The sequence below is a fragment of the Martes martes genome (assembly GCF_963455335.1).
Source record: "Martes martes genome assembly, chromosome: 10".
NCBI classification, from domain to species: Eukaryota; Metazoa; Chordata; class Mammalia; order Carnivora; family Mustelidae; genus Martes; species Martes martes.
In genome coordinates, this window is record NC_137898.1 from 16,115,656 (window position 1) to 16,178,433 (window position 62,778).

The 62,778-nt window shown below is 36.7% G+C and overlaps 4 protein-coding genes and 1 pseudogene across 5 annotated transcripts; 1 reads left to right on the top strand and 4 right to left on the bottom strand.

Moving 5' to 3' along the window:
- Positions 1–4,178: 4,178 nt before the first annotated feature.
- LOC308350749 (olfactory receptor 4P4-like) lies at positions 4,179–5,135 on the top strand (the record flags this gene model as incomplete). The annotated part of the gene is made up of 1 exon (XM_080816253.1): positions 4,179–5,135. Exon 1 carries the CDS (start codon positions 4,185–4,187, stop codon positions 5,133–5,135), a length of 951 nt encoding a protein of 316 aa, XP_080672379.1. The 5' UTR covers positions 4,179–4,184.
- Positions 5,136–11,018: 5,883 nt separating this feature from the next.
- Positions 11,019–11,972, bottom strand: LOC308350750 (olfactory receptor 4P4-like; the record flags this gene model as incomplete). Its single annotated transcript, XM_080816254.1, has 1 exon — positions 11,019–11,972. The coding sequence occupies exon 1, from the start codon at positions 11,967–11,969 to the stop codon at positions 11,019–11,021; it is 951 nt and encodes a 316-aa protein (XP_080672380.1). The 5' UTR covers positions 11,970–11,972.
- A 7,785-nt stretch (positions 11,973–19,757) lies between these two features.
- Positions 19,758–20,687, bottom strand: LOC308351600 (olfactory receptor 4P4-like; the record flags this gene model as incomplete). The annotated part of the gene is made up of 1 exon (XM_080817397.1): positions 19,758–20,687. One exon carries the CDS (start codon positions 20,685–20,687, stop codon positions 19,758–19,760), a length of 930 nt encoding a protein of 309 aa, XP_080673523.1.
- A 22,492-nt stretch (positions 20,688–43,179) lies between these two features.
- LOC308350751 (olfactory receptor 4P4-like) lies at positions 43,180–44,131 on the bottom strand (annotated as a pseudogene). The gene has a single exon. The product of its transcript is annotated as an olfactory receptor 4P4-like (transcript).
- A 9,076-nt stretch (positions 44,132–53,207) lies between these two features.
- LOC308351604 (olfactory receptor 4P4-like) lies at positions 53,208–54,137 on the bottom strand (the record flags this gene model as incomplete). Its single annotated transcript, XM_080817401.1, has 1 exon — positions 53,208–54,137. The coding sequence occupies one exon, from the start codon at positions 54,135–54,137 to the stop codon at positions 53,208–53,210; it is 930 nt and encodes a 309-aa protein (XP_080673527.1).
- Positions 54,138–62,778: the final 8,641 nt, after the last annotated feature.

The following is a 62,778-nucleotide window of genomic DNA, read 5'->3' on the forward strand; positions in this document are numbered from 1 at the left end:
TTTGGGAAATGTCTCATCCCGTAGAAAGAGTGAGAGGGAGGTTTGGGGTTATATTCTCCCAGGTCATGTACTTTAAATGACACCTGGAAATTAAAAAGAACACTTGTATATATTTCCAACACTAAATCCAATGAATATACAACTTTTGGGTAGAAAACAAACCAAAGCATTTTATAACATAAATGCCAATGATGATTTTATTTCCTTTTAGTTTCAAAAATCAAGAGAGAAAGCTTTTCTTTATAAGGGAAATAGGAAAGTCCCAGAACCAGGACTTACACGGATGCTTTCATGGTGAAATTCATTAATTTTTCCATAACAAAATTAAGCATTTATTTTGACTCTATTGAAAACACCAGATGCCACCTTTTACTCAGAGTTTACTCAGAGATAATGAAATTTTTCTAATGAGATCATCACGTGGTAAGTAAAAATCCAACCAACATATACTGAACAAACATGACTTTCAAATTAAAAAAAAAAATATATATATATATACACACACACACACACACACAACTTATATCTATATATATAAGTTAAATTTTAATTAAAATAAGTTTATATATATAAATTAAATTTTAATCGATAAGTATGTTGTTTTCATAGGTGTATTTCTCTCTTCAAGTTTTGCTACTTTTCCATTACATTGGTACAATTTGATGACTGATTAATATTATGTCCCCTCTTCTTATTCTGTTATGTTGCCCTGTTGGCAGGAAACCTTCTGATCCTTGTCTCCATTCGATGCAGCCTTCTTTTTCACCAACCCATGTACTACTTCCTCAGCCACATATCCTCTATGGACATCTGCTATACCTCTATTGTCACACCTAAATTCATTGGTGACTTACTAGGGGAGACAAAATCCATCTCCTATGGTAATTACTTTTTACAACTATTTGCCATGCACTTCTTTGGGAGTACTGAGGTCTTTATTCTCATAGTCATGGCCTTTGATTGCTATGTTGCCTCTCCACTGTATGATTATCATGGACAGGACCAGGTGCCATCTCCTAGTCTTGGCTGCTTGGGCTGGTGGGGCTCTGCATTCTTTTCCTCAATTATTGATGGCAATCCAATTGTTGTTTTGTGGTCCTAATGAGATTCATTACTACTTTTGTGATATCTTCCCTCTGCTGAGAGTTGCATGCACTGATACTCACATCACTGGTGTCCTTGTGGTTGCCAATTCAGGTATTTTCATCTTAGTTACCTTTGTTGTCTTGTTTGTTTCTCATGTCATTATATTTAGTCTAAGACATCACTCAGCTGAGGGAAGACACAAAGCCCTCTCCACCTGTGGGTCTCATATCACTGTGGTCAGCTTATCATTAGGCAGATGAGGCTGAGTCTAAACCACCTGTGAATAGTCAGTGAACAGAGAACAAACAAGATGGGAAACATGTTAAGAAGGCACATGATTTGATGAGCACCTGGTGGTATATTGAACTAATGAATCATTGAACATTACATCAAGAACTAATGATGTACTATACCATGGCTAATTGAATTTAAATTTTAAAAGAAGACTGGAAAGTACTGTGTGAGGTTAAACCACTGTAAACAACAATATACCTTCCATTACATTGTCAGTTTTATTGTGGAGACACAAATAAAGCAGAATATATACCATCCTCTCTGAAAAACACTAAATATTGATCAGATGCATTTGTACAATATACATAAATAATTGCTTCTAAGTAATCAAATAGAGTGATTACATTTTTTAAGTTCCTGAATAAGTTGTATTTTTAAATGTAAAAGATAAAAAAAAGAAAGGCTTTGCTGTACTTTGCTTCCTTCTTCTGATTTTTCCTTATAATTTTTGCTTTTCTTCTCTCTCACGTAATGAGAGTTCTTTATTCCTTTCTTTCCTTGTCTCCCATTTTCCAACAGCCCATTAATCAATAATGAGGTCATTCCAATTATGGTATCACAAGTCATTGATTTTATTTATCTACCTACCATGTACACCAAAGATCTTGAAAATTTCAAAAAAAAAAAAAAAAAAGAAAGAAGAAAGGAAAAAGGACTCTACGTGGCCATCTTTTGTGTTCCCTTTACTACTTCATCTTAGAGTTCCTGAACCCAAACCTGATACTACTATAGGCTACAGTTTCCTTCCTTTTCGAAAGCTGGAAGAGCACATGGCAGTCACACTATAGCCTTTTTGCCTTTAGGGTAAAAGAGACATTTATTTTTTTTTTTTCCAGTTAGGCAAATGTAGAAAGTTTATACCCAAGATCATCAAGCACATTACTGTTGATGGTGGATTTGCAGCACTTGGACCATGACCTGTCTAGAAATGCCTTTGGGAATATAATTACAGAAAGATTTCACAGACCTATTAATTCCTATCATTACCAATTAAGTTTTATTCTGTTCCTCGGAGTCAAATTGTGTTCAATGATAGGCATAAAATAAATGGATCTTTCCTAGGACTCAAAACTGTGTAAGCATTTGTAGGAATATAAAATCGCTTTTCTTACTTTTTCTTCTGAACTATTATTAAGCAGTTTAATCAACTTTCAACATTCCTGGGCTACTTCCCTGAGGGATGAAGATCCACTTCTTGCATCACTAAGACTTAGTGAATATTGGAAGGCCACTAACCTTATAAGCTGTAGAAGGCTTAGGACGTGTTGAGATTGTCAAAATATTTGCAGAGAATTCATCTGGATGTGTTTGAATTTTGGGACTGTAACTCTCTGCATTTGACTCCAGGTTTTGGTACTAGACACAAACTGGCAGAGTGAGTATCTGCGGACAGAATGCTTCCTGATGCAGCCCCAAATCTAACCAGACAGCCACTCAGATCTAATGCTTAGTGAACTACCCTTGTCACCTTGGTTTGGGAAGGGTCCCACCACACATGTGCTAGGTTGCTTGTGTGTTCTTTGTATGTATTCTATGTAATTTCATTCTAAAGTATATAACTTCTCTTGCAGCATATGACAATTTGATTACTATAGAAGTGTTTTACCGTACTTTAGACTTAATGGCACATTATTTATAAATACAATTCTCCTTTGGGGAGAGGAAAATAGTAGAGTTAGATAATCCATATTTAAGTTGGCACTGAATTTCACTGTGACCACAGATCTTGAATACAGGCCATCTTCCATATGACTATTATGAAACAGAGTAGTTTAAGCTTGAATATGTACAATAATGAAAACTTTCTTCTTTTTCAAAACATCTGCCATCCTCAATAGACTAGTGTCACCTGAGCATCCTACATTCTGTGACACTAACTGTTTTTACTTTCTGATGCATGAAGATTCTGTTACACTGAAGTTTGAAATTGTGGTAGAAACTTCTTTTTACATGTAAGAGGTTCTAGGTCATGGGCTCTTGGTTTTTGGGAGATTTTGGATCACTGCTTCAATCTCGTTAACGTTATTTCCATCTTATTAACAAAGTTTCAGCATCACTTGCAATGAGTAGGAATAGGTCAATAAACTCAACCTCCCTAAAGCTTTTCAATAGTCTTTAGCTAAGATTAACTGCTGACTACTCTGTAGCTGATCATTATTTTCCATATACTTTTCCACTGTTCTTTGCTTTTTTAAACAGCAATGAATTCATTGGTTTAGCGTGATCCATTCACAATGTTTGGTCACATAGCAAAAAAAGAGGGTGCTATATACAAATTAACCTTTAGCTGTTCAGGCTGATACATGTCCATTTCCTGAGGATTCACTGCCAGATAGTCCACGGAATTTGACCAGAAAATGGTGAAAATAGGAAAGCTGACCTCATGTATTAGCCACACAGATTTAAGATATAGGCAGCAAAACGTTTTTTGACTTGGGACAATTTTTAAAAATCCTCTTTTTTTACCTAAATAATATAATTAATAATAATGAATGGTTTTTAATTTCCAAAACATCATTTAAATATTTGAAAATCATTACCAGTAAAACTGAGTAACATACATAATCTTTCCCATTATTCCCATTATAAAATTATTCCCCAATACTTCTATAAATTAAAACAATAAAATAAAACAGCTTGATGAAAGAAATCCAGAATAATTATACTAATGTGATATTCATGACAATCTACTTTTCATAAATTTTATGTCATTGTGCTCATACTGTTAAGTTTTTACCAAATTTCTGTTTATTTCCTTCAGATACATAACTCATTTGCATGTAACATAGAGCAAACTCAAGTATATGGAGAAGCAGAGAAACATCTCAGAATTCATACTACTAGGACTTTCGTATGACCAGAACATGCAAATATTTTGCTTTGTGCTCTTCTTATTCTGTTATGTTGCCCTGTTGGCAGGAAACCTTCTGATCCTTGTCTCCATTCGATGCAGCCCTCTTTTTCACCAACCCATGTACTACTTCCTCAGCCACTTATCCTCTATGGACATCTGCTACACCTCTACTGTCACACCCAAATTCATTGGTGACCTACTAAGGGGGACAAAAACCATCTCTTATGGTAATTGCATGTTACAGGTTTTTGCTGTGCACTTCTTTGGGAGTATTGAGGTCTTTATCCTCACAGTCATGGCCTTTGATCGCTATGTTGCCATCTGCAAACCTCTCCACTATGTGATTATCATGGACAGGACAAGGTGCCATCTCCTGGTCTTGGCTGCTTGGGCTGGTGGGGCCCTCCATTCTTTTCCTCAATTATTGATGGCAATCCAATTGCCGTTTTGTGGTCCTAATGAAATCAATCACTACTTTTGTGATATCTTCCCTCTGCTGAAAGTCGCCTGCACTGATACCTACATTACTGGGATCCTTGTGGTTGCCAATTCAGGTATGGTCACCTTAGTTACCTTTGTTGTCTTGTTTGTTTCTTATGTCATTATTTTGTTTAGTCTAAGACATCACTCAGCTGAGGGAAGACGCAAAGCCCTCTCCACCTGTGGGTCTCATATCACTGTGGTCACTTTATTTTTTGGGCCTTCAATCTTTGTCTACCTTCGACCTCCAACCACTTTCCCTGAGGACAAAATATTTGCTCTATTTTACACCATCGTTGCTCCTATGTTCAATCCCTTAATCTATACGCTGAGAAATACAGAAATGAAAAGTGCCATGAGAAAAGTTTGGTGTCAAACATTATTTTCAAATAATAAGAATAATGAAGAAATGTATAACTGAACACATTTATATAAAAATGGGCTTCATGTGACTAAGCGAGGTAAGAAATATTTCATGGTCTTTATATTCCATCACTCTCATGAATGGAATGCATCAAAGAAAGTGGTACTAGAAAGAAACAACGCAAAAGCTAAATGAATCCTAATTTCCACATACCAGAATTAACTGAAATTGTATTTTATGGAGTATTCAGGAGATGTGGATAGGGTCATTTGCAGAGAAAAAAAACAAACAAACAAACCAACAAACCAACAAAAACTCTCTGGTCCAAAGCAAACAAGGCAACACTATTTGATCAGTGAATTATCAAGGCAAAACAATTTTAATGATAATTCTATTAAACATTCTGGACTTATATGCCAGTCCACATAGAGATATGCATTCTGCACTAGTGATGAAGTTTAAATCTAAAATTAAATCTTGACTTTATTTTTCTTACTTAATTTTTTCATCATGTTCTGTTAGCCAACACACAGTACAACAATTAGTTGTTGTTGTTGATTAGTGTTCAACAATTCCTTACTTGCATATAACACCAATGATCATGAGCACCTTTATGATAAAACATTCACTTGTAGATCCAGTAGTGGTATTCAGAAATCAGCTGTACAATAAAAAAATCTCTATAGAACCAGCTTAATTCTTTTTCTTTCTTTCTTTCTTTCTTTCTTTCTTTCTTTCTTTCTTTCTTTCTTTCTTTCTTCTTCCTTCCTTCCTTTCTTCCATCTATTTTTTCCTTTTTCTTTCTTTCATACCTCTCTTAAAGTGGCTCCTGGTGATTAATTCTCCTGAATTCATATTAAAAATAGAGAGACTAAGAGTCAAGAGAGACTAAGAACCAAGAATTGAGGATGCCAAAATAATAACTGCTTGTTATTGCACCTATTTAACAGAATATAAAACATTTTCCCCAAATCTTAAGGGACTGAAAAATAAAACTGATAAAGTAAAAATTGATAAGTAAGTGGGAACAAAAGCCCAGCAAAAGACAGACTGAGACATGGTCTAACACCAAAACCAAGCCATATGTCATTTTCCAAGTATATTTTGGTTGCATATGGATGTTTATAGCTGTTTTATTTATAACTGTCAAACGTCAGAAGCAACCAAGAGGTCTCTCCATAGGTGAATAGATAAATAAATTATGATTTTCTGGTCAATGGAATGTTATTCAGAGCTAAAACCAAATGAACTATCAAGCATGACATGATACGTAGGAAACTTAAATGTGTATTACTAAGTATAAGAAGCCAATCTGAAAAGGCTACCTATTATGTGATTGCAACTATATGAAGCCTGGGAAAGGCAAAACAAGGGAGACATCGACAACATCAGTGTTTGCCAAAGGTCAGTGTGGAGGGCAGAAAGGAGGGACAGAGCTCAGAGGATTTTTAGAGCAGGAATCACATCTGTATGTTAGTACAGTTGTGGATACATGTCCTTATGCGTATCGAAACCCATAAAATGTACTACATCAAGTGTGAACCTAATGAAAATAATATTTGGGGGGATAATGACATGTGAGTGTAGGTTCCGTTGATGGAAATGGATGTATCACTCTGGTGGGAGAGGCTGTCTGTGTGTGGGGACAGGGGTATTATGGGAAATCTTTGTATTTTCTGCTCAGTTTTGCTGTGAACCTAAAGCTGCTTAAAAAAATAAAGTTTATTGATTAAAAATATACACTATTTCATGGCAGATATATCAAAGCTTGTAAGTGGAAGGAAAGAGACATCTGAAAAAGATTTTCCATAGGGGAAAAAAAAAGTGTAGGAAAGGCCTTTTTTGCATGCTTGATAGGATTCAAAGAAAGGTTGCTTAAGAAACACAGCAAATGTCATTATAGAGAAGTTGTTAGATAGAAAGATTTTATTTAAAGGAAGATGATAAAAGCATGGAAAGTATTTTAGAATATGTAAGTAAAATGCAAGAGCTGCAGTCAGTCTGGGGGCACTGTACAAACAAGTATAAAGAGCACAAAAAAATAATGAGGACGGTGAAACTCACCAGAGCTGTTAGAGCAGAGAGGGAGTGGGCAGATTGTCTCAGCAGTTATACACAAAGAAGCAAAACTGTCCTGTGAGTAAACGTTTTCTCCTAGGCATGTTCTACCTGTTTCATTACTTAGTGGGATCAAAGAAAGTTGTCTCTGAAAATGAAGTAGAAGTTCAGATATTTACACAACAAATTCATTTTAAAGGCCTCTTTAATTAGTGGATATCATTTGTTTTCATTATCATGCTGTCTTAATAATATAAATTTCTCTTTCAGAACACTATTAATGATCAAAATTATTATTTGCACATAATATTGACCTAGGCTTAATGACGTTTTCTGCCACAAATCTAGACATACATTCCAAGCTAGTGAGACTTTAGAATTCTATAAAATCAACAACTTTCACAGAAATGACTTCAGACTTCTTACTGTGGCTTTCATGTTCAATAAGTTGAGAATATCATCTTTTTGAATTGAGATATAAATGATGTATGATGTTATATTAGTTTCTTTAACATAATGTATTGAGAAATAGTCACTGCAATAAGTGTAGTTAACATCCTTCACCACACATAATTGCAAATTATCTTCTTGTGACAAGAACTTTTTGGATGCCAGACTTTCCACTTTTGTTGCACAAAATCCTGCCTGAAGATTTGAAGACGTAGATTATAGAATTACCCCATATCAGAATCTAGGACCCATCTAGATTTTTTAATAGGAAAACCCATGCATATTTGTTATTATTTAAGACTTAAGCTGTTTCCAAAATATTTCCATTTCTGTGTTTATTGATATGACAACTTTGACAAGGGTTGCATGTTATAAGAACGCAAATATAAGGGGCACCTGGGTGGCTCAGTGGGTTAGGCCTCTGCCTTCAGCTCATGTCATGATCCCAGGTCCTGAAAATGAGCCCATGGTTGGAGCCTGCATGCACCTCTCTCAGGGGAGGGTATCGGGCACGACTGAGACTCTAGTGGCGGGTGCACGTGGAGAGTGCAAAAGGCTGTGGTTCTGCAGGCTGGAGAGGCTCCCTCACCCTCACAGCAGCTGCCACCCAGACACTCTCAGGGGCACTGGCCGCTCAGGGACCAAGACCTGGATTCTTTGTCGCACTCTCTCTGGCTCAGCGCCAGCAGTGGCTGACCTGGGTCAGGGGACTTAAGCCCCTGTCCCTAACTGGCCCGATTCCCACAATTTCCCCCCATGATCCTTTCTTCTTTTTGAGTGCTTTCAACCAGACTCCAAGTTAATGCTGGTCCCCAATCGCAGGGCACTCTCGTACTGGGGTATTACTGTCCAATGGGTCACTTCTGGTGGCTCCCTCCCCCTTTTGTTATCTTCTGATATCAGTCCAATGTTTCCACTCGGCTTTACCTGCCCACTGGCATCTTCTGCCCCTGTAGAGATGCAGAAGTGTATAATTCTGATCTCAGGTTGATGATTTCATGGGTGATCAGAGTTCTTTGGTAGGTAATCAGCTCACTTTAGGGTACAGGTTGAAACGGTGCCTCCTCCTACTTCCCTGCCATCTTGTTTCCTCTTGTGATGATGTATTTTTAAATTAGGAATAAATCCCAGTAGATATGGCTAGGATTTCTTAAACTACACATTTGCAACCTTAAATATTTCTAAATATTCTATGTTTAAACTCACATGCAGAGCAAAACATCCTATGAAATTCTTCTATGCATTTAACTGACAAATATTTTTGAAGATAGAAGACATTGTGGGGCACTGGGTAGCTTGGTTGGTAATGTATGCCTTAGGCTCAGGTCATGGTCCTGGGGTCCTGGGATCAAGCCCGAAGTCAGGCACCATGCTCAGCAGGTAGCCTGCTTCCCTTTCTCCCTCTAACCCTCCTCCTGCTTGTGTTCTCGTTCCATCTCTCTCAAATGAATTAAAAATAAATAAATAAATAAATAAATAAAACCTAAAAAAAATATAGTAGGCTGGAAAATGAACCCTAGAAAGAACATCTGGCAAGTAGATAAATAATCTTAGTTCAGAACATTTTTTGTGGGCTTATTATATAATATGTTCATATCTTTACCCTCAAAATATTGTGGATCATGAGAAAAAATAAACGATAATAAAAGGTTTTTGGTTTTGTTGCATAACATTCTTGCCAGTGGTTATTCCTTCTGACTTGTCCTCAAGACCCTCAAGGTCCCCCCTGCCCCCCACACACAGATTCAATCACACACACACAAAGGTACACATATACACATTAGTTCTTTATACTTAAAAATAATCCAAATACTTTTTGGAAATATAGTTACATTTAACCAGAGCAAACAGACCTATGAATAAATAACCAGTCAGAGGAAATTCTGTGAAATGGGCATAATCCTTCCCCTGGTATTTCAGAGGTTTTCATGGCTAAAAAAAAGAAAAAAAAAGTTTTAATTATATATATAAAAAGTTCTCAGGGTTGAAACATCCAAAGAGGACCCTGGCATCCACAGACAGACACTACTGCCTCTATGTGTTTTCTTGGATTTTGCCTTGGCACTGGGGCTGGCATACCAAAGTCAATCAAACTCTGGAAGCGATCCAATCATTCCGCTGAGAAAACACAAGTGTTTGGGCAGAGAGAAATGTCCAGACAAATGGGAACCCAAACATGAAGCTGAGATTGGTTAAATTTTTTCAGGTTCTTCTAGGAATTATTTTTCATGTATCTCCTCTTCATGTTACTTACTAAGATGATTTGCCATCCCCCCCTTTTTTTTTTAATTTACTTATTTGACAGACAGAGATCACAAGTAGGCAGAGAGAGAGGGGGGAAGCAGGCTCCCCATTGAGCCAAGAGCCTGACGTGGGGCTCGATCGCAGGACCCTGAGATCATGACCTGAGCCAAAGTCAGAAGCTTAACCTGCTGAGCCACCCAGGCACCCCAATGATTTGCTGTTTCCATTCATTTCCATGATTTGTGTCACCAGATTTTTTGACTGAAGTTTGTGCTCTTATTTGTCTTTTGTTTATGTTTTTCTTGTGTACATAAGAAAGACTCTGGATCTGATAAATAGTGACTTGCCTACTAATTTCTGGCATTTTATGATTTAGTTCCTTTATGGATTTTTTTTAATGGATCAATATGTAGAACAGCAGTGAGTATATTTAAAATACCTTGAGTAACTGACTTTCCTTTATCTTTACTAATTTATTTTTGTTTCCAATACGAAGTCAAGAGAGGTAAAGTCAGAGAATCACTTTAAATCAGATTTTATTATGCAAACTTATTGATGTGTGATTAATTTCTAAATACAACTTGAGTTCATTTAGGTGAAGATGCTATCATGAACAAAACTTGGTCTTAAAATCGTGGATTTTTTAAAAGACCTTTTTTATTTGACAGACAGAGATCACAAGTAGGCAGAGAAGCAGCCAGAGAGGGAGAAATGGGGAAGCAGGCTCCCTGCTTAGTAGAGAGCCCAATGTGGGCCTCGATCCCAGGACCCTGGGATCATGACCTGAGCCAAAGGCAGAGGCTTTAACTCACTGAGCCACCCAGGTGCCCCTAAAATCATGGACTTTAACAACTTCTTTGCTATACAGAATGTTTTCTCATGTGGTCTAGCCACCAAACCTGAATTTTCTAATACAAAATTATTAAAATTTTATTTTTCCATCACAATTCACAGTTTATATAACATTGTCTTAACTGTGCATATAACTGATTTTGTGCCCGTAAACTTGTTCTTACCATCTCAAAGCCCACAAAATTAACGATGTTTTAAACTTATTTTTGAGTGATTAAATTAATATTTCTTTCTAGTTATTATTAAACTCTTAAGTCCCAAGTTCTGTCACTCATAAACATGATACCAGTTGAACAAGTACACTTTGAGATGGTTTCCTCCCTCTCCTATGCACGTCTAGCTGGCCCTTTGTTTAATTAAAAAGATGTTGAGCCCTGATGTTTCACACCAAGTTTTTCTCATGGCCTGTTTCATCTCTGTATTTCTCAGTGTATAGATTAAGGGATTGAACATAGGAGCAATGATGGTGTAAAACAGAGCAAATATTTTATCTTCAGAGAAAGTGGTTGGAGGTCGAAGGTAGGCAAAGATTGAAGGCCCAAAAAATAAAGCTATCACAGTGATATGAGACCCACAGGTAGAGAGGGCTTTGCGTCTTCCTTCAGCTGAGTGATGTCTTAAACTGAATAATATAATAATATAAGAAAAAAACAAAACCACAAATGTCACTAAGGTAACCAGTCCTGAATTGACAACCATAAGGACACCAGTAATGTAGGTATCGGTACAGGCCACCTTTAGCAAAGGAAAAATATCACAAAAATAGTGATCAATCTCATTAGGGCCACAGAAGGGCAACCTGATTACCATAAGAAATTGAGGAAAGGAGTGGACAGCCCCACCAGCCCACGCAGCCAAGACTAGGAGATGGCACCTTGTCCTGTTCATGATAAACAGGTAGTGGAGAGGTTTGCAGATGGCAACGTAGCGATCAAAGGCCATGACTGTAAGGATTAAAACTTCAATCATTCCAAAGAAGTGCATTGTAAAGACCTGCAACATGCAACTACCATAGGAGATGGTTTTTCTTTCCACTAGCAGGTCAGCAATGAATTTAGGTGTAATGCTAGAAGTATAGCAGATGTCCATAGAAGATAAGTGGCTGAGGAAGTAGTACATGGGTTGGTGCAAAAGAGGACTGCATTGAATGGAGACAAGGATCAGAAGGTTTCCTGCCAACAGGGCAACATAACAGAATAAGAAGAGCACAAAGCAAAATATTTGCATGTTCTGGTCATATGAAAGTCCCAAGAGAATGAATTCTGAGACATTCCTCTGGCTCTCCATGTGTTTCAGACTGGCATAGTTTATAAACAGATGGGTTAAATATCTGAAAAGAAAAAAATAGGAATCTGCATAAAAAATCAGCAGCATGACAACAATGCTATAAAATTTACCAAAAAGCAAATTGATATAATTGAGTACATATTATTTATTTCTGATACCTATGTTTATGCTTCTTTTTTATTTCTTTTATTTTAGAAATCTATTGTAAATAATTCTATAACAGGAAAAATGATGTCATTTTCAACAGTACCATCCATGATGATGGAATAATCAAATGTTAGGTTGATGTTAAAGAAATAATTTTATTATTATTAGTTGTATTAATTACATAAGAAAAGGACTATAACTTACATGATTTGAAAATTTTGCACATTTTAAAATGCACATGTTTATCCATAGGTGAAACTCTTTTTCTTTCAGGATGATCTGGACAAATTCTGTTTTATTTGGGAGTGTATCATCAGGAATGAAAATTTATTAAAAATATATCAGTTTGTGGAGTGCCAGGGTGCCTCAGTTGGTTAAATGTCCAACTCTTGATGTTGGCTCAGGTCACGATCTCAGGGTCATGAGATAGAGCCCTGTATTAGGCTCTGTGCCGGCTGTGGAGCTGCTTGAGATTCTCTCCCTCTCCCTCTGCCTCTAACCCCACCTCTCTCTCTCTCTCTCCCTCTCTAAAAAAAATTAATAGAAATAAAGAATTATCTTCCTTGCCCTGTGGACAAACACTATCAATTGCACATTTTAAAAGCACTTTAAAAGCAAATAATGTTAAAAACAGTGCAGCAAATAATCTGTCAATGGATTCAATTTGTAAAAAAATAAAGAGCCAATTTTTTTCATTTCTCCCATTTACATTTTACAAGCTAAACAAAAATTGTTTTAAATTAATCTAAATTTGTGATGGCAAGTGAAAAATGAAAGATAAAAAGAAATCTCTCAAGTATATTTACATTGTTTATATTTCATGACTTTTCCTAGGAACTTCAGTATTTTATACATGATCTAGTGAATAAAATTCAACAAAAAGATGATACAGAACATAGTTCCAAGAGAGATTTGTTTCAACACTCAGCAACTAGATGTTACATAAATGAATGGATCAAAGATTCACAAATTTGCATCAGAACATAGTTCCAAGAGAGATTTGTTTCAACACTCAGCAACTAGATGTTACATAAATGAATGGATCAAAGATTCACAAATTTGCATCTTTCACAGAATCTTGAGACTTTATTTATATACAGAGACAGAGGGTTAGATAGATGAAATATACTCTGGGAGCTGTTTTAGCCAACACTGAGGAATTAAATGTCACTCAATGAGATGCAGACACTACAGCACAGTTTTCACCTTTATGTAACCTGATGTAACTACCATATCTGGCCACCCTGGGTGAATATTTTAAAAACACAGAATGCTGCTAGAGCAAAGTTATTTAGAAGTTATCAAATCCACCAAAAACTCAAAACCTATGACTTTAACATCATTTTAGAGGTAACTGGTGTAACATTTTTGAACAGTATATATTATAAGAAACTCATTCTGTTTTTAATTTATCATTCAACTCTAATTTCTTCAAGAAGAAAAAAAGTCCATCTGTTTCTACTATGACTGGTACCAGTATCAGACTTCCTCGCCTCTCTCTTGTTTTTAACAAAGCAAACATAATTATCAGTTCACAGTGTTCAACAGTGAATGCTACTTAAATAGAGGTTAATACTTTTATGATTCATTGATCAATTTTCTCCTTACCTTATTGCAGCCAGTGCTGATTCCTAATTTAGGAGATGGCATACCGTTTACAGAGAGATGTGTTTGCCTAAAGCAAATTGACTCAAAGTTAATTGTTAGATAAACAACTTAGAGTGGACATCACCTATATATCCAAACCCTGGGTTTCCAATAAAAGAGATGGAGATCAAGATAATCTAGGTGGTTCAGCATCAATATGTAATATCATGTGGAGGACAGATATCTTGATTCCCACTCAGTCCAGAGCTTCAGCCCATGCTTGTGGGCAGTATGAGATGATAGGGTGACCTGCAGACAAGCAGTGAGAAAATGTATTTTGAATTCTCATCTCATTTATTTAAAAAAAAAAGTGTACGAGATGCCAGATTACCGATCACCTAATCTACGTTTATGACTACTTTGAGGGATATATTTTGCAGTTAATATAAATATGTGGTCCAGCATTCTTGATTCCAAATCATTTTGAAATAATTTTTCATCAGTTATAGCAATGTGCCATCCTTCTGGTAGGATTCTGACTCATTTTCTAGATTATCACTGATGATTCACCCATAATAGCTCTTAAACTCTCATCCTGATATCTGAGGGGAAATGCTATTATAATTACTGGTGTTAGCTGAAGTAAAAGGGATATGTGAATGCAGTCTGTGACAGATTTATTAGGATTGAAACATGTAATATATCCTTGGCCATATTTTCTCAGTTTGTCAAGTAATTGAAATTGTAAGTGATGAAAGGAAGACATTTATGCATTCTCTGGTTGGAATCATGGAACAAGAAAGATATAGAAACATGGAGAAGCATAATAACTGAACAGTGAACTGTTTTGCTTCCAGTTGTTTTTTTGATAGCAGTAATGATCTAAATATAAAAGGAAAACAATTCACCTAAATACTTCCAGTGGTCAGAGGTTTGATATTAAGTAAAATGTGTCCTCATATATGCTTTATTCCCCTTTAATTATGGTTATTTAAAATAGATGTATAGTGTTTAAAATCTGAATAATCTGGCCAATGTTCTATGAGAAGTCAGTTACCCAGTTTAAGCAAAGACAATACCCATTTTTCACATTAACGTTGTTTAACACCTTCCTTTCCTATACACCAATAATATTTAAAAAGAACTCAGTAAACAAAATTAACTTTCACCCTTTCCATACCATTTATGAATGTTGAGATTATTGTTAACTGCTTAAAACTTCATAGTCCACATTTATAGAATCCATAAATTATTATATAATTCAGACTATAATGAAGAATACCAAAACTAATGTGGAATGCCCCAGTGTTGTACATAGTTCAAAGTCACATATTAGCTTCCTTTTACTTTTTCAAGTCAGCAGTCTCTGAGATTGCCATGTACACATCTGTAACCAACCCAACAAGGAAAAAAACTAAGCAAAACAAATAACCAAAATGTCACAATATATATTAATGAGGTTGACCATGATAAATTGCAGTTTGGAGCAATCTGTTAGTAAAAAGAAGTAAAAATTAATCTAAAAATTGTTTGTCTTTGGGGACTTTTTAATACTAATCACTGGCCAGTAATTTCCCTACACTATAAAAATACAATCAAACTATTATTTTATTTCTTTGGTTGCATTGTATAAAAATTCTGCATTGTGTATTGATTGTGCTATTTAGATAATAAGAATAATTGCTCTTAAAGTTAAGGTAGAGTTTCGACCATCAGTTCAGATTTTCTCCTAACGATATCCGAATATGGCCCATGATAGTTCTGTTAATTCAATCAGATAAATCTAGTCCATTTTAGAATGATAGTTTTTTGAATGTTAGGAAATTACTTATCATTGGGACATGCAATCACAAATTGGGCTACTCCTTCATAAGAATATAATGGAAAATATAAAAGAACCAAAAAGAGACTCAATAAAGTTCACTGAATCTTAAAAATTTCATTAAGTTCAACTCAACTGTTTTTGTTCTCAAGTGGAATTCTGCTCATGAATAATGCACAATAAGACTGTAGTTAGTAAAATTATTTTGTAGTAGTCAATTTATCTTATGCTGCTAGAGAAAATATGGTTTAAGGATGGAATATGTGGAATAAATTTAAATAGCATATAACCACCCCAAAGCACAGTTGGTGGAGCATTCTCCAATGCAAGTGGCATGGTTAATTCACGGATCATTAGATCTCAGTGTCTGTAAGATTGGCTTTAGGTGAAATCAGGAGAGCACCCTCCTGAGGTACTCACTCTGCTGATTCTTCTCCAGTATCTAAAGGTAAAATAAAATGCAGATATTTACAAACCAAATATTCAAGCATATTTAGGTTAATTCTCTAAATTATTTGAGAATCTCAACACGTCTTAGAACAGTTTATATATTTGCAAGGGGAGTAGAACTTAATATCCATTGAACCATCAGGGATGTAAGAAGTGGACTTTAAGAAAGAAAGAAAGAAAGAAAGAAAGAAAGAAAGAAAGAAAGAAAGAGAAAGAAAGAAACGGAAGAAAGGAAGGAAAAAAATAAGTATTTTGAAATTCTTGCGAAAACAAATAAACATTTTAAGTTCTAGGAGTCACTTACTTTATACCAATTGCTGAAGGAAAATTGATTCAGAAGAGCAGAATATAACATATGACAACACAAGAATTAATAGGTCTTTGAAACTCTAAGAAATTATATTCCCAGAGGCATTTCTGAACAGATCTTCACTGAAGACCTCTGTGTTGCTCTCCATGGTATTGACTTGGGGGCCTGTGGGCAATTTCTGGATATAACTTTACTTTTCATGTTTGTGTTGGCTTGTTTCAAGCACTTTCTCAGGAGGCTCCATAATGTTCTACTCAGATAGAGCAATTCAGAAACTCTGCCTGACTTGCACTCATCTTGCTTTCTAAATTAAAATAATACAGCATGGAATAGCATTAGGGTAGTGCTGGTTAAGAAAGCATTCACTGAAAACAAAAACATACATTTACTCGGGCAATTAAAATGACTATCTGAGAGATACAAATTCAGGTAGAAACCTAAATTGTGTTTCCAGGAAATCAAAGAGAAGCAGAGTTATACAAGTGAAAGGCTATGAGTGTAGTTCTCATTCAGGTCTTCTATGTAAAACAGAGATTGGAATTAGGGTTACTTGGATTGGTTGGGGTAATATGCAAATGAGAGTCTGGAGCTCCTTTAGAAGTAAAGGATGCAATGATTTAGGTGTCATGGCAAGGAGGAAGTTAAGTCCAGGCTGGGGCTTGCTGCTTTCTGAAAGTTTCAGAAATCTTCATGGGTTCTCTAATGGGGCCATGCATAAATTCTTTCTCAGTTATGAACTCCTGATCCTATTATAAAACAAAACAAAACAAAACAAAAAAACTCTCTTAAGTAGGCTTGCTTGCTCCATTTTGGAAATTTCCTTTTATATTAGCCTCAGAAAATTCTGAAATGGAGAAAGACAAAAAGAAACAAACACATGCAATACAGTTCAATATGTATAACTATCTAGAGTAACCTTCATGGGTAGAGTAGATAGATCAATAAAATAGTGACCCACCATCAAGACTGAAACCAGAGTTATTTATTGCTAGGGACTAACAGTGATGAAATAGATGGGTGAGGAATGGAGGACAGAAAAAAAGGAAAGATAAAAGAATAAGTAATCCATTTTTTATATACATGCTAGGGTAAAAATGTTATATCATTAAGTAAGAATATAATAAAATATGAGGAGTAATCAGTATTCAATGCCCAGCAATTCTGTTTACCATTTGTCCTAGTCCAATGTAAGTTCATTTGTACAGGTTATTTGGTTCAGCCAGAAATGTACACGTTGACGTTCAGGGAACAGATATTCTATCATACACAAATCAATATATAAAAAATTTCCTTGGGACACCTGGGTGGCTCAGTGGGTTTGGCCTCTGCCTTCGGCTCAGGTCATGATCTCAGGGTCCTGGGATCAAGCACCATGTTGGGCTCCCTGCTCAGTGGAGAACCTGCTTCCCCCTCTCTCTCTGCCTGCCTCTCTGCCTACTTGTGATCTCTCTGTTAAATAAATAAATAAAATCTTTTAAAAAATTTCCTTTATACATGTTAAACTTAAGAAGATCAAATTTTATAGAATCTTATCAGATACAAAATAATAATAATAATAATAATCAATTTATCAAGACATTATTTTGTGTTTTAAGTTTATTGTATCATTGCATCTCCCAATAGTGCATCCTGTGAGTTAAGTAATGTTAGTTCTCTGGTTCCAATAAGAATACAGTCCTCTAGAAGTTAAAAAAGATTTGCCCAAAGAGCTACTAAATAAGAATAAGGAAAAGAACTGTGTGCCTTCTATGGGTGAAAGGAGCTGGTTTTTATATATTTACTATTTGCCTCCTTCTTGGAAAGTGTTGTAACCCTGAGGGAATAAGAGATTCTACTATTTCAGAATGATGGACATCAGAATTCTGTGTTTTACTGGTTGTCCATTTCAACATAATGCGTGTTTTTGACCAAGCTTCACTCAGACCTTGTGTCAATACACAGGAGATAGTTGGTCATAAGTCTACCAATAACACACACAAACGTATCAGGATATGCCTGAGAGATGTGTACAAATACCTCATTTATCACCTCAATCCCTGTATTTCTCTCAGTTCATATTAACTCACTCTTCTGAGAATTGATTTTATTATATTTTTCTTCTTTTCTAATTCTCTTCTAAAACCATTTGTTTTATGAGTTGTATGAGCTTATTTACAAAACTGAGATTTCAGGTATTTTTGAAGATATTAGGTATTTTTCTATAGGCTGGGAAGTGAATTCTAGAGAGAACAACTTACAAGTGGATAACTAATTCAGGTTCAATATATTTTTGGTGGGCCTACTATAGAATATTTTTATTTTTTTGCCAAAAAATATCTTAAAGATTCTTGAGAAAAGAAAACAAATCAGAAAAGATTTTGGTTTTGTTGTATAGCATTCTTTTTGATGGGTAGAGTATTTCCTTTGACCCATCCTGAAAACCCTCAAAACCCAACATACCACACACATAGAGACAAAAATGATCATGAATTGGCAAAACTTCTGGAAAAAGAAAATATCAGAAGTGTGACTTACATTTAAGACATGAACACTAATGCATAGTGGGGGCAGCGTTATAAGCAGGAAAGATAGAAGAAATAGTCATAGAGCTGACAGACTTTAGAGAATGTTTGAAGAATGCAGACTTTTGTGTAGTTGGTTGAAAGCATCCTAGCAAAGGGGAAAAAAAAATGAAGAAAGGTAAGGGAAGAGGAAAGATATATAATGTGTTTTCAGTAGCCATATGTCCTAGAAAATCTTCACATGTGTTAGCCAAAGAACTGCTACAACTTTATAAAGTACAATATTATGCATTTCATAGACATGTGAAAAATGAGAATGCATATATAATTAAAGTAATTTGCCAAGACCCGGAGATGAAAATGTACCAGAGTCAGTAATCACCCAGCTCTCCGTAACCCCCCAATCTGTCCTTGTAACATCATAATTTCTACCAATGTAATGCCTTCTGAGATTAGCAAATTTATCCAGGACCAATTTTGATAAGCAACAGAGACGTTTGGATTTTATTGAAGGAAAATAGGGTTCCATCTATATTTTTGGAGACGGCTGTGCTATGATTAGGCATGTGTTTTAGAAAGATATTTCTAGCATTCCTCTAACCCATTCAACCACATCTGCTACTAGCTGGAAACTTTAGCATGCAGAGTGCAACCTGAACTACAGTAACTTTCTTTTTTGATTCTTAAAATGTTAGAGATCATTTAGTCCAACTCCCCAAAGAAACCTATATATTTTCTACAACATCTAAAATAATAAATGCCCTGGGAACACAGGGCCAGAAGTAAAATAAATATCATCTCTATCTGAATTTTTTTTTTAAGATTTTATTTTTTTATTTGACACAGTGAGTACATGCAAGGGGAGTGGCAGAGGGAGTAGCAGAATCCCTTCTGAGTAGAGAGTCCTATGCAAGGCTTGATCCCATGACCCTGAGATCATGACCTGAGCCAAGTGAACCACCCATGTGCCCCTACCGGAATTTTGAATACGCCATTCTAGACCACACCTTACCCATGGCAATTCTCATCTCCATGTTTCTCAGGGTATAGATGAGAGGATTCAGCATGGGGGCAATCACAGTGTAAAACACAGAGACTTCCTTATCCTTGTTCTCACTCCCGGCAGGTAGAATATAAATATAGATGCAAGGCACAAAGAATAAAATGACCACCATTACATGAGAGCTGCAGGTTGAAAGAGCTTTGCGCCTCCCTGCAGAGGAGTGTGTCCTAAGATTATATAATATGAGAATGTAAGAAGCCACCAGAACAAGAAAGACGGCAACCACCACCATTCCTGAGTTTGCAATCATTAAAATATTAACAACATGAATGTCTTTGCACACCAGTTTTAAGAGAGGCTTCACATCACATATGTAGTGATCGATCTGATTAGGACCGCAGAAAGGTAAATGGAGTACAACCAGCAGTAGAGCGACCGAGTGCCAAAAACCCACACCCCAGGCCATGAAGACTAATGTGTTACACCTCCGCCGGTTCATGAGGACCATGTAGTGCAGGGGCTTGACAATGGCAACGTAGCGGTCTAATGCCATGGACACCAAGATGAATATCTCCACGTCCCCCAGCAAGTGGACAGTGAAGAGCTGGGCCATACAGTTGTTATAGGAAATGTTTTTTCTTGCTGCGACCAAGTCCCTGATTAGCCTGGGGACCACAGTGGAGGTGTAGCAGAGATCCATGAGGGAAAGATGGCAGAGAAAATAGTACATTGGTTGTTTGATTAAATGGCTGCAGGTGATCGTGAGTAAGATGATAAAATTTCCCATTAAGATTACCAAATAACAAAGCAGGAAGAAGAAAAAGAACAGTAGCTCCATTTGCTTATTTCCCCATGGACCCAGGAAGACAAATTCTGTGACATTGTTCTGATTTTCCATGTGGTTGAGGTGATTCCAGAGACACAACAGAAACTTAATTTATCTGAAATACTACAGAACATACGACATCTTCAATAGCCTTTTAAAGTTTTGTAATATTTATATATTGAAAAAGAAAGATGTAGATTATAGAGACTTTGTTACAATCATTTAAATCCATTCAGATCAGGGGTGCCTGGGTGGCTCAGTCATTATGCATCTGCCTTCAGCTCAAGTCATGATCCCACAGTCCTGGGACTGAGCCGCACATCAAGCTCCCCACTCAGTAGGAAGCCTGCTTCTCCCTCTCACTTCCCCTGCTTGTGTTCCCTCTTTGGCTGGGTATCTCTCTATTAAATAAAGAAAATCTTTTAAAAAATTCTTTCAGATCAAAGGCATCATTATATTTCAAATTATATTTAATAAACACATGTTTTATGTCTGAAACTATTGTAAACATTTTACATGCACTTAATTCACAACAACCTGATGGTTACTATTCTGATACTCTTTTCACATATGGGGAAACAGAAAGATAGATTGCTTCAGTTAATTCCACTAAATCATTAAGGCATTAGGTAGCAACCTAAGATATGAACCTGTATCAGATGCTATTTCCATTCTCTTAACATTTATGCCACATCACCTACTGAACAATGGACTTGCAGCTGTTTTCCACCATCTTAGGAGATAGGGTCTTCCTCCATCTCTGCCATTAACTACCTGTATGACTTTAAACAAGTCCCATCCCTTCTCTCTGCTACTTATCATTTATTTGTGTTTGTTGCATGTGGTTGCCATATTTCATTTCTATTTTATTTTTTTTTTTATTTCTTTTCAGTGTTCCAGAATTCATTCTTTATGTGCCACACCCAGTGCTCCATGCAATGCACGCCCTCCATAAAACCCACCAATTCTAGTTGGTTGACATAGATGATAAAATTGGTTTCAGGTACAGAATCTAGTGATTCATTTCTTATGATACAACACTCAGTGCTCATCACAAGTGTGCTCCTTAATACCAATTACCCATCCATCTAGCCCACCTCCCTCCAACTTCCCTCCATCAACCCTCATTTTGTTCTCAGTAGGAAAAAGTCTCTTATGGTTTGCTTCCCTCTCTCTCTTTTTCCCCTTCCCCTATGTTCATCTGTTTTGTTTCTTAAATTCCACAAAGGGGTGAGATCATATGGTATTTGTCTTTTTCTGGCTGACTTATTTCACTTACCATAATAGCTCCATCCACATTGTTACAAATGGCAATATTTCATTAATTTTAATGACTAATATTCCACTGTACATACAGGCCACATATTCTTTATCTATTTATCAGTTAATGGACATTTGGGAATTTATATATAATATCCCAATCACACAAAATTTTCCATATACCCAGTAGAACTAAAGGTATATTCTTGAAATAAGGACAAAATCAAGGTTCTGAATCATAGCAGAGATTAGTTGATAATTAGTTGGTAATAGTTTCAGTGAGTCTTCTTTTTGACAAGTTTGGTCAAGATTCAGAACATGGAGAGACAGGGAAAAAGGAACTGGGACACAATCTGGAATCTGATTATAAGATGCCCAGTCTGTTATAGCAGCTTATTATATACAAGCTTTCCTTTTTTTCTAATCATTTTAAAGACACGTTTTGAGGTTGCTGTTTAAAATGCTAGAAGCACTGTAGAGCGCTAGTTATCTTCTATTGACATATTGAAGAACCCAAGGTGATTCAAGAATGTCCTGCAGGTTTAGCCATGCCGTTAAGCAGCATAGCCACTTAGATGCAGTCGACCTCAGAACAGAGAGTGACTAGGTTGAGTCATCACCTTTTACCTATAACCAAATGTTTGCCACAGTGAACATCATTTGCCCAAAAGACTTAATGTCAATGAATTATTTTAATGGTGCCTCTGAAGGAACAGGATGTTGTAATGGACAGATTTCTAGTCTAATGACCGTGAAGGTGAGCCTCCAAGCTCCTATGTCTTGTTACCTTTCTTGTTAGTATGGAGCAATTCATTCTCCCTGATCCTCTTTCTTCAGCTGGTATTGACACCAATCATACGGGATCTGTCTGTCCTGTTTCAAGGGCAAAATGAATAAAGTTCAATTAGGGAATTAAAACATAGAGGCTTATGATTCTGATATGATTAAGTCTGAAGAAGAGTCCTTCCTGAAATGGAAAGGAACAAGTTGTTGTATAAGAAGATAGTTATCAGTACTTCCATCAGTTTGTTGGCTTTACCTGTGGATTTGATGTTCTTCCACAAGAGGATAGTTGAAGAACTCATGTTAGACATACATTGAATGCAAAGAAAAAAAAATGATGTTAGTATAAATTTGTTCTGGGTTAATAAAACAAGGCTGAACAATATATTTATTTATGTACAAATAGAGACTATCAAAACTTACTCCTTGTTTATGTGGCAGACTATGATCATTTAAAGGATATATATGAACTTACAGACAACTTTTCATAGAATTATAGAACAAAACTGTAAGAAGTTCATATCCTGGTTAAGACTCAACATCTCTCAACATTTGATACAGTATTGCTTAGTTTACAGTGACTGAATATTAGTTGTGAAAACATAAGCCCATATAGAAAAAAAAAATTCTACAAAGCAGTGACCATAGAATTATCTGGGAATGTTGCCTTATGCATAAATACCCTCTGCTTATATTTGAATCATTTTCCTTGTGGTTTTTATTTAATCCATTAAATAAAAATCCTGTTTCTCTTTTCTCCCTCTCTCTCTCCCTCTCTATCACACACACACACACACACACACACACACACACTCCGTACATATGTATGAACAGGGTTTTTGGAGTAAATTTAGAGTCCACCTTTTTACATATTTTTTATTTAAAGAATTTCTCTCAAGAACGTCTCCTTAGATTTTAAATCCCTTGAGAAAAATCTATGAGGAATTCTTTGCATACACATGCTAACTACAGGCTAAAAGGAAAAGAAGTTCCATTAGCTTATTTGGAAGTGGAAATTATGACAGAGGACACGAGAATCTATGGATAGTGTAAAAATCCATATCAAGGACAATTTGACACGATTTTTCTGGCTTTTTAAAAATATTTATTCATTCATTCATTTATTTATTTTAGAGAGAGGGAGAGAGAGAGAACAAGCAAGCAGAGGCAGGGGAAGGGACAGAGGGAGAAGAGAAAGAGAATCTCAAGCAGACTCCACACTGAATGCAGAGCCTGCCCAGGGCTTGATTTCAAGACCCTGAGATTGTGACTTGCATGGAAAGTAAGAGTCAGATCCTGAACTGACTGAGCCACCCAGATGCCCTGATTCTTCTGGCTTTTTAAAACTATTTATTACATCCAGGGCACCTGGGTGGCTCAGTCCTTAAGCATCTGCCTTTGGCTCAGGTCATGACCCAGAGTCCTGGGATCGAGCCCCACACTGGGCTCCCTGCTCAGTGGAAAGTCTGCTCCTCCCTCTGCCACTCCCCCTGCTTGTGTTCCCTCTCTCACTGTGTCCCTCTCTGTCAAATAAATAAAATTAACTTTATCACATCTATAATAAAGAAAAATGTGAAATGGAAATTTATGGGCTCAATTATGTGCAACATTTATACTAAAATGTTTAAAAACCGAATGGGAAATAATAATATATTCTAGGCACTTTAGTGAATGCTTTTCATTTAACAACCATTTTGTCTATGCTATGACCGGATGAGGTGTATTGTTGTACTATGGCCCTTGTTTTGCAAATAAGGAAATTTGAACCCAAGGTTAAAGAAATATGAGGGGGCAGTCTGTATCTAAACCTTTTCAATGTGATTTGGAAGCTCATACTTTATTCATTTTGCCTAAATACCCTCTCATAAATAATAGCTTTAAACCTTCCCTTTGCCCTCAAATTATCAAGATTTTATCTTGAATATCCTGAATGACCTCTCTTAAAAATAACCAACAAGAAAATTTATTCAAGAATAATTTAAACTTAAAGATAAGGATTCAGTAAGATTGAATATTTATGTAAAATAAATTGTTAAATATCCCAGTTATTTCCTCCCAATTTAAACATACATATGTATGTGTGTGTGTATATATATATATATATATATATACACACACACACACACACACATTATTATATAAACATATATTACATTATACACATGCACACATACATACATAGTAATGAGGATGCTCTCTTCTGTGATATTTTAAATCTCTTTGGAATGTCAGGGTGATCCTCAGGCTGTGTTGTTTTTATTTTAATTTCTGTGCCTGTGCTATAAAATAGCAAACACATGTGGAATGTCCCTGACTCTCCTGTGAATCTTCCATATAAAAGAAGCTTTCAGGAAAGTGTTACTGGGAATACCTTGAATTAAAAGCACAAGAAGGACCTGAGGGAAAATCTCCCACAGGCATTTTACAGTGGCCAGTGCATATGTGGTTATAATTTGAAAAATAAAGCCCACATTTTTATAAGGTCATATAGATGGGCTTGAGGCTTTTGTCATTTATCTCCTGAGAGTTATTAGTGCGTGATTCAATACTTCTGCAGTGTTATAGCCCTGATGTAATATTATGGGTACATTTTTTTTTTCTATGAAGTTGCCATCCATTTAATTTCTGTAAGTCTATCAACATCTTACAAACTTTTTTTTCTTTCAGTGTACCAAGATTCATTGTTTATGCATCACACCCAGTGCTCCATGCAATTCATGCCCTCCTTAATACCACTACCAGGCTTGTTAACAAGATTTTCCTTAACCCCCATCTTTTTTAGTGCTTTTGTATTTGGGGCTTTAATGCTACAACATTCTATTTCAGTTGGTGCCAGAAAGAACTAAATATAAACAGATACAATAATAAATTTCCTCTTCAGCCAACTTCCTATAAAGCAACAGGAGTTGACTCAGAGGAAGATGATTTTGCAGGAATTTTATCAAAATATCTTGAGCCTATCAGACCTTAAGAAAATAAGCATGGTTTTGCAAGGAAATAACTCAGATGATATTATTATCTCATCCCCAGGCCATGAGAATTTGTTCTCTAGAAATATGGAGGAAGGGGATTCTGTTTATGCAGAGGCTTCACAGCACTTGGCTTCTCAAAATTCTCAGATTCAATCCCAAACCTCATCATCATAGATTTGTTTCATTTTTTTTTTTCTTTTTGTGGTTCTTTGTTGACATAAGAGACCACAGAGGCTGCGTTTTCTGTTCCCTTTATAGCCTTCCCATGCCTATGATCAAACCCATGACTTCATTTTCATCCGGGTCTGTTTTTGGGCTTCTGGAGACAGAACTGCAACAGAAAAGCTCTCATCCTGATGGTTTACCTGAAGTTGTGTAGACCAAGTAGTAACTACCTTATCCTTTATGTTAGCCTACCGATGCCACCAACAGAAGGAAGTTGCTTCACAATCCTTATAACTGTGTTGCCCACACACCATTCAAGCTCCACAGTCATTGTAAATCCCAACAAATCAATGTTGTTTGTGGAAAATCAATAAATTTTTTGCACGGAAAATAGGAAAAATGTTCTTTGAAACATAAGGTCAACATGTTTATACACAAGCATTTTAAGAGTTTTCTCTCAAATTACTAACTTATATGTTTTTCCATATAACAAATAATTTTTTCCTGCATAGAGGGATAACCAGCTCTATGGTTTCCAATGTTATTCAGACTATGGTTGCCCTCATAACAACCAAATTTCTCACTTCTCTCCCAAATGAATCCAAATACTGTCCTTATCTGGTCCTGATCATAACCGATGCATCATTTTCAGACATTCTCAGTCTGCCTCAAGTCTTTGTTCATATTGTTCACTCAGATCAGAAAGTCTCTCAGTTGTACCTTTCATAATCTACAGTTGACCCTTGAACAATTTGGGGATTAGGGGCATGTATAACTTTCGAGCCCTGCCCCAAACTTAACTACTAATCATCTACAGTTGACTGGAAGCCTTACCAATAACATGAGCAGTTGATTAACACATATTTTGTATGTTGTGCATGATACATGCGTTATATACTGTATTTTTGTAACAAAATAAACTAGTTAGTAGGAAACTCATAAGGAAGAGAAAATATAGTACTGTACTGTATTTATTGAAAAAATTCCACATGTAACACAACTCACAGTTCAAGCCCATGCTGTTCAAGGGTCAATGGTATTATCATGTGCTACTCAAGCTTGCCTCAGTTATGTGCCCCTTTCTAGCTATTTTAACCATGTTTACCACTGTATATCTCCTTGTAATTGGTTTGCCTGGATTACAAAAATCATCTTATTCCTTTTAGGGGAATATTTTCTTCATTTTATTGAACAAAATCCTCACTGTGGTAGGAGGAAGGAGGAGGAAGTGTATAAATTTACAGCAGCTCTCAGTGTTAAGTCTGTGAAACTGGTTGCCAATGTGGGGGATGGAGGAAGAAGTAGGGCCATTGGGGTATAAAATTGCACACAGAAGTTTGCCACCCACTCTTCGATTAATTTATTCTGTGCTAAAGCAGACTTTAAAAGCTGGCCTTAGGGGTGCCTGGATGGCTCAGTGGGTTAAGCCTCTGCCTTCGGCTCAGGTCATGATCCCGGGGTCCTGAGATCGAGCCCCACATCAGGCTTTCTGCTCAGCGGGGAGCCTGCTTCCCTTCCTCTCTCTCTGCCTACTTGTGATCTCTGTCTGTCAAATAAATAAATAAAATCTTTAAAAAAAAAGTGTTAAAAGCTGGCCTTAGGTGTCTTTGACATTTTCTAGTTTAACCTCTGCTGAGACATTGTTCCCTACTGTTCCTCACAATCTGTTTCAACAGGAAGCATATGATTTATGGCCCATCAGTAATGAAGAGAAGTGAACTCTTAGTTTGTGCTCCAACTCCTCAGGGTATAAAAAGTTATTAACCATGGCATAGGTATTTTTTTGAGACTGGAAAGGAACTAAGCCTTGTTCAGCTCTACATTGGCCAACTTTTCTTTTGGGAAATGTCTCATCACATAGAAAGAGTGAGAGGGAGGTTGGGGTTATATTCTCCCAGGTCATGTACTTTAAATGACACCTGGAAATTAAAAAGAACATTTGTATATATTTCCAACAGTAAAACCAATGAATATACAACTTTTGGGTAGAAAACAAACCAAAGCATTTTTCAAAATAAATGTCAATGATGATTTTATTTCCTTTTAGTTTCAAAAATCAAGAGAGAAAGCTTTTCTTTATAAGGGAAATAGGAAAGTCCCAGAACCAGGACTTACATGGGCTGCTTTCATGGTGAAATTCATTATTCCTCTGTAACAAAATTAAGCATTTATTTTGACTCTATTGAAAACACCAGATGTCACTTTTTACTCAGAGATAATGAAATTTATCTAATGAGATTATCACCTGGTAAGTAAAAATCCAACCAACATATACTAAACAAACATTACTTTCAAATTTAAAAAGCTTATATATACACACACATATATATGTGTGTGTATATATATATATTAAATTTTAATTAAAATAAGTTTATATATATATTAAATTTTAATCTATAGGTATGTTAATTGAATAGGTGTATTTCTCTCTTCAAGTTTTGCAATATTTCATAACTTTCCATTACATTGATACAATTCAATGCCTATCAATATTACCTCTTCTTATTCTGTTATGTTGCCCTGTTGGCAGGAAAACTGATCCTTGTCTCCATTTGATGGAGTCCTCTTTTTCACCAACCCATGTACTACTTCCTCAGCCACTTATCTTCTGTGGACATCTGCTATACCTCTGCTGTCACACCCAAATTCATTGGTGACCTACTAGGGGAGACAAAATCCATCTCCTATGGTAATTACATGTTACAACTATTTACCATGCACTTCTTTGGGAGTCCTGAGATCTTTTTTCTCATAGTCATGGCCTTTGATTGCTACGTTGCCTCTCCACTATGTGATTATCATGGACAGGACAAGGTGCCATCTCCTGGTCTTGGCTGCTTGGGCTGGTGGGGCTCTCCATTCTTTTCAATTACTGTTCACAATCCAATTGCTGTTTTGTGATCCTAATGAAATTGATCACTACTTTTGTGATACCTTCCCTCTGCTGAAAGTTGCCTGCACTGATACCTACATCACTGGGATCCTTGTGGTTGCCAATTCAGGTATGGTCACCTTAGTTACCTTTGTTGTCTTGTTTGTTTCTTATGTCATTATTTTATTCAGTCTAAGACATCACTCAGCTGAGGGAAGATACAAAGCCCTCTCCACCTGTGGGTCTCATATCACTGTGGTCATCTTATCATCAGGCAGATGAGGCTGAGTCTAAACCACCTGTGAATAGTCAGTGAGCAGAGAACAAACGAGATGGGATACACATTAAGAAGGCTCATGATGTGATGAGCACTGAGTGTTATATTCAACTAATGAATCATTGAACATTACATCAAGAACTAATGTTGTTCTATACCATAGCTAATTGAATTTAAATTTTAAAAGAAAACTGGAAAGTACTGTGTGAGGGTAAACCACTGTAAACAACAATATATCTTTCATTACATTGTCAGTTTTATTATGGAGACACAAATAAAATATATATATATATATATATATATATCATCCTCTCTGAAAAACACTAAATGTTGACCAGATGCATTTGTGTGATACACATAAGTGATTGCTTCTAAGTAATCAAATAGAGCGATTACATTTTTTAAGTTCTTGAATAAATTGCATTTTAAATGTAAAAAATAAAAACAAAAAATAAATTAAAAAAGCCTTTGCTATACTTTGCTTCCTTCTTCTGATTTTCCCATATAATTTTTGCTTTTCCTCTCTCCCACATAATGAAGAAGTGTTCTTTATTCCTTTCTTTTCTTGTCTCCCATTTTTCAACAGCCCATTTATCAATAATAAGTTCATTACAATTATGGTATCACAAGTCATTGATTTTATTTATCTACCTAACATGTGCACCAAAGATCTTGACAATTAAAAAAAAAAAAAAGAAAAGAAAAAAGAAAAGAAAGAAAGAAAGGAAGGAAAAAGGACACTATGTCGCCATCTTTTGTGTTCCCTCTACTACTTCATCTTAGAGTTCCTGAACCCAAACCTGATACTACTATAGGCTACAGTTTCCTTCCTTTCCGAAAGCTGGAAGAGCACATTGCAGTCACACTATAGCCTTTTCGCCTTTAGGGAAAAAGAGACATTTATTTTTTCCAGTTAGGCAAATGTAGAAAGTTTATACCCAAGATCATCAAGCACATTACTGTTGATGGTGGATTTGCAACACTTGGACCATGACCTGTCTAGAAATGCCTTTGGGAATATAATTACAGAAAGATTTCACAGACCTATTAATTCCTATCATTACCAATTAAGTTTTATTCTGTTCCTCGGAGTCAAATTGTGTTCAATGATAGGCATAAAATAAATGGATCTTTCCTAGGACTCAAAACTGTGTAAGCATTTGTAGGAATATAAAATCGCTTTTCTTACTTTTTCTTCTGAACTATTATTAAGCAGTTTAACCAACTTTCGACATTCCTGGGCTACTTCCCTGAGGGATGAAGATCCACTTCTTGCATCACTAAGACTTAGTGAATATTAGAAGGCCACTAACCTTATAAGCTGTAGAAACCTTAGGACATGTTGAGATTGTCAAAATATTTGCAGAGAATTCATCTGGATGTGTTTGAATTCTGGGACTGTAACTCTCTGCATTTGACTCCAGGTTTTGGTACTAGACACAAACTGGCAGAGTGAGTATGTGCAGACGGAATGCTTCCTGATGCAGTCCCAAATCTAACCAGACAGCCACTCAGACCTTATGATTAAGTGAATTACCCTTGTCACCTTGGTTTGGGAAGGGTCCCACCACACATGTGCTAGGCTGCTTGTGTGTTCTTTATATGTATTCGATGTAATTTCATTCTAAAGCGTATAACTTCTCTTGCAGTGTATGACAATTTGATTACTATAGAAGTGTTTTACCGTACTTTAGACTTAATGGCACATTATTTATAAATGCAATTCTCCTTTGGGGAGAGGAAAATTGTAGAGTTAGATAATCCATATTTAAGTTGGCACTGAATTTCACTGTGACCACAGATCTTGAATACAGGCCGTCTTCCATATGACTATTATGAAACAGAGTAGTTTAAGCTTGAATATGTACAATAATGAAAACTCTCTTCTATTTCAAAACATCTGCCATCCTAAATAGACTAGTGTCACCTGAGCATCCTACATTCTGTTACACTAAGTGTTTTTACTTTCTGATGTATGGAGATTATGTTACACTAAAGTTTGAAATTGTGGTAGAAACTTCTATTTACATGTAAGAGCTTAGAGGTCGTGGGCTCTTGTTTTTTGGGAGATTTTTGATCACTGCTTCAATCTCATTACTAGATATTGGTCTATTCAGGTTGTCAATGTCTTTCTGTATCAGTTTTGGAAGTTTATAGTTTTCCAGGAATGCATTCATTTCTTCTAGATTGCTTAACTTATTAGCATGTAACTGTAGATAATAATTTCTGATGATTGTTTCTATTTCCTTGGTGTTAGTTGTGATCTCTCCCTTTCCATTCATAATTTTATTAATTTGGGTCCTCTCTCTTTTCTTTGTTTAGCCAGTGGTTTATTGATCTTCTTGATTATTTCACAAAACCAGCTTCTGGTTTCATTGATGTGTTGTACTGTATTTCTAGTTTCTATCTCATTGACCTCTGATCTAATCTTGATTATTCCCCCTCTTGTGTAGGGGGTTGGTTTAATTTATTGTTGATTTTCCAGTTGCTTAAGGTGAGAAGAGACCTGGTGTATTCTAGATTTTTCCATTTTTTTTGAGGGAGGCTTGGATGGCTAATTATTTCCCCCTTAGAACACCTTTGCCATATCCCATAGGTTTTGGACCAAAGTGTCTTCATTCTCATTGGTTTTCATGAATTGTTTTAGTTCTTCTTTGATTTCCTGGTTGATTTAAACATTCTTTTTTTAAATTTTTTTATTTTTTAAATTTATTTTCAGTGTACCAGAATTCATTGTTTATGCACCACACCCAGTGCTCCATGCAATACGTGCCCTCCATAATACCCACTACCGGGTTCACCCAACTTCCCACCTCCCGCCTCTTCAAAACCCTCAGATTATTTTTCAAAGTCCATAGTCTCCATGGCTCATCTCCCCCTCCAATTTCCCTCAACTCCCTTCTCCTCTCCATCTCCCCATGTCCTCCGTGTTATTGATTATGCTCCACAAACATTCTTAAGCAGGGTGGTCTTTAGCTTCCAAGTGTTTGAATTATATTTCAAGAGAATTATATATACATACACGTGTATGTGTGTGTGTGTGTGTATCTTTATATATAATTCTCTTGAATGTATATACACACACATATATATATATATATAATTATATATAAAGCTTCTACTCTTTTATGAACAGCATAATCCAAAAGATACACATAATTTTATTCAATAATGCCAAAAATAAGAAACCATTTGGGTGCCTTTTGTAGAGAAATTATTAGACTAGGGATCAGTGTTAAAAAACATGCTAAAATAACCAATTATCAACGACATTAAAAGAGTTTCTGTAACAGATTTTAAATTGGAGTTTCCCATGATCACATTTGCTAAATCCCTGTTATGAATGTTCTTTCTTATTTCCTTCATTTCCCCATTGATTGTGGGTGTGTGCACGCATGGCAGTCTGTGGTCCTAAAGGAATCACCCAGAAAGGAAAGATTATGAAAGAAAAATGACAGTTTTGAACCACACACATCTCTGGCTATTTCATATTACTTCATGTATTCCTCGTTAAAAATCTGAATTTTGTAATGATATCTTCATTGTAAAAGGAGTAAAATGAAGTTTAGAGAGATGAAGGAATTCACTCAAGGACGGCACTGGTCGGTTTCCTTAAGACGCCTCCATGTATCTCCCTCTTCCTGTGTTGTGCTCTTTTAACCACTGGTTCAGTGGTTGCCTGATGTTTTTTATGTGTCACCTGTGACTTAAGTTTCTACCTAAGAGGGGTTCATACTATCTCTCCCATCAAAATGTTATTTCTATGACAGGAATTCTCTTTTTCCCGTTTACATCTGCTCTCTGCAGCGATCATGTGTAATGACCCCTCAGGTTACAGGGTGAGATGGATAAGTAGCACTATAGTGGATTCAATGCCAATGATCGTCTAGAAACAGGAAGAATCTTGATTTAAGCTATTTACATGTTGGTAAATTGAAGGAAAATTATTTAAAATGTTTTAGGACGAGAAAATTCCAGACAATAATGTTAAATAGTCCATATATCTTTATTTCCATAAATATTCAGGAAGACAGAATGGATGTCCATCCATCATCTTATCTTGCATGTTCTTTTCTACTCAGATGAGGGCTCAGAATAGACTTTTCATATTTTCTTCATGACACTCATCATCATCCCTCTCAGCTCTCTCCCATAAAATTCGTTCAAAATTGAGGGGGAAATCAGGATTCCCTTGTCCCATCATTCACAGTGTATAATTTCCCCATCTTGAAAAAATGTTTAGATCTCTTGTTTTGAGTTTCTTCTTTTTAAAATCAAAGATTTGGATTAGTCAAGTGAATTCTGCTTTTAAATTGTTTGCAGTTTTCTTGTATAACAATTCTTTTAAAACCAAATTGTTTTAGGTCAATAACTGTATCTGAACATTAACGTTATTTCCACCTTATTAACAAAGTTTCAGCATCGCTTGCAATGAGTAGGAATAGGTCAATGAACTCAACCTCCCTAAAGCTTTCCAATAGTCTTTAACTAAGATTAACTGCTGAATACTCTGTAGCTCATCATTATTTTCCATATACTTTTCCACCGTTCTTAATTTTTTTTTATTTTTTATTATTTATTTATTTATTTATTTATTTTGTGATTCTATTTCTGGATTCTTTATTATGTTCTTTTGTACATGGGTTTTCTTATTATGAATGTATATTCCCTTTTTAAATTTATTTTCAGTGTAACAGAATTCATTGTTTATGCACCACACCTAGTGTTCCATGCAATATGCACCCTCCATAATACCCACCACCAGGCTCCCCCGACCTCCCACCCCTCGTCCCTTCAAAACCCTCAGATTGTTTTTCATAGTCCATAGTCTTTCATGGTTCATCTCCCCTTCCAAATTCTCTCAACTCCCTTCTCCTCTCCATCTACCCCATGTCCCCCATGTTATTTCTTGTGCTCCACAAATAAGTGAAATCATATTATAATTGACTCTCTCTGCTTGACTTATTTCACTCAGCATAATCTCTTCCAGTCCCATCCATGTTGCTACAAAAGTTGGGTATTCATCCTTTCTGATGGAAGCATAATATTCCATAGTGTATATGGACCACATCTTCCTTATCCGTTCGTCCTTTGAGGGCGTCTTGGTTCTTTCCACAGTTTGGCTACCGTGGCCATTGCTGCTATAAACATTGGGGTACAGATGGCCCTTCTTTTCACTACGTCTGTATCTTTGGGGTAAATACTCAGTAGTGCAATTGCAGGATCATATGGAAGCTCTATTTTTAGTTTCTTAAGGAATCTCCACATTGTTTTTGAAAGTGGCTGCACCAACTTGCATTCCCACCCAACAGTATAAGAGGGTTCCCCTTTCTCCACATCCTCTCCAACACACGTTGTTTCCTGTCTTGCTAATTTTGCCCATTCTAACTGGTGTAAGGTGATATCTCAATGTGGTTTTAATTTGAATTTCCCTTAATTTTTTCATGTGTGTGATAGCCATTCGTATGTCTTCATTGGAGAAGTGTCTGTTCATGTTTTCTGCCCATTTTTTGACATGATTATCTGTTTTGTCTGTGTTGAGTTTAAGAAGTTCTTTGTAGATCCTGGATATCAACCTTTTGTCTGTACTGCCATTTGCAAATATCTTCTCCCATTCTGTGGGTTGCCTCTTTGTTTTGTTGACTGTTTCCTTTGTTGTGCCAAAGCTTTTGATCTTAAGTCCCAAAGGTTCATTTTCGCTTTTGTTTCCTTTGACTTTGGAGACATATCTTGAAAGAAATTGCTGTGGCTGATATCGAAGAGGTTACTATCTATGTTCTCTAGGATTCTGATAGATTCCGTCTCATGTTGAGATCTTTTATCCATTTCGAGTTTATCTTTGTGTAAGGTGTAAGAGAATGGTTGAGTTTCATTCTTCTACATATAGCTGTCCAATTTTCCCAGCACCATTTATTGAAGACACTGTCTTTTCCACTGTATATTTTTTCTGCTCTGTCGAAGATTATTTGACCATAGAGTTGAGGGTCCATATCTGGGCTTTCCACTCTGTTCCACTGGTCTCTGTGTCAGTTTTTATGCCAGTACCATGCTGTCTTGGTGATCACAGCTTTGCAATAAAGCTTGAAGTCAGGTAACATGATGCCCCCAGTTTTGTTTTCCTTTTTCAACATTTCCTTAGAAATTCGGGGTCTCTTCTGATTCCATACAAATTTTAGGATTATTTCCTCTAGCTCTTTGAAAAATACTGGTGGAATTTTGATCAGAATGACATTGAAAGTATAGATTGCTCTAGGCAGAATAGACATTTTAACAATGTTTATTCTTCTGATCCAAGAGCATGGAATGGTCTTCCATCTTTTTGTGTCTTCTTCGATTTCTTTCATGAGTGTTCTCTAGTTCCTCGAGTACAGATCCTTTACCTCTTTGGTTAGGTTTATTCCCAGGTATCTTATGGTTCTTGGTGCTATAGTAAATGGAATCGATTCTCTAATTTCCCTTTCTGTATTTTCATTGTTAGTGTATAAGAAAGCCACAAAGTACATTGACTTTGTATCCTGCCACATTACTGAATTGCTATATGAGTTCTAGTAGTTTGGGGGTGGAGTCTTTTGGGTTTTCCATATAAAGTATCATGTCATCTGTGAAGAGAGAGAGTTTTACTTCTTCATTGCCAATTTGGATACCTTTTATTTCTCTTTGTTGTCTGATTGCTGTTGCTAGGACTTCTAATACTATGTTGAATAAGAGTGGTGAGAGTGGGCATCCTTGTCATGTTCCTGATCTCAATGGGAAGGCTGTGAGCTTTTTCCCATTGAGGATGATATTTGTTGTGGGTTTTCATAGATAGATTTTATGAAGTTGAGGAATATTCCCTCTATCCCTATACTTTGAAGTGTTAAAATCAGGAACAGATGCTGGATTTTGTCAAATGCTTTTTCTGCATCAATTGAGAGGACCATGTGGTTCTTCTCTCTTCTTTTATTGATTTGTCCTATCACATTGATTGATTTATGAATGCTGAACCATCCTTGTAACCCAGAGATGAATCCCACCTGGTCATGGTGGATAATCTTTTTAATGTGCTGTTGGATCCTGTTTGCTAGGATCTTGTTGAGAATCTTAGCATCCATATTCATCAGAGATATTGTTCTGAAATTCTCCTTTTTGGTGTGATCTTTGCCTGTTTGGAGATCGGGGTAATGAAGGCTTCATAAAAAGAGTCTGGAAGTTTTCCTTCTGTTCCAATTTTTTGAAACAGCTTCAGGAGAATAGGTGTTATTTCTTCTTTGAAAGTTTGGTAGAATTCCCCAGGGTATCCGTCAGGTCCTGGACTCTTGTTTTTTGGGAGGTTTTTGATCACTGCTTCAATCTCGTTACTAGAAATCAGTCTATTCAGGTTGTCAATTTCTTCCTGGTTCAATTTTGGGAGTTTATCGTTTTCCAGGAATGCATCCATTTCATCTAGGTTGCTTAACTTATTGGCATATAACTGTTGATAATAACTTCTGATGATTGTTTCTATTTCCTTGGTGTTAGTTGTGATCTCTCCTTTTTCATTCATATTTATTAATTTGAGTCTTCTTTCTTTTTTTTTTTTTGGATTAGTCTGGCCAATGGTTTATCGATCTTATTGATTCTTTCAAAAAATCAGCTTCTAGTTTCATTGATACGTTCTACTGTATTTCTAGTTTCTACTTCATTGATCTCTGCTCTAATCTTGATTATTTACCTTCTTGTGTGTGGAGTTGGTTTGATTTGTTGTTGATTCTCCAGTTCTTTAAGGTGTAGAGACAGCTGGTGTATTCTGGATTTTTCAATTTTTTTGAGGGAGGCTTGGATGGCTATGAATTTCCCCCTTAGGACCGCCTTTGCTGTATCCCATAGGTTTTGGAGTGAAGTGTCTTCATTCTCATTGGTTTCCATGAATTGTTTAAGGTCTTCTTTGATCTCCTGGTTGATCCAAGCATTCTTAAGTAAGGTGATCTTTAGCTTCCAAGTGTTTGAGTTCCTTCCAAACTTTTCCTTGTGATTGAGCTCCAGTTTCAAAGCATTGTGGTCTGAGAATATGCAGGGAATAATCTCAGTCTTTTGGTATCGGTTGAGCCCTGATTTGTGGCCCAGTATGTCGTCTATTCTGGAGAAGGTTCCATGTGCACTTGAGAAGAATGAATTTTCTGTTGTTTTAGGGTGGAATGTTCTGTATATATCTATAAGGTCCATCTGGTCCAATGTGTCATTCAATTCTCTTGTCCCTTTATTGATTTTCTGCTTGGGTGATCTGTCTATTACTGAGAGAGGCATGTTAAGATCTCCTATGAATAATGTATTCATATCAATATGACTCTTTATCTTGATTAACAATTTTCTTATGTAATTGGCTGCTCCCATACTGGGGACATAAATATTTATAATTGTTAGATCTTCCTGGTGGATAGACCCTTTAAGAATTATGTAGTGTCCTTCTGTATCTCTGACTACAGTCTTTAGTTTAAAATCTGACTTATGTGATATGAGAATCGCTACCCCAGCCTTCTTTTGAGGCTCATTGGCATGAAAGATTCTTCTCCATCCCTTCACTTTCAGTCTGGGTGTATACATAGGTTCGAAATGGGTCTCTTGTAGACAACATATGGATGATTCCTGTCATTTTATCCAGTCTGCAACCCTGTGTCACTTTATGCACGCATTTAGGCCATTCACGTTGAGAGTGATTATTGATAGATACGTTTTTATTGACATCGTGTTACCTGTGAAGTCTTTGTTTCTATAGATTTTCCCCATATGTTTCTGTTCAATGATATTCTTAGGATTTTTCTTCTTTTATCGAAACCCCCCTTAATATTTCCTGCAGTGTTGGCTGGGTGCTTGCAAACTCTTTTAAACCTTGCCAGTCTTGGAAGCTCCTTATCTCTCTATCCATTTTGAATGTCAGTCTTGCTGGATAAAGTATTCTTGGTTGCATGTTCTTCTCATTTAGTGCCCCAAATACATATTTCCAGCCCTTTCTTGCCAGCCAGGTTTCTGTGGACAGGTCTGATGTTATTCTAATGGACTTTCCTCTGTACATAAGGTATTTTTTTGCCCTAGCTGCTTTCAAGAGCTCCTGTCTACTATTATGATTCATCATTTTCACTATCAGTTTCCTTGATATGATCTTTCTAGATATGATGATCTTGGGGGGAGACCACTCTGCCTCTAGTACAAGAACGTGGGTTCCATTTGTGAGATTGGGAAATTTTTCATGGAGAATTTGTTCAACTATATCTTCTAGTCTTCTTTCTTTCTCCTCCCCCCTCAGGGATTCCAAGAATTCTGACATTGGAATGTTTCATGGTGTCATTCATTTCCATAATTCTGTTTTCGTGGCTCCTTAGCTGTTTGTTCCAGGCTTCCTCCTGACCCTTTTTCTCTATCTGTCTGTCCTCCAAATCACTAATTCTATCTTCTGCCTCAGTTACCTTAGTTTTTAGAGAATATAGATTAGATTGGAACTCATTGAGAACATTGTGAACATCATCCCTGGTGACTTTCACTTCTGCCTTAATGAGGTCCATTTTGTCATCCATGGCTTTCTCCAACCTAGCTATTGTCTGGATAATTATTAACCTGAATTCCCTTTCCGACATACTGTCTAAGTCCATATTCAATAGCTCTGTTGCAGAAAGCCCAGTCTCTGAATTTCTTTTCAGTTGGGCATTCCTCCTGTAAGGTTCTATTTAGCCAGAGCAACTCCATCTTGGGTAAATAGCCATTTTGTTGTTTGTGCAGTAAACTTAAACTGACTCTCCCCCACCCCCCTCTAGAGAAACTTACTTTGAAACAAGTCCGGGAAACCAGTAAAATGTAGTCAGCTAGTTCCTGATAACAGAGCCCAGAATACAAGGACGAGTCAGGGCATATTTAGACATCTAATCAGTACAAAATACTGTTTGTAATAGTATGAAGGTCTTGCCCAAAGCAAAATGATTCCATCTTGGGAAGGATGATGATCTTATTATTCACACTAAATATGTTAACTGACTAAGCCTTCCCAGAAAGTACTGTTTGTAACAGTTCCTGGTATGGGGTAATCTTGAATAACACGTCACTAGACTGGATGGAACTAGCCAATCAGAATAGACACACAATCTTGGTGGGTTGAGATACCAAGATATGGGTTACAGTTTCACCCAATAAAAGGTAGCCTGTAAGATTGGGAGGGGTCACTCTCTTCAGAGAGGACTCTGACCAGTCAGTCAGTCAATTCTTGAGCCTGTAAGCTGGGGGTGGTCGCTCTCTTCGGAGACGGCCCTGGCCGGTCAGTCTGACTTCTAATGCGTGGCATAGAATAGAGCTTTGCATAACTTTAACTTTGTTTCAGTCTCATTCCCCTGGCCGATCAATCTGATTTCTAATACTTATCACAAAATAAAGCTTTAAATAACTTTTGCTTTGTCTCAGTCTCATTTCATTTAATATGGACCTAACACTCCTCTTGTCATTTTGGGGAGAGATGGCTGAACGGATGTGCAGCTGAATGTATTGACCATGGTTCAGGCAAGGTGCACCCTGGAATGTTTCAGAGAAATCAAGAGGCCCCACCCAAAAGAAAGAGAAAAGAAAAAAAAAAAAAAGAGAGAGAGAGAGAGAGGAAAAAAAAAAAAAAAAAAAGAAAGAAAGAAAGATAAAATAAAAGAGAAGGCCCAGCCCAAATAGGCCCCAGGGAAGACTTATGAAGTATACAAACAAAAACAGACAAACAAAAAGATGGACAAAAGTAGATGAGAAGAGAAATAAAATAAATAAAAACAAACAAAAATAACCTCGTCAAAAAGAAAACAGACAAACAAAAAGACCAACAAATTAGATGACAAGAGAAAGTAAATAAATAAATAAGTAAATAAGTAAATAATAATAAAAAAAGAACCTCGTCAAAAAGAACCCCAAGGATAAGATTTATATACTACCGGGACAAAAACCAATACACAGAAACACTGACAGAAGAAAAAAGATGGGAGAGTGGTTATAAATTCTCAGTGTGGGCGAAGAAGGTTATTTTGATTCTTCCTGGATGTTATCCTGATATCTTTGTTAAAGGACTTAACTTTCCTAAGATAAAGGGGTTTAAAAACTGGTTTACCTATAGGGGTAGCATTGATTGAGGAAAGGGGATTATTACTTTGAAACTTAACTCTATATGAATAAACTAAACTAAACTAAACTAAAATATAAAAATTTGAAAAATAGAAAAGCAAAGAAAAAACACAGTTATATGTATCATAAAGTTCAGGTTAAAAGGTTATTATGGAATTTGATGTACTGGACATCTCACTGTGATGGTAAGTAGGTTAAAAAGTTATATATATTAAAAAAAAAAAAAAAAGGATCCAGAATAGTGGGAACGAATTAAAAATAAAAGTTGTATCTATGAAGTATTGGTGGTTGTCCTCTTTTCTTTTCTTCTTTTTTTTTTTTTTTCTTTGTCTGGCTTACTGGGGGAGGGGCCTGCTGCATGGGTTTTCAGGCAGTCTTGCTAGAGTTAAGTACTCCTATCCCCATTAAGGAGGTGGGCTCTGAGGAAACCAGTTTTTCAGGCTTTTGTTTTCTGGAGTTTTTTTTTGTTGTTGTTGTTTTTGTTATTTCTTGCCTTGGCAGCTTTTGATGGTTTTTGGAGGTTTAGAGGAAAGCAAACTGCCCCCCTGACCTCCCTCTCAGAGAGAAGCCTCAGTCTGTTCCCCTCTGGGTGCTCCAGAGCACATAAATTCCCCCTCAGCCACTGGCAGAGCACATTCCCAGTCATGGTCTCTGGGGTCACAGGAACTCCCACTTGTATGGAAAACCACATAACCGTGGCTGTCTGGGCAGCTCCAGACTGCCAGAGAGGTCCAAACAGCGATAGCACACTGAGATTTTCCCGCTGGCCTGGGCTGGGAGTGCTCAGACTCTCCGGGACCGAGAGCGCTGGGCTGGCGCCTGCATGCACCTTTCTCAGAGGAGGGTGTGGGGCAGGACTCAGACTCTGGTAGCACGGCACGCGCATGGAGAGTGCAAAAGGCTGTGGTTCTGCAGGCTGGTGAGGCTCCCTCACCCTCATAGGAGCCGCCACCCAGACATTCTCAGGTGTGCTGGCGGCTCAGGGGCCAACACCAGGTTTCTTCACCATAATCTCTCTGGCTCAGCACCAGCAGTGGCTGTCCTGGGTCAGGGGACTTAAGCCCCTGTCCCTAACCACCCCAATTCCCACAGTTCCCCCCGACGATCCTTTGCTCTTTTTGAGTGCTTTCAACCAGACTCCAAGTTAATGCTGGTCCCCAATCACAGGGCACTCCCATAATGGGATATTAGTTTTCAATGGGTTGCTTCTGGTGGCTCCCAGAAGCGACCCATTGTTTTGTTTTGTTTATCTTCTGATATCAGTCTGATGTTCCCACTCTACTTTACCTGCTCACTGGCATCTTCTGCCCCCGCAGAGATGCAGAAGTGTATAATTCTAATCTCAGACTGATTTCATGGGTGATCAGAGTTCTTTGGTAGGTAACCAGCTCATGTTAGGGTACAGGTTGAAATGGTGCTTCCTCCTACTACCCCACCATCTTGTCTCTCCTTGTGATGATGTATTTTAAATTAGGAATAAATCCCAGTAGACATGGCTAGGATTTCTTAAACTACACATTTACAATCTTAAATATTTCTTAAATATTCTATGTTTAAACTCACATGCAGAGCAAAACATCCTATGAAATTCTTCTATGTACTTACCTGACTGATAATTTGAAGATAGTAGACGTTGTGGGGCACCTGGGTGGTTCATTTGGTAGTGTCCACCTTAGTCTCAGGTCCTGTTCCTGGGATCCTGGGATCAAGCCCCAAGTCAGGCACCATGCTCAGCAGGCAGTCTGCTTCCCCTTCTCCCTTTAGCCCTCCTCCTGCTGGTGTTCTCTTTCCATCTCTCTCAAATGAATGAAAGAAAAAAAAAATCTTTAAAAAAATTAGAGTAGGCTGGAAAATGAATCCTAGAAAGAACATCTGGCAAGAAGATAAATAATTTTAGTTTGGAACATTTTTTGTGGGCTTATTATATAATATGTTCATATATTTTCTCTCAAAATATTGTGGATCATGAGAAAAAATCAAAGATAATAAAAGGTTGTTCTTTTGTTGCATAACATTCTTTCCAGTGGTTATTCCTTCTGACTTGTCCTTGAGAACCTCAAGGACCCCCCCACACACAAAGATTCAATCACACACACACAAAGGTACACATATACATATTAGTTCTTTATACTTAAAAATAATCCAAATACTTTTTGGAAATATAGTTACATTAAACTAGAGCAAACAGACCTATGAATAAATAACCAGTAGGAGGAAATTCTATGGAATGGGCAGAATTCTCCCCCTGGCATTTCAGTTTTTCATCGCTCAAAAAAAAGTATTAGTTATATATATAAAAAGTTCTAAGAGTCGAAACATCCAAACAGGATCCTGGCATCCACAGACAGACACTACTTCCTCTATGTTTTTTCTTGGATTTTGCCTTCGTACTGGGGCAGGAATACTGAAGTCCATCAAACTCTGGAAGCAATCCAATCATTCCTCTGAGAAAACACAAGTGTTTGGGCAGAGAGAAATGTCCAGACAAATGGGAACCCAAACACAAAGCTGAAATTGGATTAAATTTTTTCAGGTTTTTCTAGGAATTATTTTTCATGCATCTCCTCTTCATGTTACGTACTAAGATGATTTGCCATTTCCTTTTTTTTTTTTTTTTTAAATTTACTTATTGACAGACAGAGATCACAAGTAGGCAAAGAGAGAGGAAGGAAGCAGGCTCCCCACTGAGCCAAGAGCCCCATGTAGGGCTCGATCCCAGGAACCTGAAATCATGACCTGAGCCGAAGGCAGAGGCTTTAACCCACTGAGGCACCCAAGTGACCCTAAAATAATTAATTTTAACAACTCCATTGCTATACAGAATGTTTCCTCATGTGGTCTAGCCACAAAACCTGAAATTTCTAATACAAAATTATTAAAATTTTATTTTTCCATCACAATTCACAGCTTATATAACATTGTCTTAACTATGCATATAACTGATTTTGTGCCTGTAAACTTGTTCTTACCATCTCAAAGTCTACAAAATTAACAATGTTTTATACTTATTTTTGTATGATTAAATTAATATTTCTCTCTAGTTATTATTAAACTCTTAAGTCCCAATTTCTGTCACTCATAAACGTGATATCAGTTAAGTAAGTACACTTTGAAATGGTTTCCTCCCTCTCCTATGTAGGTCTAGCTGGCCCTTTGTTTTGCTAAAAAGATGTTGAGCCCTGATGTTTCACACCAAGTATTTCTCATGGCCTGTTTCATCTCTGTATTTCTCAGTGTATAGATTAAGAGATTGGATAGGAGCAATGATGGTGTGAAACAGAGCAAATATTTTATCTTCAGAGAAAGTGGTTGGAGGTCGAAGGTAGGCAAAAATTGAAGGCCCAAAAAATAAAGCTATCACAGTGATATGAGACCCACAGGTAGAGAGGGCTTTGCGTCTTCCTTCAGCTGAGTGATGTCTTAAACTGAATAATATAATAATATAAGAAAAAAACAAAACCGCAAATGTCACTAAGGTAACCAGTCCTGAATTGACAACCATAAGGACACCAGTGATGTAGGTATCAGTACAGGCCACCTTTAGCAAAGGAAAAATATCACAAAAATAGTGATCAATCTCATTAGGGCCACAGAAGGGCAACCTGATTACCATAAGAAATTGAGGAAAGGAGTGGACAGCCCCACCAGCCCATGCAGCCAAGACTAGGAGATGGCACCTTGTCCTGTTCATGATAAACAGGTAGTGGAGAGGTTTGCAGATGGCAACGTAGCGATCAAAGGCCATGACTGTAAGGATTAAAACTTCAGTCGTTCCAAAGAAGTGCATTGTAAAGACCTGCAACATGCAGCTACCATAGGAGATGGTTTTTCTTTCCACTAGCAGGTCAGCAATGAATTTAGGTGTAATGCTAGAGGTATAGCAGATGTCCATAGAGGATAAGTGGCTGAAGAAGGAGTACATGGGTTGGTGCAAAAGAGGGCTGCATTGAATGGAGACAAGGATCAGAAGGTTTCCTGCCAACAGGGCAACATAACAGAATAAGAAGAGCGCAAAGCAAAATATTTGCATGTCCTGGTCATACGAAAGTCCCAAGAGAATGAATTCTGAGACATTCCTCTGGCTCTCCATGTGTTTCAGACCGGCATAGATTATAAACTGATGGGTTAAATATCTGAAAAGAAAAAAAATAGGAATCTGCATAAAAAATAGCAGCATGACAACAATACTATAAAATTTACCAAAAAGCAAATTGATATAATTGAGTACATATTATTTATTCCTGATACCTAGATTTATGCTTCTTTTTTATTTCTTTTATTTTAGAAATCTATTGTAAATAATTCTATAACAGGAAAAATGATGTCATTTTTTTTTCTAAGATTTTATTTATTTGTTTTTTTGAGAGAGAGAGAGAGTGAGTGCACAAGCAGGGGCAGGAGTAGAGGGAGAGGGAGAAGCAGGTTCCCCACCAAACAGGGGAGCCCGATGTGGGACTTGATCCCAGGACGGTGGGATCATGACCTGAGCTGAAGGCAGATGCTTAACGACTGAGCCACCCAGGTGTCCCAATGATGTCATTTTCAACAGTACCATCCATGATGATGGAATAATCAAATGTTAGGTTGATGTTAAAGAAATAATTTTATTATTATTAGTTGTATTAATTACATAAGAAAAGGACTATAATTTACATGATTTGAAAATTTTGCACACTTTAAAATGCACATGTTTATCCATAGGTGAAACTCTTTTTCTTTCAGGATGATCTGGGCAAATTCTGTTTTATTTGGGAGTTTATCCTCAGGAATGAAAATTTATTAAAAATATATCAGTTTGTGGAGTGCCAGGGTGCCTCAGTTGGTTAAATGTCCAACTCTTGATGTTGGCTCAGGTCACAATCTCAGGGTCATGAGATAGAGCCCTGTATTAGGCTCTGTGCCGGCTGTGGAGCTGCTTGAGATTCTCTCCCTCTCCCTCTGCCTCTAACCCCACCTCTCTCTCTCTAAAAAAAATTAATAGAAATAAAGAATTATCTTCCTTGCCCTGTGGACAAACACTATCAATTTCACATTTCAAACTAAAATATTATCAGGCACTTTAAAAGCAAATAATGTTGGAAACAGTGTAGCAAATAATCTGTCAATGGATTCAATTTGTAAAAAATTAAAGAGCCAATTTTTTTCATTTCTCCTATTTACATTTTACAAGCTAAACAAAAATTGTTTTAAATTAATCTAAATTTGTGATGGCAAGTGAAAAATGAAAGATAAAAATAAATCTCCCAAGTATATTTACACTGTTTATATTTCATGACTTTTCCTTTGAACTTCAGTATTTTATACATGATCTAGTGAATAAAATTCAACAAAAGAAGATGATACAGAATGTAGCTCCAAGAGAGATTTGTTTCAACACTCAGTGACTAGACGTTGAATGGATCAAAGATTCACAAATCTGCATATTTCACAGAATCTTGAGACTTTATTTATATACAGAGATAGAGTGTAAGATAGGCGGAATATACTCTGGGAGCTGTTTTAGCCAACACCAAGGAATTAAATGTCACTCAATGAAATGCAGACACTACAGCACAGTTTTCACCTTTATGTAACCTGATGTAACTACCATTTCTGGTCACCCTGGGTGAATATTTTAAAAACACAGAATGCTACTAAAGCAAAGTTATTTAGAAGTTATCAAATCCACCAAAAACTCAAAACCTATGACTTTAACATCATTTTAGAGGTAACTGGTGTAACATTTTTGAACAGTATATATTATAAGAAACTCATTCTGTTTTAATTTATCATTCAACTCTAATTTCTTCAAGAAGGAAAAAAGTCCATCTGTTTCTACTATGACTTTGGTACCAGTATCAGACTTCCTCGCCTCTCTCTTGTTTTTAACAAAGCAAACATAATTATCAGTTCACAGTGTTCAACAGCGAATGCTACTTAAATAGAGGTTAATACTTTTATGATTCATTGATCAATTTTCTCCTTACCTTATTGCAGCCAGTGCTGATTCCTAATTTAGGAGATGGCATACCGTTTACAGAGAGATGTGTTTGCCTAAAGCAAATTGACTCAAAGTTAATTGTTAGATAAACAACTTAGAGTGGACATCACCTATATATCCAAACCCTGGGTTTCCAATAAAAGAGATGGAGATCAAGATAATCTAGGTGGTTCAGCATCAATATGTAATATCATGTGGAGGACAGATATCTTGATTCCCACTCAGTCCAGAGCTTCAGCCCATGCTTGTGGGCAGTATGAGATGATAGGGTGACCTGCAGACAAGCAGTGAGAAAATGTATTTTGAATTCTCATCTCATTTATTTAAAAAAAAAGTGTATGAGATGCCAGATTACCGATCACCTAATCTACGTTTATGACTACTTTGAGGGATATATTTTGCAGTTAATATAAATATGTGGTCCAGCATTCTTGATTCCAAATCATTTTGAAATAATTTTTCATCAGTTATAGCAATGTGCCATCCTTCTGGTAGGATTCTGACTCATTTTCTAGATTATCACTGATGATTCACCCATAATAGCTCTTAAACTCTCATCCTGATATCTGAGGGGAAATGCTATTATAATTACTGGTGTTAGCTGAAGTAAAAGGGATATGTGAATGCAGTCCGTGACAGATTTATTAGGATTGAAACATGTAATATATCCTTGGCCATATTTTCTCAGTTTGTCAAGTAATTGAAATTGTAAGTGATGAAAGGAAGACATTTATGCATTCTCTGGTTGGGATCATGGAACAAGAATGATATAGAAACATGGAGAAGTATAATAACTGAACGGGGAACTGTTTTGCTTCCAGTTGTTTTTTTGATAGCAATAATGATCTAAATATAAAAGGAAAACAATTCACCTAAATACTTCCAGTGGTCAGAGGTTTGATATTAAGTAAAATGTGTCCTCATATATGCTTTATTCCCCTTTAATTATGGTTATTTAAAATAGATGAATAGTGTTTAAAATCTGAATAATCTGGCCAATGTTCAATGAGAAGTCAGTTACCCAGGTTAAGCAAAGACAATACCCAGTTTTCACATTAACGTTGTTTAACGCCTTCCTTTCCTATACACCAATAATATTTAAAAAGAACTCAGTAAACAAAATTAACTTTCTCCCTTTCCATACCATTTATGAATGTTGAGATTATTGTTAACTGCTTAAAACTTCATAGTCCACATTTATAGAATCCATAAATTATTATATAATTCAGACTATAATGAAGAATACCAAAGCTAATGTGGAATGCCCCAGTTTTGTACATAGTTCAAAGCCACATATTAGCTTCCTTTTACTTTTTCAAGTCAGCAGTCTCTGAGATTGCCATGTACACACCTGTAACCAACCCAACAAGGAAAAAAAAAACTAAACAAAACAAAAAAAACAAAACGTCACAATATATATTAATGAGGTTGACCATGATAAATTGCAGTTTGGAGCAATCTGGTAGTAAAAAGAATAAAAATTAATCTAAAAATTGTTTGTCATTGGGGACTTAATACTAATCACTGGCCTGTAATTTCCCTGCACTATAAAATACAATCAAACTATTATTTTATTTCTTTGGTTGCATTGCATAAAAATTCTGCATTGTGTATTGATTGTGCTATTTAGATAATAAGAATAATTGCTCTTAAAGTTAAGGTAGAGTTTCGACCATCAGTTCAGATTTTCTCTTAACGATATCAGAATATGGCCCATGATAGTTCCAATAATTCAATCAGATAAATCTAGTCCATTTTAGAATGACAGTTTTTTGAAAGGTAGACAATTACTCATCATTGGGACATGCAATCATAAATTGGGCTATTCCTTCATAAGAATATAATGGAAAATAAAAAAGCACCAAAAAGAGACTCAATAAATTTCACCGAAACTTAAAAATTCATTAAGTTCAACTCAACCGTTTTTGTTCTCAAGAGGAATTCCACTCATGAATAATGCACAATAAGACTATAGTTAGTAAAATTATTTTGTAGTAATCACGTTATCTTATGCTGCTAGAGAAAATATGGTTTAAGGATGGAATTAAGTGGAATAAATTTAAATAGCATATAACCACCCCAAAGCACAGTTGGTGGAGCATTCTCCAATGCAAGTGGCATGGTTAATTCATGGATCATTAGATCTCAGTGTCTGTAAGATTGGCTTTAGGTGAAATCAGGAGAGCACCCTCCTGAGGTACTCACTCTGCTGATTCTTTTCAGTATCTAAAGATAAAATAAAATGCAGACATTTACAAACCAATTATTCAAGCATATTTAGGTTAATTCTCTAAAATTATTTTGAGAATCTCAACATGTCTTAGAACACTTTATATATTTGCAAGGGGAGTAGAACTTAATATCCATTGAACCATCAGGGATGTAATAAGTGGATTTTAAGAAAGAGAGAAAGAAAGAAAGAAAGAAAGAAAGAAAGAAAGAAAGAGAGAAAGAAAGAAAGAGAGAAAGAAAGAAAAAGAAGGAAGGAAGGAAAAATATTAAGTATTTTGAAATTCTTGCAAAAACAAATATACACTTTAATACATTTAGGTATTTTATACCAATTGCCGAAGGAAAATTGATTCAGAAGAGCAGAATATAACATACGACAACACAAGAATTAATAGGTCTTTGAAACTAAGAAATTATATTCCCAGAGGCATTTCTGAACAGATCTTCACTGAAGGCCTCTGTGTTGCTCTCCATGGTATTGACTCAGGGGCCTGTGGGCAATTTCTGGATATAACTTTACTTCTCATCTTTTTTTTTTTTTAAAGATTTTTATTTATTTATTTGACAGACAGAGATCAGAAGTAGGCAGAGAGGCAGGCAGAGAGAGAGGAAGGGAAGCAGGCTTCCCGCTGAGCAGAGAGCCCAATGTGGGGCTCGATCCCAGGACCCTGGGATCACGACCTGAGCCGAAGGCAGAGGCTTTAACCCACTGAGCCACCCAGGTGCCCCAACTTTACTTCTCATCTTTGTGTTGGCTTGTGTCAAGCACTTTCTCAGGCGGCTCCATAATGTTCTACTCAGAGCAATTCCGAAATTCTGCCTGACTTGCACTCATCTTGCTTTCTGAATTTAAATAATACAGCATGGAATAGCATTAGGGTAGTGCTGGTTAAGATAGCATTCACTGAAAACAAAAACATACATTTACTTGGGCAATTAAAATGACTAACTGAGAGATACAGATTCAGGTAGAAACCTAAATTGTGTTTCCAGGAAATCAAAGAGAAACAGAGTTATACAGGTGAAAGGCTATGAGTGTAATTCTCATTCAGGTCCTCTATGTAAAACAGAAATTGGAATTAGGGTTACTTGGATTGGTTGGGGTAATATGCAAATGAGAGTCTGGAGCTCCTTTAGAAGTAAAAGATGCAATCATTCAGGTGTCATGGCAAGGAGGATGTTAAGTCCAGGATGGGGCTTGCAACTTTCTGAAAGTTTCAGAAATCTTCATGGGTTCTCTAATGGGGCCATGCATAAATTCTTTCTCAGTTATGAACTCCTGATCCTATTAAAAACAAAAACAAAAACGAAAACAAAACTCTCTTAAGTAGGCTTGCTTGCTTCGTTTTGGAAATTCCTTTTATATTAGCCTCAGAAAACTCTGAAATGGAGAAAGACAAAAAGAAACAAACACATGCAATACAGTTTAATATGTATAACTATCTAGAGTAACCTTCATGGGTAGAGTAGATAGATCAATAAAATAGTGACCCACCATCAAGACTGAAACCAGAGTTATTTATTGCTAGGGACTAACAGTGATGAAATAGATGGGTGAGGAATGGAGGACAGAAGAAAAGGAAAGATAAAAGAATAAATAATCCATTCTTGATATACATACTAGGGTAAAAAATGTTATATCATTAAGTGAGAATATAATAAAATATGAGGAGAAATCAGTATTCAATGCCCAGCAATTCTGTTTACCATTTGTCCTGGGCCAATGTAAGTTCATTTGTATGGGTTATTTGGTTCAGCCAGAAATGTACACATTGATGTTCAGGGAACAGATGTTCCATCATACACAAATCGGTATATAAAAAATTTCCTAGGGACACCTGGGTGGTTCAGTGGGTTTGGTCTCTGCCTTCAGCTCAGGTCATGATCTCAGGGTCCTGGGATCAAGCACCATGTAGGGCTCCCTGCTCAGTGGAGAACCTACTTTCCCTTCTCTCTCTGCCTGCCTCTCTGCCTACTTGTGATCTCTCTGTTAAATAAATAAATATAATCTTTTAAAAAAATTTCTTTATACAGTTAAACTTAAGGAGATTAAATATTATAGAATCTTATCAGATACAGAATAATAATAATAATAATAATAATAATAATCAATTTATCAAGACATTATTTTGTGTTTTAAGTTTATTGTATCATTGCATCTCCCAATAGTGCATCCTGTGAGTTAAGTAATGTTAGTTCTCTGGTTCCAATAAGAATACAGTCCTCTAGAAGTTAAAAAGATTTGCCCAAAGAGCTACTAAATAAGAATAAGGAAAAGAACTGTGTGCCTTCTATGGGTGAAAGGAGCTGGTTTTTATATATTTACTACTTGCCTCCTTCTTGGAAAGTGTAGTAACCCTGAGGAAATAAGAGATTCTACTATTTCAGAATGATGGACATCAGAACTCTGTGTTTTACTGGTTGTCCATTTCTACATAATGCGTGTTTTTGACCGAGCTTCACTCAGACCTTGTGTCAATACACAGGAGATAGTTGGTCATAAGTCTACCAATAACACACACAAACATATCAGGATATGCCTGAGAGATGTGTACAAGTACCTTACTTATCACCTCAATCCCTGTATTTCTCTCAGTTCATATTAACTCACTCTTCTGAGAATTGATTTTGTTATATTTTTCTTCTTTTCTAATTCTCTTCTAAAACCATTTGTTTTATGGGTTGTATGAACTTATTTACAAAACTGAGATTTCAGGTATTTTTGAAGATATTAGGTATTGTTCTATAGGCTGGAAAGTGAATTCTAGAGAGAACAACTTACAAGTGGATCACTTATTCAGGTTCAATATATTTTTGGTGGACCTACTTTAGAATATTTTTATTTTTTTTTGGCCAAAAAATATTTTACAGATTCTTGAGAAAAGAAAACAAATCAGAAAAGATTTTTGTTTTGTTGTATAGCATTCTTTTTGATGGGAAGAATATTTCCTTTGACCCATCCTGAAAACCCTCAAAACCCAACATACCACACACATAGAGACAAAAATGATGACACCTACAAGGAACAAGTATTATGATTCTATACTTTTAAAAATAATCCAAATATATTTTTTTGGAAAATTAATAGGTTAAACCAGGTCAAACCAAACTATACTAGACAGACTTAATTTCTTATGAAATAGGCAGAATGTTTTCCCTTGATATTCCATAGGTTTTCATAGACCCATGAAGGGAAAAAAAAAAAAAAAGTAATTAGCTAGATTTGTGAAAAGTTTTAAGATCAGAAATGCAAAAAGAAACTTTTCCTAACATGAAAGACAAGCATTATCTCATTTATGGTTTTACCTAGACTCCTTCTTGGCTGTGGAGTAGAAGTAATTTAATTGAGAAAACTGTGTGTGGAAACAATACAGTCATCCTGCTGAGAAGAGGCAAGTGCTTTGGCAGAGAGAAATGTCTACCCAAGTGGGAACCAAAACACAGAGCTGACTGGGTTATCTGATTCAAAATACAAGGGGTAAAAGAAAATTAAAATAGTAGCACCTCTAAATGCAGAAAATAATTAAAAAGACACACTAGGTGGCTGAGAGTCTGCCACTTTTCATTCGTTCCCTGATAGCTACATGAAATGTAGGTTGAATTTTTAACCTTTCTGACATTTCATATTTTATTACTAATTCATGATAATTCTTAGTGTAAGGGGAAGTTCTGGATATGTGAGAACAAACTATAAAGTCAATAAAAAGAGAAGATAGATTATTTGACTTTAATTCATTAATTGTTTATTTCTTAATTTGTGTGGGTTCATTGCTAAAAAATGGATAAAAGAAAATAAAGATATAGTGCATCTTTGACTGAGTTGACTCAAACCAGGAAAACAGAAGAAAAAATACTACTATGGGGCAGAGGATTATTTTAAAAAGAGTAAATGTACAGTTTTATAACAACAAAAGAACAGAGAAAAATCAGAAATACTTCTGGTCTATCCATGAATTGGCAAAACTTCTGGAAAAAGAAAATGTCAGGAGTGTGACTTAGATTTAAGACATGAACACTAACGCATAGTGGGGGCAGCATTTTAAGCAGGAAAGATAGAAGAAACAGTCATAGAGCTGACAGACTTTAGAGTATGTTTGAAGAATGTGGACTTTTGAGTAGTTGGTTGAAAGCATCCTAGCAAAGGGAAAAAAAAAATGAAGAAAGGTAAGGGAAGAGGAAAGATATATAACGTGTTTCCAGTAGCCATATGTCCTAGCAAAATCTTCACATGTGTTAGCCAAAGTACTGCTACAACTTTATAAAGTACAATATTATGCACTTCATAGATATGTGAAAAATGAGAACGCATATATAATTAAAGTAAATTGCCAAGACCCGGAGATGAAAATGTACCAGAGTCAGTAATCACCCAGCTATCCCTGAACCCCCAACCTGTCATTGTAACACCATAATTTCTTCCAATGTAATGCCTTCTGAGATTAGCGAATTTGTCCAGGACCAATTTTGATGAACAACAGAGAAGTTTGGATTTTATTTAAGGAAAATAGGGTTCCATCTATATTTTTGGAGAGGGCTGTGCTATGATTAGGCATGTGTTTTAGAAAGAGATTTCCAGCATTCCTCAAACCCATTCAACCACATCTGCCACTAGATGGAAACTTTAGCATGCAGAGTGCAACCTGAACTACAGTTACTTGTTTCTTTGACTCTTAAAATGTTAGACATCATTTAGTCCAACTCCCCAAAGAAAGCTATATATCTTCTACAACATCTCAAATAATAAGTGCTCTGGGAACACAAGGTCAGAAGTAAAATAAATATCATCTTTACCTGAATTTTTTTTAAAGATTTTATTTATTTATTTGACAGAGAGAACACAAGCAGGGGGAGTGTCAGAGGGAGAAGCAGGCTCCTTGCTGAGTAGAGAGTCCTATGCAAGGCTTGATCCCATGACCCTGAGATCATGACCTGAGCGAAGTGAACCACCCAGGTGCCCCTACAGGAATTTTGAATGTGCCATTTTAGGCCACACCTTACCCATGGCGATTCTCATTTCCATGTTTCTCAGGGTATAGATGAGAGGATTCAGCATGGGGGCAATCACAGTGTAAAACACAGAGACTTCCTTATCCTTGTTCTCACTCCCGGCAGGTAGAACATAAACATAGATACAAGGCACAAAGAATAAAATGACCACCATTACATGAGAGCTGCAGGTTGAAAGAGCTTTGCATCTCCCTACAGAGGAGTGTGTCCTAAGATTGTATAATATGAGAATGTAAGAAGCTACCAGGACAAGAAAGACAGCAACCACCACCATTCCTGTGTTTGCAGTCATTAAGATATTAACAACATGAATGTCTTTGCACACCAGTTTTAAAAGAGGCTTCACATCACATATGTAGTGATCGATCTGATTAGGACCACAGAAAGGTAAATGGAGTACAACCAGCAGTAGAGCGACCGAGTGCCAAAAACCCACACCCCAGGCCATGAAGACCAATGTGTTACACCTCTGCCGGTTCATGAGGACCATGTAGTGCAGGGGCTTGACAATGGCAACGTAGCGGTCTAATGCCATGGACACCAAGATGAATATCTCCACGCCCCCCAGCAAGTGGACAGTGAAGAGCTGGGCCATACAGTTGTTATAGGAAATGTTTTTTCTTGCTGCGATCAAGTCCCTGATTAGCCTGGGGACCACCGTGGAGGTGTAGCAGAGATCCATGAGGGAAAGGTGACAGAGAAAATAGTACATTGGTTGTTCGATTAGATGGCTGCAGATGATCGTGAGTAAGATGATAAAATTTCCCATTAAGATTACCAAATAACAAAGCAGGAACAAGAGAAAGAATAGTAGTTTTAGTTGCTTATTTCCCCACAGTCCCATGAAGAGAAATTCTGTGACATTGTTCTGATTTTCCATGTGGTTGAGGTGATTCCAGAGACACAAAAGAAACATAATTTATCTGAAATAATAAAGAACATATGACATCTTTAATAGCTTTTTAAAGTTTTGTAATATTTATATATTGAAAAAAAAAGATGTAGATTATAGAGACTTTGTAACAATCTTTCAAATCCTTTCAGATCAGGGGTGCCTGTGTGGCTCAGTCAGTAAGCATCTGTCTTCATATCTGGTCACGATCCTACGATCCTGGGATTGAGCCCCACATCAAGCTCCCCACTCAGTAGGAAGCCTGCTTCTCCCTCTCACATCCCCTGCTTGTGTTCCCTCTCTGGCTGGGTATCTCTCTATCAAATAATTGAAATCTTTAAAAAAAATTCTTTCAGATCAAAGGCATCATTATATTTTAAATTATATTTAATAAACACATGTTTTATGTCTGAAACTATTGTAAACATTTTACATGCACTTAATTCTTAGCAACCCAATGGTTACTATTCTGATACTCTTTTCACATATGGGGAAACAGAAAGATAGATTGCTTCAGTTAATTCCACTAAATCATTAAGGCATTAAGTAGCAACCTAAGATATGAACCTGTATCAGATGCTATTTCCATTCTCTTAACATTTATGCCACATTACCTACTGAACAATGGACTTGCAGCTGTTTTCCACCATCTTAGGAGATAGGGTCTTACTCCATCTCTGCCATTAACTACCTGTATGACTTTAAACAAGTCTCATCCCTTCTCTATGCTACATATCATTTATTTGTGTTTGTTGCATGTGGTTGTCATATTTCTTTTTTATTTCAATCTTTTAAATTTCTTTTCAGTGTTCCAGAATTAATTCTTTATGTGCCACACCCAGTGCTCCATGCAATGCACGCCCTTCATAAAACCCACCAATTCTAGTTGGTTGACATAGATGATAAAATTGGTTTCAGGTACAGAATCTAGTGATTCATTTCTTATCATACAACACTCAGTGCTCATCACAAGTGTGCTCCTTAATACCAATTACCCATCCATCTAGCCCATCTCCCTCCAACTTCCCTCCATCAACCCTCATTTTGTTCTCAGTAGGAAAAAAGTCTCTTATGGTTTGCTTCCCTCTCTCTCTTTTTCCCCTTCCCCTATGTTCATCTGTTTTGTTTCTTAAATTCCACAAAGGGGTGAGATCATATGGTATTTGTCTTTTTCTGGCTGACTTATTTCACTTACCATAATATACTCTAGCTCCATCCACATTGCTACAAATGGCAAGATTTCATTAATTTTAATGACTAATATTCCACTGTACATACAGGCCACATATTCTTTATCTATTCATCAGTTAATGGACATTTAGGAACTTATATATAATATCCCAATCACACAAAATTTTCCATATACCCAGTAGAACTAAAGGTATATTCTTGAAATAAGGACAAAATAAAGGCTCTGAATCAAAGCAGAGATTAGTTGACAATTAGTTGGTAATAGTTTCAGTAAGTCTTCTTTTTGACAGGTTTGGTCAAGATTCAGAACATGGAGAGGCAGGGAAAAAAGAACTGGGACACAATCTGGAATCTGATTATAAGATGCCCAGTCTGTTATAGCAGCTTATTATTATATACAAGCTTTCCCTTTTTTCTAATCATTTTAAAGACACAGTTTGAGGTTGCTGTTTAAAATGCTAGAAGCACTGTGGAGAGCTAGTTATCTTCTATTGACATATTGAAGAACCCAAGGTGATTAAAAAATGTCCTGCCTGTTTAACCATGCCGTTAAGCAGCATAGCCACTTAGATGCAGTCGACCTCAGAGCAGAGAGTGACTAGGTTGAGCCATCACCTTTTACCTGTAACCAAATGTGTGCCACAGTGGACATAATTTGCCCAAAATACTTAATGTCAATGAATTTTTTTAATGGTGCCACTGAAGGAAATGGATGATTTAATGGACAGATTTCTAGTCTAATGATCATGAAGGTGAGCCTCCAAGCTCTTATGTCTTGTTACCTTTCTCTTGTTAGCGCAGGAAAATTCATTCTCCCTGATCCTCTTTCTTCAGCTGGTATGGAACCAATCATATGGGATCTGTCTGTCCTGTTTCAAGGGCAAAATAAAGTTTATTTAGGGATATAAAATATAGATGCTTATGATTCTGATATGATTAAGTCTGAAGAAGAGTCCTTCCTGAAATGGAAAGGAACAAGTCGTTGTATAAGAAGATAGTTATCAGTACTTCCATCAGTTCATTGGCTTTACCTGTGGATTTTATATTCTTCCACTATGGGATAGTTGGAGAACCCGTGTTAGACATACGTTGAATTCAAAGAAAAAAAGTGATGTTAGTATAAGTTTGTTCTGGGTTAATAAAACAAAGCTTAACAATATATTTATTTACATATAAACTGAGACTATTGAAACTTAGTCCTTGTTTATATGGCAGATTATGATCCGTTAGAGGATATATATGAATTTACAAACAACTTTTCATAAAATTGTAGAACAAAACTGTAACAAGTTCAAATCCTGGTTAAGACTCAACATCTCTCAACATTTGATCCAATATTGCTCAGTTTACAGTGACTGAACATTAGTTGGGAAAACATAAGCCCATATAGGAAAAAAAAAAAAAAAACCTACAATGCAGTGAGCATAGAATTCCCTGGGAATGTTGCCATATGCATAAATATCCTCTGTTGATATTTGAATCATTTTCCTTGTGGTCATTATTTAATCCAATAAATAAAAATACTGTTTCTCTTCTCTCCCTCTCTTTCTCTCTCTCTCTCTCTCTGTCTCTGTCTCTCTCTCTCACACACACACAATGTATATATGTATGAACAGGGTTTTTAGAGAAAATTTAGAGTCCACATTTTTACATATTTTTTTTTAATTTAAAGAATTTCTCTCAAGGACGTCTCCTTAGATTTTAAATCACTTGAGAAATATCCATGAGGAATTCACTGCATACACATATTAACTATAGGTTAAAAGGAAAAGAAATTTCATTAGCTTATTTGGAGTTGGAAATTATGACTGAGTACATGAGAATCTATGGATAGTGTGAAAATCCATCAAGGACAATCTGACACGTTTTTTCTGGCTTTTTAAAAATATTTATTCATTCATTCATTTATTTATTTTAGAGAGAGGGAGAGAGAGAGAGAATACACAAGCAGAGGCAGGGGAAGGGGCAGAGGGAGAAGAGAAAGAGAATCTCAAGCAGACTCCACACTGAATGCAGAGCCTGCCCAGGGCTTGATTTCAAGACCCTGAGATTGTGACTTGCATGGAAAGTAAGAGTCAGATCCTGAACTGGCTGAGCCACCCAGATGCCCTGATTCTTCTGGCTTTTTAAAACTATTTATTACATCCAGGGCACCTGGGTGGCTCAGTCCTTAAACTTCTGCCTTTGGCTCAGGTCATGATCCCAGAGTCCTGGGCTAGAGCCCTACACTGGGCTCTCTGCCTTTGGCTGAGATCATGACCCAGAGTCCTGGGATAGAGCCCCACACTGGGCTCCCTGCTCAGTTGAAAGCCTGCTCCTCCCTCTCCCACTCCCCCTGCTTGTGTTCCCTCTCTCACTGTGTCTCTCTCTGTCAAGTAATAAAATTAATTTTATCAATCTATAATAAAGAAAAAAATGTGAAATTGAAACTTATGGCTCAATCATGTGACACATTTATACTAAAATGTTTAAAAACCAAATGGTACGTAATAATATATTCTAGACACTTTAGTAAATGCTTTTCATTAACAACTATTTTAACTATGCTATGTCCTGATGAGGTATATTGTTGTACTATTGACCCTGTTTTGCAAATAAGGAAATTTGAAGCCAAGGTTACACAAGTACGAGGGGGCAGTCTGTATCTAGACATTTTCAATGTGATTTGGAAGCTCATACTTTATTCATTTTGCTTAAATACCCTCTCATAAATAATAGCTTTAAACCTTCCCTTTGCCCTCAAATTATCAAGATTTTATCTTGAATATCCTGAATGACCTCTCTTAAAGATAACCAACAAGAAAATTTATTCCAGAAGAATGTAAACTTAAAGATAAGGATTCAATAAGATCGAATTTTTATGTAAAATAAATTGTTAAGTATCCCAGTTATTTCCTCCCCATAACCATACATATTTATGTTTATATACATACATTAATATATAAACATACATTATATTATACACATGCACACATACATACATAGTAATCAGGATGCTCACTTCTGTGAGATTTTAAATCTCTTTGGAATGTCAGGGTGATCCTTCAGGCTGTTTTGGTTTTATTTTAATTTCTGTGCCTGTGTTATAAAATAGCAAACACATGTGGAATGTCCCTGACTCTCCTGTGAATCTTCCATACAAAAGAAGCTTTCAGGAAAGTGTTACTGGGAATACCTTGAATTAAAAGCACAAGAAGGACCTGAGGGAAAATCTCCCACAGGCATTTTACAGTGGCCAGTGCGTATGTGGTTACAATTTGAAAAATAAAGCCCACATTTTTATAAGTCATATAGATGGGCTTGAGGCTTTAGTCATTTATCTCATGAGAGTTATTAGATGAGTGATGTTAGGGTAGATTTAATGTTAAAACCTGTTTAACTATGAGGGCCTACTTAGCCTGAGCGACTCCATATTACCCGGGTAGCCATATTGTTGTTTATATCTAAAAACTTCATTCCAGGAATAAACACCCCAGTAGTTCCTAGTATGGGTCCGGGTGTCAATTGTGGGAGTAAATGCCTTAACAATAGCAGATGTGATTTTCAACTTCTTTGAAGTTTACCTCAAGTTGTCTAGCTTAGGTAAACAAACATTTAAAAACAACAAAATCTAGAACTTAATATCCATAAAGGTGTGTTACTGAAACAAAATTTTTCTCTCTAAAATAACCCTCATTTCCAGAGATAGCTAAATCAGGACTAATTTATTTGAAAAACAAGTCCAGTTTTAACATACTTGGCCTAATTATTTACATAAGCTCAGCAAGAACAGTGAGTGAATATATAGATCTTTTACAATCTGTTTTGCTGGAACTTTTTATAAGGAATCTCTAAGTTGAACTTGTAATAGCCTCTCCAGGTCAGAAGCCAAGCCAAGTACTTGTCATCAGACATGCCTGCAATACCTGTCAATTTGGGTGAATTCCTCTTCATGAGGTCCCCAATGTATCCCCAGGTTCCTGCACCTGCCAGGAAGTTACATTCTTTACTCACCTGGTGAGGCTGCTGGGAACTCTGTAAGCAAGGTATCAGGCCAACAGTTACAAGGGGCTGTATGGCTCCAGGTTTCATAAAGTCAACCTTAGTTCTTTTAAGCTGTCTGGTCATATCTGAGTCTTTTTCAAATATGACATTCCAGTCAAAGCCTTGGTAAAATAACCAGTGTTTCCAATGGTGTCCTGTTACAAGGAGAACAGATTCTTATTGAACTTATGCAAATGACTGATTGTCATGGAAGAGAGAATACTTACTGAGACCTTTTGAGTTTTGGAGAGTTCAGATAGGGAGAAAAGTTGAATGCCTTGATTTGTTTACAAGTGAATATTTTTACACTTCTGTAAGTTACAGATAACTTAAGAAAAAGTTTCCCTAGTCTGGAAGAGTAAACATTACAGAACCAGTAATTGTTTAAAATAAGACAAAACATCAAGAGACATAATATTACAATCTTTCAGTTCATCTAGTCCCATGTTACTAATTCTGGTTTAGTTTGAATGTAGCTCTTACTTCTGGAAATTTTTACCCGTATCAGTTCCAGGATTTTAACATATCAAAGACCTGTATTTGTATTGAAAATCTCCATATGAATTTCCTTTAAGGCGGAATTCATGTTACAAGAGAATTAAAACAATTACAAATGACAAAAACTAAGAATAGATATTGTTAAATATCAAGTGATGACCTTATCAAAACATTAAAACTTTAGGAAATGTATAGAACCTCTAGAGTAGTTACAGAATTTACCCAAATGTATTCCAAGGATTATCATTTGTTTAGCAACACTTCCCGAGTAACTTAGCATATTAAGGGAAAGCCTTATGAGTCAGAGATCTCATTTACAATTCTGAGCAGGTGAAGAGAAAAACATTTACATTTTCTTAGAAACATCTCAAACTCTAATGAATACTAAATATTAACCAACTGTGAACTGTTATAACAGAATTTTTAGAAGGCAAATTTATGAATCAGTTAAGCACAAAACATGTTTACCAAAAGATTTCAAAAGGACAAATCTAGTTCCAGCAACCAATGCTTTAGCATTTTATCCCATTTGGTTAAGACCTAGATATCCAGGGATTGTGGGAGATGGCAGAGAAGTAGCAGGCTGAGACGACATCGGGTAGCAGGAGATCAGCTAGATAGCTTATCTAACCAAATTGAACACCTACAAATCCAACGGGAAATCGAAGAGAATAAGAGCAATAATTCTAGAAACAGAAAAATCAATCACTTTCTGAAAGGTAGGACCTGCGGAGAAGTGAATCCAAAGCGACGGGAAGATAGACCCCGGGGGGAGGGGCCGGCTCCCAGCAAGCGGCGGAGCGACGGAGCACAAAATCGGGACTTTTAAAAGTCTGCTCCACTGGGAGACATCGCTCCAGAGGCTAAACCGGGGGGAGACCCAGGCGGGGTCAGCATAACCGCAGGTCCGGTGGGGTCACAGAAGGACCAGGGGTGTCTGAGTGCTGCAGAGCTTGCAGGTATTAGAGCGGGGAAGCCAGCTACAGCGACAGAGCTGAGGAGTGAGCTCTCAGCCCAGGGTTACCTTGTGCCAGTCACAGGCTGGGTGGGCTCGGAGCATGGCCAGAGGCCACGGAGACGGAAGTGACCGGGTGCTTTTCTCCAGGTTCCAGCAACTGACTGCTTTCCTCAAGGCGCCAACGCAGGCCAGGGAGGAAGGGCGGTTGGGCGCTTTTCTCTGAGGTGCACTGAGGAGTGGAACCCAAGCTCTCGGCTCCATTGAGCCGAGAGATTGAGAGGCCGCCATCTTCATTCCCGTCCTCCGGAACTCTACGGAAAGTGCTCAGGGAACAAAAGCTCCCGAAAGCAAACCCGAGCGGATTACTTAGCCCGGCCCCTAGCAAGGGCAGTGCAATTCCGCTTGCGGCAAAGACACTTGAGGATCACTATAACAGGCCCCTCACCAAAAAAGATCAACAAGAAACCCAGCCAAGACCAACTTCACTCAACAAGAACAGCGGAATTCCACAGAAGGAGAAAGCAAATCTTATCTGGACAAAATGACAAGGCGGAAAAATTCACCTCAAAAAAAAGAACAAGAGGCAGTACCGAAGGCTGGAGACCTAATTAATACGGACACTGGTAACATGACAGATCTAGAGTTCAGAATGACATTTCTCAAGGTTCTAGCCGGGCTCGAAAAAGGCATAGAAGGTATTAGAGAAACCCTCTCCGGAGAGATAAAAGCCCTTTCTGGAGAAATAAAAGAACTAAAATCTAACCAAGTTGAAATCAAAAAAGCTATTCATGAGGTGCAATCAAAAATGGAAGCTCTCACTGCTAGGATAAATGACGCAGAAGAAAGAATTAGTGACATAGAAGACCAAATGACAGAGAATAAAGAAGCTGAGCAAAAGAGAGACAAAAAAATACTGGACCACGAGGAGAGAATTTGAGAGATAAGCGACACCATAAGACGACACAACATTAGAATAACTGGGATTCCAGAAGAAGAAGAAAGAGAGAGGGGAGCAGAAGGTATATTGGAGACAATTATTGGAGAGAATTTCCCTAATATGGCAAAGGGAACAAACATCAAAATCCAGGAGATGCTAACAACGCCCCTCAAAATCAATAAAAATAGGTCCACACCTCCTCACCTGATAGTAAAATTTACAAGTCTTAACGACAAAGAGAAAATCCTGAAAGCAGCCCGGGAAAAGAACTCTGTAACATACAAGGGTAAAAACATTAGCTTGGCAGTGGACCTATCCACAGACACCTGGCAGACCAGAAAGAACTGGCATGAGATATTCAGAACACTAAACGAGAAAAATATGCAGCCAAGAATACTATATCTGGCTAGGTTATCATTGAAAATAGAAGGAGAGATAAAGAGCTTCCAGGACAAACAAAAGCTGAAAGAATTTGAAAACACCAAACCAACTCTAGAGGAAATATTGAAAGGGGTCCTCTAAGCAAAGAGAGACCCTAAAAGTAGTAGGTCAGAAAGAAACAGAGACAATATACAGTAACAGTCACCTTACAGGCAATACAATGGCACTAAATTCCTATCTCTCAATAGTTACCTTGAATGTTAATGGGCTCAATGCTCCAATCAAAAGACACAGGGTATCAGAATGGATAAAAAAAACAAAACCCATCAATATGCTGCCTACAAGAAACTCATTTTAGACCCAAGGCACCTCCAGATTTAAAGTGAGGGGGTGGAAAACCATGTACCATGCTAATGGACATCAGAAGAAAGCTGGGGTGACAATCCTTATATCAGATCAATTAGATTTTAAGCCAAAGACTATAATAAGAGATGAGGAAGGACATCATATCATACTCAAAGGGTCTGTCCAACAAGAAGACCTAACAATCTTAAATATCTATGCCCCTAACATGGGAGCAGCCAACTACATAAACCAATTAATAACAAAATCAAAGAAATACATCGATAGTAATACAATAA